Source organism: Crinia signifera, chromosome 8, assembly GCF_055691185.1.
Source record: "Crinia signifera chromosome 8, ASM5569118v1, whole genome shotgun sequence".
Classification (NCBI taxonomy): Eukaryota; Metazoa; Chordata; class Amphibia; order Anura; family Myobatrachidae; genus Crinia; species Crinia signifera.
In genome coordinates this window covers 172,969,418-173,041,506 of record NC_139224.1, presented here as the reverse complement: position 1 = coordinate 173,041,506, position 72,089 = coordinate 172,969,418, and the positions used below count along the sequence as shown (strand labels likewise).

The window sequence follows — 72,089 nt, the reverse complement described above, 5'->3', positions numbered from 1 at the left end:
ATGATACAGGCAGAGAGCGTGTTCCCACTTCTGTACCATGTGTACAATCCGCCGGCTCGCTCAGCGCTGGCACAGTGGCCACTGCTGTAACATTGTGCTGCATGATACAGGCAGAGAGCGTGTTCCCACTTCTGTACAATGTGTACAATCTGCCGGCTCGCTCGCTCAGCGCTGGCACAGTGGCCACTGCTGTAACATTGTGCTGCATGATACAGGCAGAGAGCGTGTTCCCACTTCTGTACAATGTGCACAATCCGCCGGCTCGCTCGCTCAGTGCTGGCACAGTGGCCACTGCTGTAACATTGTGCTGCATGATACAGGCAGAGAGCGTGTTCCCACTTTTGTACCATGTGTACAATCCGCCGGCTCGCTCAGTGCTGGCGCAGTGGCCACTGCTGTAACATTGAGCTGCATGATACAGGCAGAGAACGTGTTCCCACTTCTGTACAATGTGTACAATCCGCCGGCTCGCTCGCTCAGCGCTGGCACAGTGGTCACTGCTGTAACATTGTGCTGCATGATACAGGCAGAGAACGTGTTCCCACTTCTGTACCATGTGTACAATCCTCCGGCTCGCTCAGCGCTGGCACAGTGGCCACTGCTGTAACATTGTGCTGCATGATACAGGCAGAGAACGTGTTCCCACTTCTGTACAATGTGTACAATCCGCCGGCTCCCTCAGCGCTGGCACAGTGGTCACTGCTGTAACATTGTGCTGCATGATACAGGCAGAGAACGTGTTCCCACTTCTGTACAATGTGTACAATCCGCCGGCTCGCTCGCTCAGCGCTGGCACAGTGGCCACTGCTGTAACATTGTGCTGCATGATACAGGCAGAGAGCGTGTTCCCACTTCTGTACAATGTGCACAATCCGCCGGCTCGCTCAGCGCTGGCACAGTGGCCACTGCTGTAACATTGTGCTGCATGATACAGGCAGAGAACGTGTTCCCACTTCTGTACAATCCGCCGGCTCGCTCGCTCAGCGCTGGCACAGTGGCCACTGCTGTAACATTGTGCTGCATGATACAGGCAGAGAGCGTGTTCCCACTTCTGTACAATGTGTACAATCCGCTGGCTCGCTCAGCACTGGCACAGTGGCCACTGCTGTAACATTGTGCTGCATGATACAGGCAGAGAACGTGTTCCCACTTCTGTACAATGTGCACAATCCGCCGGCTCGCTCAGCGCTGGCACAGTGGCCACTGCTGTAACATTGTGCTGCATGATACAGGCAGAGATCGTGTTCCCACTTCTGTACAATGTGTACAATCCGCCGGCTCGCTCGCTCAGTGCTGGCACAGTGGCCACTGCTGTAACATTGTGCTGCATGATACAGGCAGAGATCGTGTTCCCACTTCTGTACAATGTGTATAATCTGCCGGCTCGCTCGCTCAGCGCTGGCACAGTGGCCACTGCTGTAACATTGTGCTGCATGATACAGGCAGAGAACGTGTTCCCACTTCTGTACAATGTGTACAATCCGCCGGCTCGCTCGCTTAGTGCTGGCACAGTGGCCACTGCTGTAACATTGTGCTGCATGATACAGGCAGAGAGCGTGTTCCCACTTCTGTACAATGTGCACAATCCGCCGGCTCGCTCGCTCAGTGCTGGCACAGTGGCCACTGCTGTAACATTGTGCTGCATGATACAGGCAGAGAGCGTGTTCCCACTTCTGTACCATGTGTACAATCCGCCGGCTCGCTCAGCGCTGGCACAGTGGCCACTGCTGTAACATTGTGCTGCATGATACAGGCAGAGAACGTGTTCCCACTTCTGTACAATGTGTACAATCCGCCGGCTCGCTCAGCGCTGGCACAGTGGCGACTGCTGTAACATTGTGCTGCATGATACAGGCAGAGAACGTGTTCCCACTTCTGTACAATGTGTACAATCCGCCGGCTCGCTCAGCGCTGGCACAGTGGCGACTGCTGTAACATTGTGCTGCATGATACAGGCAGAGAACGTGTTCCCACTTCTGTACAATGTGTACAATCCGCCGGCTCGCTCAGCGCTGGCACAGTGGCCACTGCTGTAACATTGTGCTGCATGATACAGGCAGAGAACGTGTTCCCACTTCTGTACAATGTGTACAATCCACCGACTCGCTCGCTCAGTGCTGGCACAGTGGCCACTGCTGTAACATTGTGCTACATGATACAGGCAGAGAACGTGTTCCCACTTCTGTACAATGTGTACAATCCGCCGGCTCGCTCAGTGCTGGCACATTGGCCACTGCTGTAACATTGTGCTGCATTATACAGGCAGAGAACGTGTTCCCACTTCTGTACAATGTGTACAATCCTCCGGCTCGCTCGCTCAGCGCTGGCACAGTGGCCACTGCTGTAACATTGTGCTGCATGATACAGGCAGAGAACGTGTTCCCACTTCTGTACAATGTGTACAATCCGCCGGCTCGCTCAGCGCTGGCACAGTGGCGACTGCTGTAACATTGTGCTGCATGATACAGGCAGAGAACGTGTTCCCACTTCTGTACCATGTGTACAATCCGCCGGCTCGCTCAGCGCTGGCACAGTGGCGACTGCTGTAACATTGTGCTGCATGATACAGGCAGAGAGCGTGTTCCCACTTCTGTACAATGTGTACAATCCGCCGGCTCGCTCGCTCAGCGCTGGCACAGTGGCCACTGCTGTAACATTGTGCTGCATGATACAGGCAGAGAACGTGTTCCCACTTCTGTACAATGTGTACAATCTGCCGGCTCGCTCAGCGCTGGCACAGTGGCGACTGCTGTAACATTGTGCTGCATGATACAGGCAGAGAACGTGTTCCCACTTCTGTACCATGTGTACAATCCGCCGGCTCGCTCAGCGCTGGTACAGTGGCGACTGCTGTAACATTGTGCTGCATGATACAGGCAGAGAACGTGTTCCCACTTCTGTACAATGTGCACAATCCGCCGGCTCGCTCAGCGCTGGCACAGTGGCCACTGCTGTAACATTGTGCTGCATGATACAGGCAGAGAGCGTGTTCCCACTTCTGTACCATGTGTACAATCCGCCGGCTCGCTCAGCGCTGGCACAGTGGCCACTGCTGTAACATTGTGCTGCATGATACAGGCAGAGAACGTGTTCCCACTTCTGTACAATGTGTACAATCCGCTGGCTCGCTCAGCGCTGGCACAGTGGCCACTGCTGTAACATTGTGCTGCATGATACAGGCAGAGAGCGTGTTCCCACTTCTGTACCATGTTTACAATCCGCCGGCTCGCTCAGCGCTGGCACAGTGGTGACTGCTGTAACATTGTGCTGCATGATACAGACAGAGAACGTGTTCCCACTTCTGTACAATGTGTACAATCCGCCGGCTCGCTCAGCGCTGGCACAGTGGTCACTGCTGTAACATTGTGCTGCATGATACAGACAGAGAACGTGTTCCCACTTCTGTACCATGTGTACAATCCGCCGGCTCGCTCAGCGCTGGCACAGTGGTGACTGCTGTAACATTGTGCTGCATGATACAGGCAGAGAGCGTGTTCCCACTTCTGTACAATGTGTACAATCTGCCGGCTCGCTCAGCGCTGGCACAGTGGTCACTGCTGTAAAATTGTGCTGCATGATACAGGCAGAGAGCTTGTTCCCACTTCTGTACAATGTGTACAATCCGCCGGCTCGCTCGCTCAGCGCTGGCACAGTGGCGACTGCTGTAACATTGTGCTGCATGATACAGGCAGAGAGCGTGTTCCCACTTCTGTACCATGTGTACAATCCGCCGGCTCGCTCAGCGCTGGCACAGTGGCCACTGCTGTAACATTGTGCTGCATGATACAGGCAGAGAACGTGTTCCCACTTCTGTACAATGTGTACAATCCGCTGGCTCGCTCAGCGCTGGCACAGTGGCCACTGCTGTAACATTGTGCTGCATGATACAGGCAGAGAGCGTGTTCCCACTTCTGTACCATGTTTACAATCCGCCGGCTCGCTCAGCGCTGGCACAGTGGTGACTGTTGTAACATTGTGCTGCATGATACAGACAGAGAACGTGTTCCCACTTCTGTACAATGTGTACAATCCGCCGGCTCGCTCAGCGATGGCACAGTGGCCACTGCTGTAACATTGTGCTGCATGATACAGACAGAGAACGTGTTCCCACTTCTGTACCATGTGTACAATCCGCCGGCTCGCTCAGCGCTGGCACAGTGGTGACTGCTGTAACATTGTGCTGCATGATACAGGCAGAGAGCGTGTTCCCACTTCTGTACAATGTGTACAATCTGCCGGCTCGCTCAGCGCTGGCACAGTGGTCACTGCTGTAAAATTGTGCTGCATGATACAGGCAGAGAGCTTGTTCCCACTTCTGTACAATGTGTACAATCCGCCGGCTCGCTCGCTCAGCGCTGGCACAGTGGCGACTGCTGTAACATTGTGCTGCATGATACAGGCAGAGAGCGTGTTCCCACTTCTGTACAATGTGTACAATCCGCCGGCTCGCTCGCTCGCTCAGCGCTGGCACAGTGGCCACTGCTGTAACATTGTGCTGCATGATACAGGCAGAGAGCGTGTTCTCACTTCTGTACAATGTGTACAATCCGCCGGCTCGCTCAGCGCTGACACAGTGGCCACTGCTGTAACATTGGGCCTTATTTTGGTTCATTCTTTCTGACAAAATCCTTCTTAGATGGGCAAAACCATGTGCATTGCAGGTGGGGCAGGTGTTACTTGTGCAGAGAGAATTAGATTTGGGTGGGGTTTTACTTCAAAGTGAGATCTATATTGCAGTGTAAAAATAAAGCAGTCAGTATTTTCCCTGCACAGAAACAAAATTACTCACCCAAATCTAATTCTCTCTGCACATGTTACATCTGCCCCCCCTGCAGTGCACATGGTTTTGTCCATCTAAGAAGGATTTTGTCAGAAAGAATGAACCAAAATAAGGCCCATTGTGCTGCATGATACAGGCAGAGAGCGTGTTCCCACTTCTGTACAATGTGTACAATCTGCCGGCTCGTTCGCTCAGCGCTGGCACAGTGGCGACTGCTGTAACATTGTGCTGCATGATACAGGCAGAGAACGTGTTCCCACTTCTGTACCATGTGTACAATCCGCCGGCTCGCTCAGTGCTGGCGCAGTGGCCACTGCTGTAACATTGAGCTGCATGATACAGGCAGAGAACGTGTTCCCACTTCTGTACAATGTGTACAATCCGCCGGCTCGCTCGCTCAGCGCTGGCACAGTGGTCACTGCTGTAACATTGTGCTGCATGATACAGGCAGAGAACGTGTTCCCACTTCTGTACCATGTGTACAATCCTCCGGCTCGCTCAGCGCTGGCACAGTGGCCACTGCTGTAACATTGTGCTGCATGATACAGGCAGAGAACGTGTTCCCACTTCTGTACAATGTGTACAATCCGCCGGCTCGCTCGCTCAGCGCTGGCACAGTGGCCACTGCTGTAACATTGTGCTGCATGATACAGGCAGAGAGCGTGTTCCCACTTCTGTACAATGTGCACAATCCGCCGGCTCGCTCAGCGCTGGCACAGTGGCCACTGCTGTAACATTGTGCTGCATGATACAGGCAGAGAACGTGTTCCCACTTCTGTACAATCCGCCGGCTCGCTCGCTCAGCGCTGGCACAGTGGCCACTGCTGTAACATTGTGCTGCATGATACAGGCAGAGAGCGTGTTCCCACTTCTGTACAATGTGTACAATCCGCCGGCTCGCTCGGTCAGCGCTGGCACAGTGGCCACTGCTGTAACATTGTGCTGCATGATACAGGCAGAGAGCGTGTTCCCACTTTTGTACCATGTGTACAATCCGCCGGCTCGCTCAGTGCTGGAGCAGTGGCCACTGCTGTAACATTGAGCTGCATGATACAGGCAGAGAACGTGTTCCCACTTCTGTACCATGTGTACAATCCTCCGGCTCGCTCAGCGCTGGCACAGTGGCCACTGCTGTAACATTGTGCTGCATGATACAGGCAGAGAACGTGTTCCCACTTCTGTACAATCCGCCGGCTCCCTCAGCGCTGGCACAGTGGTCACTGCTGTAACATTGTGCTCCATGATACAGGCAGAGAACGTGTTCCCACTTCTGTACAATGTGTACAATCCGCCGGCTCGCTCGCTCAGCGCTGGCACAGTGGCCACTGCTGTAACATTGTGCTGCATGATACAGGCAGAGAGCGTGTTCCCACTTCTGTACAATGTGCACAATCCGCCGGCTCGCTCAGCGCTGGCACAGTGGCCACTGCTGTAACATTGTGCTGCATGATACAGGCAGAGAACGTGTTCCCACTTCTGTACAATCCGCCGGCTCGCTCGCTCAGCGCTGGCACAGTGGCCACTGCTGTAACATTGTGCTGCATGATACAGGCAGAGAGCGTGTTCCCACTTCTGTACAATGTGTACAATCCGCCGGCTCGCTCAGCACTGGCACAGTGGCCACTGCTGTAACATTGTGCTGCATGATACAGGCAGAGAACGTGTTCCCACTTCTGTACAATGTGCACAATCCGCCGGCTCGCTCAGCGCTGGCACAGTGGCCACTGCTGTAACATTGTGCTGCATGATACAGGCAGAGATCGTGTTCCCACTTCTGTACAATGTGTACAATCCGCCGGCTCGCTCGCTCAGTGCTGGCACAGTGGCCACTGCTGTAACATTGTGCTGCATGATACAGGCAGAGAACGTGTTCCCACTTCTGTACAATGTGTATAATCTGCCGGCTCGCTCGCTCAGCGCTGGCACAGTGGCTACTGCTGTAACATTGTGCTGCATGATACAGGCAGAGAACGTGTTCCCACTTCTGTACAATGTGTACAATCCGCCGGCTCGCTCGCTTAGTGCTGGCACAGTGGCCACTGCTGTAACATTGTGCTGCATGATACAGGCAGAGAGCGTGTTCCCACTTTTGTACCATGTGTACAATCCGCCGGCTCGCTCAGTGCTGGCGCAGTGGCCACTGCTGTAACATTGAGCTGCATGATACAGGCAGAGAACGTGTTCCCACTTCTGTACAATGTGTACAATCCGCCGGCTCGCTCGCTCAGCGCTGGCACAGTGGTCACTGCTGTAACATTGTGCTGCATGATACAGGCAGAGAACGTGTTCCCACTTCTGTACCATGTGTACAATCCTCCGGCTCGCTCAGCGCTGGCACAGTGGCCACTGCTGTAACATTGTGCTGCATGATACAGGCAGAGAACGTGTTCCCACTTCTGTACAATGTGTACAATCCGCCGGCTCCCTCAGCGCTGGCACAGTGGTCACTGCTGTAACATTGTGCTGCATGATACAGGCAGAGAACGTGTTCCCACTTCTGTACAATGTGTACAATCCGCCGGCTCGCTCGCTCAGCGCTGGCACAGTGGCCACTGCTGTAACATTGTGCTGCGTGATACAGGCAGAGAACGTGTTCCCACTTCTGTACAATCCGCCGGCTCGCTCGCTCAGCGCTGGCACAGTGGCCACTGCTGTAACATTGTGCTGCATGATACAGGCAGAGAGCGTGTTCCCACTTCTGTACAATGTGTACAATCCGCTGGCTCGCTCAGCACTGGCACAGTGGCCACTGCTGTAACATTGTGCTGCATGATACAGGCAGAGAACGTGTTCCCACTTCTGTACAATGTGCACAATCCGCCGGCTCGCTCAGCGCTGGCACAGTGGCCACTGCTGTAACATTGTGCTGCATGATACAGGCAGAGATCGTGTTCCCACTTCTGTACAATGTGTACAATCCGCCGGCTCGCTCGCTCAGTGCTGGCACAGTGGCCACTGCTGTAACATTGTGCTGCATGATACAGGCAGAGAACGTGTTCCCACTTCTGTACAATGTGTATAATCTGCCGGCTCGCTCGCTCAGCGCTGGCACAGTGGCCACTGCTGTAACATTGTGCTGCATGATACAGGCAGAGAACGTGTTCCCACTTCTGTACAATGTGTACAATCCGCCGGCTCGCTCGCTTAGTGCTGGCACAGTGGCCACTGCTGTAACATTGTGCTGCATGATACAGGCAGAGAGCGTGTTCCCACTTCTGTACAATGTGCACAATCCGCCGGCTCGCTCGCTCAGTGCTGGCACAGTGGCCACTGCTGTAACATTGTGCTGCATGATACAGGCAGAGAGCGTGTTCCCACTTCTGTACCATGTGTACAATCCGCCGGCTCGCTCAGCGCTGGCACAGTGGCCACTGCTGTAACATTGTGCTGCATGATACAGGCAGAGAGCGTGTTCCCACTTCTGTACAATGTGTACAATCTGCCGGCTCGCTCGCTCAGTGCTGGCACAGTGGCCACTGCTGTAACATTGTGCTGCATGATACAGGCAGAGAGCGTGTTCCCACTTCTGTACCATGTGTACAATCCGCCGGCTCGCTCAGCGCTGGCACAGTGGCCACTGCTGTAACATTGTGCTGCATGATACAGGCAGAGATCGTGTTCCCACTTCTGTACAATGTGTACAATCCGCCGGCTCGCTCAGCGCTGGCACAGTGGCCACTGCTGTAACATTGTGCTGCATGATACAGGCAGAGATCGTGTTCCCACTTCTGTACAATGTGTACAATCCGCCGGCTCGCTCGCTCAGTGCTGGCACAGTGGCCACTGCTGTAACATTGTGCTGCATGATACAGGCAGAGAACGTGTTCCCACTTCTGTACAATGTGTATAATCTGCCGGCTCGCTCGCTCAGCGCTGGCACAGTGGCCACTGCTGTAACATTGTGCTGCATGATACAGGCAGAGAACGTGTTCCCACTTCTGTACAATGTGTACAATACGCCGGCTCGCTCAGCGCTGGCACAGTGGCCACTGCTGTAACATTGTGCTGCATGATACAGGCAGAGAGCGTGTTCCCACTTCTGTACAATGTGTACAATCTGCCGGCTCGCTCGCTCGCTCGCTCAGCGCTGGCACAGTGGCCACTGCTGTAACATTGTGCTGCATGATACAGGCAGAGAGCGTGTTCCCACTTCTGTACAATGTGTACAATCCGCCGGCTCGCTCAGTGCTGGCACAGTGGCGACTGCTGTAACATTGTGCTGCATGATACAGGCAGAGAGCGTGTTCCCACTTCTGTACAATGTGCACAATCCGCCGGCTCGCTCGCTCAGTGCTGGCACAGTGGCCACTTCTGTAACATTGTGCTGCATGATACAGGCAGAGAGCGTGTTCCCACTTCTGTACCATGTGTACAATCCGCCGGCTCGCTCAGCGCTGGCACAGTGGCCACTGCTGTAACATTGTGCTGCATGATACAGGCAGAGAGCGTGTTCCCACTTCTGTACAATGTGTACAATCTGCCGGCTCGCTCGCTCAGCGCTGGCACAGTGGCCACTGCTGTAACATTGTGCTGCATGATACAGGCAGAGAGCGTGTTCCCACTTCTGTACAGTGTGCACAATCCGCCGGCTCGCTCGCTCAGTGCTGGCACAGTGGCCACTGCTGTAACATTGTGCTGCATGATACAGGCAGAGAGCGTGTTCCCACTTTTGTACCATGTGTACAATCCGCCGGCTCGCTCAGTGCTGGCGCAGTGGCCACTGCTGTAACATTGAGCTCCATGATACAGGCAGAGAACGTGTTCCCACTTCTGTACAATGTGTACAATCCGCCGGCTCGCTCGCTCAGCGCTGGCACAGTGGTCACTGCTGTAACATTGTGCTGCATGATACAGGCAGAGAACGTGTTCCCACTTCTGTACCATGTGTACAATCCTCCGGCTCGCTCAGCGCTGGCACAGTGGCCACTGCTGTAACATTGTGCTGCATGATACAGGCAGAGAACGTGTTCCCACTTCTGTACAATGTGTACAATCCGCCGGCTCCCTCAGCGCTGGCACAGTGGTCACTGCTGTAACATTGTGCTGCATGATACAGGCAGAGAACGTGTTCCCACTTCTGTACAATGTGTACAATCCGCCGGCTCGCTCGCTCAGCGCTGGCACAGTGGCCACTGCTGTAACATTGTGCTGCATGATACAGGCAGAGAGCGTGTTCCCACTTCTGTACAATGTGCACAATCCGCCGGCTCGCTCAGCGCTGGCACAGTGGCCACTGCTGTAACATTATGGTGCATGATACAGGCAGAGAACGTGTTCCCACTTCTGTACAATCCGCCGGCTCGCTCGCTCAGCGCTGGCACAGTGGCCACTGCTGTAACATTGTGCTGCATGATACAGGCAGAGAGCGTGTTCCCACTTCTGTACAATGTGTACAATCCGCTGGCTCGCTCAGCACTGGCACAGTGGCCACTGCTGTAACATTGTGCTGCATGATACAGGCAGAGAACGTGTTCCCACTTCTGTACAATGTGCACAATCCGCCGGCTCGCTCAGCGCTGGCACAGTGGCCACTGCTGTAACATTGTGCTGCATGATACAGGCAGAGATCGTGTTCCCACTTCTGTACAATGTGTACAATCCGCCGGCTCGCTCGCTCAGCGCTGGCACAGTGGCCACTGCTGTAACATTGTGCTGCATGATACAGGCAGAGAACGTGTTCCCACTTCTGTACAATGTGTACAATCCGCCGGCTCGCTCGCTTAGTGCTGGCACAGTGGCCACTGCTGTAACATTGTGCTGCATGATACAGGCAGAGAGCGTGTTCCCACTTCTGTACAATGTGCACAATCCGCCGGCTCGCTCGCTCAGTGCTGGCACAGTGGCCACTGCTGTAACATTGTGCTGCATGATACAGGCAGAGAGCGTGTTCCCACTTCTGTACCATGTGTACAATCCGCCGGCTCGCTCAGCGCTGGCACAGTGGCCACTGCTGTAACATTGTGCTGCATGATACAGGCAGAGAACGTGTTCCCACTTCTGTACAATGTGTACAATCCGCCGGCTCGCTCAGCGCTGGCACAGTGGCGACTGCTGTAACATTGTGCTGCATGATACAGGCAGAGAACGTGTTCCCACTTCTGTACAATGTGTACAATCCGCCGGCTCGCTCAGCGCTGGCACAGTGGCGACTGCTGTAACATTGTGCTGCATGATACAGGCAGAGAACGTGTTCCCACTTCTGTACAATGTGTACAATCCGCCGGCTCGCTCAGCGCTGGCACAGTGGCCACTGCTGTAACATTGTGCTGCATGATACAGGCAGAGAACGTGTTCCCACTTCTGTACAATGTGTACAATCCACCGACTCGCTCGCTCAGTGCTGGCACAGTGGCCACTGCTGTAACATTGTGCTACATGATACAGGCAGAGAACGTGTTCCCACTTCTGTACAATGTGTACAATCCGCCGGCTCGCTCAGTGCTGGCACAGTGGCCACTGCTGTAACATTGTGCTGCATTATACAGGCAGAGAACGTGTTCCCACTTCTGTACAATGTGTACAATCCTCCGGCTCGCTCGCTCAGCGCTGGCACAGTGGCCACTGCTGTAACATTGTGCTGCATGATACAGGCAGAGAACGTGTTCCCACTTCTGTACAATGTGTACAATCCGCCGGCTCGCTCAGCGCTGGCACAGTGGCGACTGCTGTAACATTGTGCTGCATGATACAGGCAGAGAACGTGTTCCCACTTCTGTACCATGTGTACAATCCGCCGGCTCGCTCAGCGCTGGCACAGTGGCGACTGCTGTAACATTGTGCTGCATGATACAGGCAGAGAGCGTGTTCCCACTTCTGTACAATGTGTACAATCCGCCGGCTCGCTCGCTCAGCGCTGGCACAGTGGCCACTGCTGTAACATTGTGCTGCATGATACAGGCAGAGAACGTGTTCCCACTTCTGTACAATGTGTACAATCTGCCGGCTCGCTCAGCGCTGGCACAGTGGCGACTGCTGTAACATTGTGCTGCATGATACAGGCAGAGAACGTGTTCCCACTTCTGTACCATGTGTACAATCCGCCGGATCGCTCAGCGCTGGTACAGTGGCGACTGCTGTAACATTGTGCTGCATGATACAGGCAGAGAGCGTGTTCCCACTTCTGTACAATGTGTACAATCCGCCGGCTCGCTCAGCGCTGGCACAGTGGCGACTGCTGTAACATTGTGCTGCATGATACAGGCAGAGAACGTGTTCCCACTTCTGTACAATGTGTACAATCCGCCGGCTCGCTCAGCGCTGGCACAGTGGCCACTGCTGTAACATTGTGCTGCATGATACAGGCAGAGAACGTGTTCCCACTTCTGTACAATGTGTACAATCCACCGACTCGCTCGCTCAGTGCTGGCACAGTGGCCACTGCTGTAACATTGTGCTACATGATACAGGCAGAGAACGTGTTCCCACTTCTGTACAATGTGTACAATCCGCCGGCTCGCTCAGCGCTGGCACAGTGGCCACTGCTGTAACATTGTGCTGCATGATACAGGCAGAGAACGTGTTCCCACTTCTGTACAATGTGTACAATCCGCCGGCTCGCTCAGCGCTGGCACAGTGGCCACTGCTGTAACATTGTGCTGCATGATACAGGCAGAGAACGTGTTCCCACTTCTGTACCATGTGTACAATCCGCCGGCTCGCTCAGCGCTGGCACAGTGGCGACTGCTGTAACATTGTGCTGCATGATACAGGCAGAAAAGGTGTTCCCACTTCTGTACAATGTGTACAATCCGCCGGCTCGCTCGCTCGCTCAGTGCTGGCACAGTGGCGACTGCTGTAACATTGTGCTGCATGATACAGGCAGAGATCGTGTTCCCACTTCTGTACAATGTGTACAATCCGCCGGCACGCTCAGCACTGGCACAGTGGCCACTGCTGTAACATTGTGCTGCATGATACAGGCAGAGAACGTGTTCCCACTTCTGTACCATGTGTACAATCCGCCGGCTCGCTCAGCGCTGGCACAGTGGCGACTGCTGTAACATTGTGCTGCATGATACAGGCAGAGAACGTGTTCCCACTTCTGTACAATGTGTACAATCCGCCGGCTCGCTCGCTCGCTCAGTGCTGGCACAGTGGCGACTGCTGTAACATTGTGCTGCATGATACAGGCAGAGATCGTGTTCCCACTTCTGTACAATGTGTACAATCCGCCGGCACGCTCAGCACTGGCACAGTGGCCACTGCTGTAACATTGTGCTGCATGATACAGGCAGAGAACGTGTTCCCACTTCTGTACCATGTGTACAATCCGCCGGCTCGCTCAGCGCTGGCACAGTGGCGACTGCTGTAACATTGTGCTGCATGATACAGGCAGAGAACGTGTTCCCACTTCTGTACAATGTGTACAATCCGCCGGCTCGTTCCCTCAGCGCTGGCACAGTGGCCACTGCTGTAACATTGTGCTGCATGATACAGGCAGAGAACGTGTTCCCACTTCTGTACAATGTGTACAATCCGCCGGCACGCTCAGCACTGGCACAGTGGCCACTGCTGTAACATTGTGCTGCATGATACAGGCAGAGAACGTGTTCCCACTTCTGTACCATGTGTACAATCCGCCGGCTCGCTCAGCGCTGGCACAGTGGCGACTGCTGTAACATTGTGCTGCATGATACAGGCAGAGAACGTGTTCCCACTTCTGTACAATGTGTACAATCCGCCGGCTCGCTCGCTCGCTCAGTGCTGGCACAGTGGCGACTGCTGTAACATTGTGCTGCATGATACAGGCAGAGATCGTGTTCCCACTTCTGTACAATGTGTACAATCCGCCGGCACGCTCAGCACTGGCACAGTGGCCACTGCTGTAACATTGTGCTGCATGATACAGGCAGAGAACGTGTTCCCACTTCTGTACCATGTGTACAATCCGCCGGCTCGCTCAGCGCTGGCACAGTGGCGACTGCTGTAACATTGTGCTGCATGATACAGGCAGAGAACGTGTTCCCACTTCTGTACAATGTGTACAATCCGCCGGCTCGTTCCCTCAGCGCTGGCACAGTGGCCACTGCTGTAACATTGTGCTGCATGATACAGGCAGAGAACGTGTTCCCACTTCTGTACAATGTGTACAATCCGCAGGCTCGCTCGCTCGCTCAGCGCTGGCACAGTGGCCACTGCTGTAACATTGTGCTGCATGATACAGGCAGAGATCGTGTTCTCACTTCTGTACAATGTGTACAATCCGCCGGCTCGTTCCCTCAGCGCTGGCACAGTGGCCACTGCTGTAACATTGTGCTGCATGATACAGGCAGAGAACGTGTTCCCACTTCTGTACAATGTGTACAATCCGCCGGCTCGCTCGCTCGCTCAGTGCTGGCACAGTGGCGACTGCTGTAACATTGTGCTGCATGATACAGGCAGAGAGCGTGTTCCCACTTCTGTACAATGTGTACAATCCGCCGGCTCGCTCAGCGCTGGCACAGTGGCGACTGCTCTAACATTGTGCTGCATGATACAGGCAGAGAGCGTGTTCCCACTTCTGTACAATGTGTACAATCCGCCGGCTCGCTCAGCGCTGGCACAGTGGCGACTGCTGTAACATTGTGCTGCATGATACAGGCAGAGATCGTGTTCCCACTTCTGTACAATGTGCACAATCCGCCGGCTCGTTCCCTCAGCGCTGGCACAGTGGCCACTGCTGTAACATTGTGCTGCATGATACAGGCAGAGAACGTGTTCCCACTTCTGTACAATGTGTACAATCCGCCGGCTCGCTCGCTCGCTCAGTGCTGGCACAGTGGCGACTGCTGTAACATTGTGCTGCATGATACAGGCAGAGAGCTTGTCCCCACTTCTGTACAATGTGCACAATCCGCCGGCTCGCTCGCTCAGTGCTGGCACAGTGGCCACTGCTGTAACATTGTGCTGCATGATACAGGCAGAGAACGTGTTCCCACTTCTGTACAATGTGCACAATCCGCCGGCTCGTTCGCTCAGCGCTGGCACAGTGGCCACTGCTGTAACATTGTGCTGCATGATACAGGCAGAGATCGTGTTCCCACTTCTGTACAATGTGTACAATCCGCCGGCTCGTTCCCTCAGCGCTGGCACAGTGGCCACTGCTGTAACATTGTGCTGCATGATACAGGCAGAAAAGGTGTTCCCACTTCTGTACAATGTGTACAATCCGCCGGCTCCCTCAGCGCTGGCACAGTGGCCACTGCTGTAACATTGTGCTGCATGATACAGGCAGAGAGCGTGTTCCCACTTCTGTACAATGTGTACAATCCGCCGGCTCGCTCGCTCAGTGCTGGCACAGTGGCCACTGCTGTAACATTGTGCTGCATGATACAGGCAGAGAGCGTGTTCCCACTTCTGTACAATGTGTACAATCCGCCGGCTCGCTCAGCACTGGCACAGTGGCCACTGCTGTAACATTGTGCTGCATGATACAGGCAGAGAACGTGTTCCCACTTCTGTACAATGTGTACAATCCGCCGGCTCGCTCGCTCGCTCAGTGCTGGCACAGTGGCGACTGCTGTAACATTGTGCTGCATGATACAGGCAGAGAGCTTGTCCCCACTTCTGTACAATGTGTACAATCCGCCGGCTCGCTCGCTCGCTCAGTGCTGGCACAGTGGCGACTGCTGTAACATTGTGCTGCATGATACAGGCAGAGAGCTTGTCCCCACTTCTGTACAATGTGTACAATCCGCCGGCTCGCTCAGCGCTGGCACAGTGGCCACTGCTGTAACATTGTGCTGCATGATACAGGCAGAGAGCGTGTTCCCACTTCTGTACAATGTGTACAATCCGCCGGCTCGCTCTCTCATCGCTGGCACAGTGGCCACTGCTGTAACATTGTGCTGCATGATACAGGCAGAGAACGTGTTCCCACTTCTGTACATTGTGTACAATCCGCCGGCTCGCTCGCTCAGCGCTGGCACAGTGGCCACTGCTGTAACATTGTGCTGCATGATACAGGCAGAGAGCTTGTTCCCACTTCTGTACATTGTGTACAATCCGCCGGCTCGCTCGCTCAGTGCTGGCACAGTGGCGACTGCTGTAACATTGTGCTGCATGATACAGGCAGAGAACGTGTTCCCACTTCTGTACATTGTGTACAATCCGCCGGCTCGCTCGCTCAGCGCTGGCACAGTGGCCACTGCTGTAACATTGTGCTGCATGATACAGGCAGAGAACGTGTTCCCACTTCTGTACAATGTGTACAATCCACCGGCTCGCTCAGCGCTGGCACAGTGGCCACTGCTGTAACATTGTGCTGCATGATACAGGCAGAGAACGTGTTCCCACTTCTGTACATTGTGTACAATCCGCCGGCTCGTTCGCTCAGTGCTGGCACAGTGGTGACTGCTGTCAGGAAGCCAAAATGTTCTGCAGATATTTGTCAGGAAGTTTCTCCATGCCAAAGCCAATTACCAGCTTGCGCCAGCGACTGAGGGTTCCTTTTATGTTGTTTGCTCTCCAGCGAAGCAGATGGCAAGCCTAGGGCAAGCTACGCTAAGATGGGGGTTGTCGCATAAAGACCATTCCACAAACGAAAGGGCCAGTTTCTGCGGTGAGACGCAGCCGCGCTCTGAATGCGAACACGTAGTTCATATAAGCATTGGTATCCGGACAACGGGTAAACAGCCATTAGGTCGACATGCAAGAAGGTCGACATGGGTTTAGGCCGACGTGTCATTAGGTTGACATGGGGAAGGTTGACAGTCAAAATGTCGACATGGGGTTTTTCACTTTTTTGGGAGCCAACATGTGCCGACATGTGGTATTTCATGCCCTACCATCCACTAGGGCGTGGTGGGAGAATGAAATAGAGCGTAGCGAGGCCCCGTGCCCGAAGCATGGCGAGTGGACGCGGTGCTACGTTTTAGTGTCCATGTGGACTCTGTTGACATTTGGAACAAAAAAATGTGAGAAACCCCATGTCGACCTTAACCCTTGTCCACCTTCTTGCATGTCGACCTTTTTGCTGTCCACCTTTTGTCCCACACCTATAAGCATTTTATTCTGTCCACGCTTTGTTTTAGTATTCACATCCAATCCTGCGGCCACCCCTATGTGAGGTGAATATGTCGCCACGTTACTATTATCCGTATCATATACGTCCAAACCACACTCCATTATCAGGCGCTAGATAACTATATTCAATAAATGTACCATTACATTTTCCACTCACATATATATATTAGAAAAAATTCCTTACGCGTTTTACAGTTCAGTTTGTAGAACTCAGAGATGTATATTTTACTTTGCAACAACTGAGTGCAGCGACTGCACCTTCCACCGTCTGGAACCTCTCCGTTCCGAGCGTCACAGGGTACCTGCGTCACCTATCATGTGGTTTGTCTGTTATGTTTTGGGAGATCGGCATATTTGTATATTGTACCAGGAGTCATTGATCTTTGGAAACGTCTTGAATCTTAGTAACATATAGAGCAGACGGTGCAGGCAGACTGTGCCGAGTGTGTCACCTGTGTGGTGTAACAGGCTGTTATGTTCCCAATGCTGTCTGTATGTGCTGATGCAACTCTCCCGGGTATAGGCAGCTCTATAACTGTGTATAATAAGGGAGCGGAACACGTGTCCTTGTCTGACATAAACAAACACATTCATATGTACGCGAAACACTATACATATTATATTGGGGAGCCGTCAGAATGGTATACGGTCGTTGGGTCGATGCACCAAAGGTTGACATGCATTCTCGACCACTGAAGGTCAACATGTCTAAGGTTGACATGGATGGAAGGTAAACACAAGCATTAAGTCGACATGGGTTTTTCACTTTTTTTTTTTTGAGCCGACATGTGCCGACTGGCGTTATTTCACCCCTACCATGCACTGGGGGTGAAGGTAGAATAGTTTAGTGTGCCGAGTGTAGCGAGGTACCATGTCCGAAGCATGGCGAGCGCAGCGGTACACCTATTTTAAAAAAAAAAAGTTGAAAAACCGATGTCGACCTTTTGGCTGTGCGTTGACCTTCCATCCATGTCGACCTAAGGCATGATCTATTTGAGGTGTCGGACTAAGGCATGTCATCCTTCAGTGGTCAACAAATCTTTTGATTGGCCAACCCAAAGACCATTACTCGTCAGCATGTCGACCTTAGGTCAACAAGAACATTATCTGCCTGTTCAGTCGCCACATTTCCCACATCGACCGTACATTTTTGTTTTATTTTGAGGGTTAGGCTGAAATATGCTATATACAGTTGTGCTCATAAGTTTACATACCGTAGCAGCAGAATGTGTGATTTTCTGGCCATTTGTCAGAGAATATGAATGATAACTCACTAATGTTTCTGTCACTCAAGGTCAGTGGTTGGGTGACGCCATTTATTGTCACACAACTGTGTTTATTCTCTTTAAATCATAATGACAACAGAAACTACCGAAATGACCCTGATCATAAGTTTACATACCCCAGTTCTTAATACCGTGTACTGTTCCCTTTAACACCAATGACAGCTTGGAGTCTTTTGTGGTTGTTGTGGATGAGACTCTTTATTTTCTCAGATGGTAAAGCTGCCCATTCGTCTTGGCATTCGTCTTGGGCTGTCCTGCATGAACTGGTTTACCAGAACCACATGAATTTGTGGCAATTTCACCAATTTATGCGGTTTTCGCCTATGCTGGATTTTTCGCTTAGGTGAAAAAATTGGCACAGGGATTCAATAGGGCGAGTCCAAGTTGCCCTAATAACGGTACTTGTGTATTTTGGCGGCGCCCGATTTCAGCATCGTTCGATGAACGCATCGCATGCCATGTACCCGATGGCATGCGATGCGACGCGATTTTGACCCCCTATACGATGAAAAATCGTATAAGCACCCTAAAGGGTGCTTTTGAGCACCCTAATGGGTGCTTACAATGTTAAATGCACCCCCACGCCACCCCCCCACTATAAACGTGAACCCGAAGCGTGGCGAGCGCAGCGAGCCCGCGAGGGGCGGCGGTACGCGTCCTACGACCTTTTCATACCCCCACTATCATCGTCGGCGTGGAGTAGAGAATAGATTAGTGTGGCGAGCGCAGCGAGCCACCGAGCCCAAAGCGTGGCGAGCGGACGCGGATACCTTCACAGGTAAACGCGTCCCTTCGCGGGCTTCACAGGTATCCGCGTCCCCTTGCTGCGCTCGCCACACTAATCTATTCTCAACTCCACGCCAACGTGGATAGTGGGTGTATGAAAAGGTCGTAGGACGCGCCACGTTTATAGTGGGGGGGGTGGCGTGGGGGTGCATTTAACATTGTAAGCACCCATTTGGGTGCTTAACATTGTATAAGCACCCATTAGGGTGCTTATACAATGTTTAATCGCATCGCATCGCATCGTATGGCATTGTATGCCATGTACAATGGCATACAATTTGAAAATTGTATGCCATCGTACACTAACCAACGAAATTGCGTCGCATCGCATACCATCGTATGCGTAATGGTATGCGATGCGATGGGCGCCGCCAAAATACACAAGTACCCTAATAACAGATGAAAAGTGCAGATTTTTTTTACCTGATGAAAAATTTGAACGGGATTGAATACCCCTTCTGCTTCCCAAATGTTACCATGGATACACCCGTCACCAGACATTGCAGTTTACAGAAGGTGTATAGAGAGATAATATACATATTAAGAACTTTAGACCTATTTGTCAATGTTAAAATATTATTTTTTTATACCTTGACCCTAGAATTAAAGTTTGACGCCCATTTGGATGATTTTTTAGCCGGGACTATATACTGTGACTATGTTGCCTGTCATTGAGGACTTGTATAATGTCTCGCCCATCCCCCTGTCTAGGACACCAAGCACTGCCTCACTGTGAACCTCACCACTCTCCGTGTCTGGTGCTACACCTGCAGCAAGGAAGTGTTTCTGGACCGGAAGCTGAGCGCTCCGTCCCCCGGCGGGAAACCTCAGGACAACTCTGCGCAGGTAATACAGCGCTGCACGCACCTGTACCGCGCAGTTACATCAGCAGTATACAGGACAGGGGATACACAATAATGGGATCCAGGGACCGGAAGTTGCTATTTTATAAATAAGTAATGAAGTACGATATGCTAAGCAGTGGCGGTTTGTATTATGTAGAGCAGCGAACAATTAGGAAGCACTTTGCAACTAATTGCAAGATTGTACCATGCATATGGTCAGTGTGGGGCTTCTCTAATGCTGATCCTAGCACCCCCAAATAATTGCACTTAGGGTGGTTATGGCTGACTGCCGTCAATAGTCTTTGGCAAAAGGCAGGATTAAAAATTGCCTTTTACATTTTGGGATGTCACGTTCCCCTTCCTCATTCTTTGTTGGCAATTCAATTGTTTTTGGGCACTTGTAAATAGCAGTTACCCGATGCAGACTAGGGAGAGCTGGTATTACTTATCACACTTGTTGTGCACAAATGGACCTGGTCTAGAACCGTAAACCTGTGCGCACATTTGAATCGTTCCCGTGATTATACATTATATCTGTAATTATTTTATGGGTGGATATTCAATTGTTATATCAATCTCGATCTCCAACCTAAAGTGACGGAAGATCATAGGGCGATATTGGATCTATTTTTTTATGCGCATATCATGTTTATTATGGTCAAGCTGTCGCGCATTTCCCCACCCCCCGCGAATAGCAAGCTGAAATGTTGCTGAAAAAACAATTGAATACCGCCCTATAGTCTGGTGAAGTTCGGATATACTTTTCATCCTCCCGCCGTCCATTGTCATTCTGGTTGCTACCCTTATACCGCTACTTCCTGTTTGTGACGCCAGGATTTATTCCTAATACTGTTAATATTGAGACGCGTAACTTAAAGCTTCTGTATCTCTGTGCGATTGTTTCCAAAGGATTCAAGGATGACCTCAAATCTGACTTTAAAAACTCCGCCAGCCGTAGTATATGAGAACCTGGACATTGAACTGGAAGAGGAGGACGAGCTGAAGACGAGAGGTCAGTTTACAGAGCAGAGAAGGACAGGGGCACAAACCCAATGATACATGTCTGTTTAATATCTACTCGCATGGTAGCTGCAGCAGCTCTCCTTATAGCAGACTCCTCCTGCTGCGTCACTGTATATGTGTGCATCACTGCGGCTTCCAAGTAGCATCGATGCTCACCACATCTGCATCCAGGCCCAGTGTGTCGGTCCCATATTCAAAGGTCACACTGTTCTACAGGGAGGGCTATGAAAAGACAACCTTCAGAAGGCTTTCAGAATGTTGACCGCTTCTGAATGTTGACATATAGGTCAACAACCAATTTATTGTACTTCAAAATGTAACCTCTAACTCTACCACTAACAATAAGCAAAAGAACTGTGTGTCGACATTCTTGTTCCGACATGTTTAATACATAGAGAACAAAGAGTGGTTGTGAATGGTGCCGTATCAGATACGATATCGGTACTAAGTGGAGTGCCTCAGGGTTCGGTTCTAGGACCCATTTTATTTAACATTTTTATTAAATGTAGGATCTAGGAGTCCAAATAGACAACAAACTGGGGTGTAGTGCTCAATGTAATATAGCAACTAAAAAGGCCAACAAAATTCTCGCATGTATTAAAAAGGGGCATGGAAACTAGGGATTCAAAAGTAATTATGCCTCTGTACAAATCATTGGTTAGACCGCACCTCGAATACGCAGTGCAGTTCTGGGCCCCGCACTATAAAAAGGACATCATAGACTTAGAAAAAATCCAAAGAAGAGCAACTAAGCTTATTAGGGGAATGGAGACTTTAGGCTATGAGGAAAGATTAAGCAATTTGGGACTATTTACACTGGAGAAGAGACGTTTAAGGGGGGATATGCTCAATATGTACAAATATATAAGGGGCCAATATAAGGAACTGTCAAACACCATTTTTTCTGCTAGACAGGAATCTAGGATGCGAGGGCACGAGTTTAGATTAGAAGAAAGAAGATTTTGTTCATCTAGAAAAAAAAAATATTTACAGTCAGAACAGTCAAACTTTGGAACTCTCTTCCTGGAGATGTGGTGTCGGCAGACACTAAAAATATACGTTTAAAATAAGGTTGGATAAACATTTATTGGTTAAAAACATCCATGGGTATGAATAAGTAACATAATATGTCTTTAAAATATCAGAACATACTATACAACAAGGGATTAGCTATTATAAACATAGGTTGAACTAGATGGACGCAAGTCTTCATTCAGCCTTATCTACTATGTAACTATGTAACTATGTATACGTTACGACACAAAACTCTGTCCTCAGGACCCCACGCAGTGCATGTTTTCCAGGTCTCCTCACAGAATCAAGTGAAATAATTAGCTTCACCTGTGGATCTTTTAAAATATTTTAGTGAGTAATGAGTGCGCCTGCCGGGTGACCTGGTAACAATGAACTGTGTGGGGTCCTGAGGACCGAGTTTGACGATGACATTTTAACTCTTTTATTTTTTGTGCAGATTTTATGCTTTTTTTTTTTTCCAAATTGAAGACCTTTTGTAGAATGTCTCCTAGTGATGACATCGTATCTCTGTGTCAGGATCAACTTTAAACAAGCTGTGCTGTATAAGACCCTGGGCTTATCGGAGGGGTTCTAGTGCTGCCCTCCCTCCCTAGCGGGTAGTGCCACTGTGAGACTACCGCCATGCAAAGAACGATCAAACTTTCTAAAGAGACAGCCAATTAGATTCTTCAGCGGTTGCATCTCCCCCTATATGTCACAGAGAAACGGGAAAAGCTGGTTTTGTGTTCTGCTGCCCTTTCCACGGCCTCTGTGATTTCCTTGTTTGTGCCAGGCAAACCGATACTATCCCATCTGACAGAGCGGCGGGCACACTTGGCACACAGGTTTGCCTTCCCTGGGTTATATAACTATTCCAGGTGGCATTAGGTAAAACGCTGCGACCGTTGGACTCTCAGCCAGTGAAAGGTGCGGCGTAATTCTTGTTGAAAGCGCAGGAAAATATTTAATCTCCACCAGCTCAGAGTTGGCGCTAACCTAGAATCTTTACGTGAAGTGGACATAGCGCTGCATCTGTCCACCCTGCATAGAGTCGTCCCCCCCCCCAAAAAATGTGCCCTCTCCACTCCTTTATCTTATCTCATACAAAAATAGAATGTAGTCTGTGCCACTCCACACAGCGCACCCGAGCAGCGACACCCTATCTCTGTGCAATTCCTTCTGTTCGTTGGTAGGCAAACGCTGCCACCTAGCACTCCAAACGCATAGATTATTACTAAACTGTGCACTGACAAATAACATGCGTACATTATATACTGTATATATCTGCTCAGTAACCTGCTCTGTAATGCCAGATATAGTCCAGCATAGTATTGAAGTTGTTTATGATCCTTTAACGATGTCAAATGCTGAGTGTAATTGGTGTTTCAGTGTATTAAGGCTATCGATGCTTGGTGCACAGATGACTTAAACTTCTTTCAGATATACTATACGGGATTATAAACCCGGTACAATCCCGGGGCTTTAAAAATCCCAGGTCTATTGCAGGTGCGCAGGACCCGGAATTTTTAGCCGACTATTATCCCAGGTAAGGAGCCCATACACGCTCCGTTCTGCCGCGTCCCTTTTGTACTCTGAGATGCGCGCTCCCGCGCATCTCATCGTACGGTAGAAAAAGTATGTGCTGCACATACTTTTTGTACTAGCTTTACATCGCATCGCATGCATAAGGCATGCGATGTGTACTAATTAACGGACCGTGTATGGGCACCTGTAGAGCCATTCAGACATCCGCTAGTCCTGGGATTATGCGCGTACATGTGAAAAATCCCGGGATTTTTGCGTATGTCTAAAAGGGGTATGTATTGTCTTTTTGATTTGCCCATCTGTGCTCAGCTATGGGTTGTCTTATATCCTGGACTGTTACGTTGCAAGAGGCCCCAGTTTGGGAACCTGCTTTAAGCGATTTAAATGGAAACTACCCAAACTTGGTTTCTGAGGAGATTCTAGGAAGCCGTTAAACTGAACCATGTCTCGTACATCTAGGTTATATTATCCAGATCTGTAGCTTTGCTGTGATTAGTTTGTGCTGATTTTACCTGTATTGATCAGAGCTTTGTGTTATTCACAAACAGGTCTAACTGGGCTTAAAAATATCGGCAATACGTGTTATATGAACGCGGCACTACAAGCGTTATCCAACTGGTAAGCCATATAACCGCAGATCCGGTACCTCTCCCATGTGTCTCCAACATTCACATTTTCCCATCCCCATATAGTTTTTAAAATGCAAAGAGGGATATTTACTTGGGCTCCAAAATGCAGAAATTTCTGGCGTTAAAAGTGACTTTTTGCCGGTACGCGCAATCTTGTTTTTTGACCTATCCAATTGCAAATGTGTGAAAACGAGATAATTCTTGCTGGCGAAGCAGTGGAAAGTGTAGGTGAAAGTTGGGAAATCTGCCTGTACCTTTATAAAGTATAGGATTAAAGTGTGGTCATATTAAAAGTATTTATAATACTTAAACCGGGTCAAAGGACTGTTACGTTTATTTAAAAAGGAAGCGCTTTTACGCAAAATAAGTGCTCAAATTAAATTTGGTGAATGTAAAAATGGGTGTAATTATGTATTCTGCCCTTTTTAAGCCTCTTGTTCCCAAAACAAAACCGATTACTCCTACCTGTAAGCCTAAAAACTCTTGTCCCACTCATAAAGAACCCCATTTTACATGTTCGATACCTTGGGCCCCAATTTCTAGCATGATGCAAAAATGAAGTTTTTACCCAATTAAAAATAATTAAAAACTTCTAGGTGCCTATGTAGTCACCTAGGTGGGTGTCCCAGGGGTTCTGAACCAAATCCCAACCTCCTTTAAACTGGGATTTTCCCCAATTCTTCACCTGCTCACAAGTGGTGAAAAGAAATGTGAAATAAAACTTTTTTGAAAAATTATTGGCGACAAATATTTGAATAAGTCTGTTTTTGAAATTTGCGATAAAAGCCTATTATTCGCACGAAAGTGGGTTCTTGCGGCCAGTTGAATATCCCCCAAAGTGTGGCTGGGCAGGTACCACTAATCATATTGCAGAACACTTGTGTTACAGTGTTGGGATAATTAAGGGAGCGTGATAAAGGCGCAGATGTATTAAATCTGGTGAAGTGATTTGGTGCAGATTTATTAAATCCGGTGAAGTGATAACGTGGAAATGATAATGCAGCAGCCAATCAGCTCCTAATTGTCAAGTTACAGACTGGGTTTGAAAAATGACAGTTGGGGGCTGAACAGCTGCTGCATTATCACTTCCGCGTTATCACTTCACCGGATTTAATAAATCTGCAACAAAGTGTGGAGACATAGAGTACCATCCAATCAGTTCCTAACTGTCATTTTACAGGCTGTGATAGAAAAATGACAGAATCCAATTGGAAGCTATTAGCAACTTCCCCAGTATATCTCTCTCCAAGACCTGATACATCTCCCCCTAATTCTTGTTTCCTGAAAAATAAAACTGAGAAAAGGAGATAAAGTTTGATCAGATTGTGATTGTTGGTCGTTCTCTCCATAGTCCTCCCCTTACACATTTCTTCCTGGACTGCGGCGGTCTGGCGCGTACAGACAAGAAGCCCGCGCTCTGCAAAAGCTACCAGAAGCTGATGACGGAAATCTGGCACAAGACCAGGTATATCACATGTCAGCATACAGACAATAATAATGTGTCAGTGACTAGACACACCCCCCCCCCCCCTGTATTCTCCGCTACGTGGTTCTGTCTGTCTGTGAAATAAGACACAGGTGGATTACTGATGTTACGTTTTTGTTGTAAAATATCTAACTTCAGTCCAGAACCCCCAAATCTCTAATGCAACTAGACAATGAAGTAACCGGACCCGTTCCTGGTCTCTGCTTTTCCCTGTCCTCCTCAGGCCCGGTTCTGTTGTACCTACTAACCTGTTCCAAGGCATAAAGTCAGTAAACCCAACGTTCCGCGGCTATTCCCAACAGGTAAGTCGCTCAGCAAGCAGCAGCTTGTCCGTGGTTGTATCGCATTGCTCTTCCAGAACTGCGCCCAGAGATTTGTTTCAGCGCATCACGTCAATCCTCTTCGTACTTTGTGTATCTTCTATGTTGGGGACAGTATCCTCCTCTCTATACAGATACGGGGTTGGCGGTACACAAGTGCCATTCTAAATACCTGCTAACATTACATGGGCCAGGCATACGCAGTGTAGAGCATTGTTTCTGCAAAATTGGTATTTCCAGACAGTGGCCAATGCGACGACCCTATTTCGTAGGGGTATCACGGGCAATGGGACGCCTGTTTCAGGTGGATCTTTTGCTCTGGGTACTGGTCCATTCATATCGATGATGGCTACACATGTAAAAACAGACTGTGACGTTCCGCATGCAGACGCGCTGGCATTAGGAAGTAGCAGGCCGAGCTGTTATAAAGCAGTGGTTGGGGGAGGGCGTTCTGCGGATTACAGGTGGCATATGCGGGTGGAAGGTGGAAGGCTTCCGTGACCATCTGTAAAGCGGATGCGTCTGACTCCAGCCCACAATTTAAAATAATGGTTCACAAAGTGCGATCATGTCATGAACTACTAGATCATGGTTCGCGCCAGTCAGTTTTAGTCAATACGTCCCAAAAGTAAAGGGATTGTTTGGGAGAAATGTGTGGCAGATGTTTCTGCTGCTTTTGTTTAACCAGTAATCTCTGTCCATTGGCAGAAGGCTGCTGTAGCCCACACCCATTTTTTTGAATCATAGTTGGGTGGTGGTGGTGGTGGGAGTAGCATCTTGTGAAGGGGAACACTAACCACGAATTCCGTTTCTGCCTGACTTACTTTGCAGGACGCTCAGGAATTCCTGCGCTGTTTGATGGACATATTGCACGAAGAGCTTAAGGAGCAAGTTTTTGAGGCAGAAGAGGACCCACAGCCGGGTGCCCTGGAGGAGGTCATGGAGGAGGAGAGGAACGTGTCAGACAGTGACTTCCAGTCCTGCGAGTCGGGGTCCAGCAGTGATCACGCTGAAAGCGAAAGTCGGAAGTTGTCCGAGGAACTCTCAGAATCCACCATGCTGATCCAAGAGGACCAGAAGGCTCAGGAGCCTCAGAAGTCCTGGCAGAAGGAGAAGAAGGTCTCCAGTCACCTAACTCAGAACAACTGCCTGCAGGATCTGGAGAAGAACCTGGAGAGATTGGTGGAGGAAGGAGATTACAGCTCTCAAGGAACGGTGAAGGTTCAGATACAGAGCCGGATGTCCGGTAAGTGCGGTCAGTACATCGGCACGATTTTAGGTACTTGTGTAGTTTCACGGCGCCACCGCGCGCACAGTGAAACTTTGAAACTTGGCAGTCTGCCAGACTCTGTGTTTACTGTGCGCGTGCCGCTCTAGCTGTACTCAGCGCAGCGCGTGGCTGCTTTCCTTATGTAAGCTACGTTATCAGCATAGCGCTGGGCAGCAGCAGCGCACGCTGCCCAGCGCTGACAGGTCACTGTCAATGTTCCCTCTAATTTTACGAAGGCTGTGTGTGGCAAAATATTTTGGCTGTGCAACTTTGGAAGGAAATTAAACATTTTGTGCGTCACTTATATATAACTGGAAAATGACATTCAGCATTTGTGTTAACTTTACTTCAAAATGATATTAAACATTTTAACATTCAAAACACAGTACACAATGTAGTTAATGGGTGAAACACACATTAATTGAGTCCACAACTGCAAAAAGGGACCACTGCTGCTTTGTGCGCTCTGTTGTAATGTCTGTGCGCACGCTCGTCGAGTTGTGTGCGCGCGCACGTGCGCACAGCTTAGAGGGAACACTGGTCACTGTGGTACTTGTAGTTCCACAGTGAAATAGGCAGTCCTGCGCACCGCTGACAACCCGGCAATTTAGACTCCTCCGGCAATTTAGAAGTCTAGATTTAGACGTCTAAATCCAGACTCCCTGCAAACCACTAAGATGGGGGCATCTAAATTTAGTAGGGTCTAGGGGTACACTATTAAACCTGTTCACAATGACACTAGTCGACGTAACAGCTGTCGACCTTGTTAATTCCACTATCCACGCCAACCCGAAGCGTGGCGAGCGCAGCGAGCCCGTGAGGGGCGGCGGTACACGTCCTACGACCTTTTCATATCCCCACTATCCACTTCTGATAACGTAGCTTACATAAGGAAAGCAGCCACGCGCTGCGCTGAGAACAGCTAGAGCGGCACGCGCACAGTAAACACAGAGTCTGGCAGACTGCCAAGTTTCAACGTTTCACTGTGCGCGCGGTGGCGCCGTGAAACTACACAAGTACCCGATTTTATTGTGGATGTGAAGGATTGCCAAGTATTGAGTGTTTTGTGTTGTAGACTATGCCACGGAAGTGAACATGAGTGACCTATCTGCTTCTCAAACACCCTTACTTAGTGATGGCTCTACAGCCCACCTTTCCAGCAGCCCCCCCAAACCTGGAGCTCTTTGGACAAGTCACAAAAAAGGTACCGGGGAATTTCCACTCCCAGCTCACAAATGGCGCTGCGTAATTCTCATACACAACGTAGACGCGGGGTGTAAGTTAGAGGTGGTGGCTCATGATCGCCATGACAACCACTGACAGTTTTCTTCAAACTGTATATAGCTCCGCCCCTTCTCACCTTTTTGGTACCTTTTAATGTTACAGTGACAGAAAGAACCCATCATTAATGAGGAGATCCAGTGCTTGTAGCTCCCATCTAATGTGATAGGGGCTATTCAGTTGTTTGCACTGCCAGTCCCCCACTGGTTGCAACGCTGCATTTTTGCGCCCACAGTGCACAGGATTAGTAGCATAAAGCTACAATTAAGGAGCCTGGCGCTCGCACCCAGTCCTCCGGAGAGAAGTCCAACAGAAGTGCAGCGCATAAACAATTGAATAGCCTCCTTAGTGTTCGTATTGTAGTTATGGATACATATATATGATCCGAACATTTACCTTCTCTGTCTCCTAGTTCCATCCGTATGTCTCCCTAAGAGGAAGCGGCACAAGAAGCATCGCAGTGTCATATCGGACGTGTTTGATGGCACCATTGTAAGCTCCGTGCAGTGTCTGACATGTGACCGAGTAAGTCATTACCCATCACCCTCTGTGCTGTACGCACTCGGGGGAACCTTGCTCCTGCAGTCATACAATCTATGATACATATGACAGTAAGGTTTTTGATGTTAGAAGAAAATAAAAGAAGGTAATTTATAATATACAAACTCATCTCATTTATATTTGTTTGGCTTTATAGTTAAATGTAATATACAATCATATATCTCTGGCTGGAGTATATCTGGCATCCAATGATTATGGCAGCGGTGACCGGCACGGACACATTACAGCGTGTTCGTGTAAAACAATGTTATCTGTATATAAAGAGGACGGGTCTGCTCCATCTGATACCTGGAGCGTAATCGCGGAGAATGATTAATCTCCGGTCTGCAGAGATTTCCCTATTCAGCTGTAATGCTCGCTGTAAGGTGGTGTAGAGATCATCTTGCTGCCATGTACTAAAGTGCACCTGTCACCTATGCTCTGTTACCAGCTGTTATGTGGTTATCCCAATGTCCAAGGGAATGATTGATCTCCCCGAGGCACATTATTAGTGCATTCCCAAGGGGCTGCCTCTACCTTATGCAAGTGACTGCTGGCGCGAGCTCTGATTGGACCAACCTTCATAAATAAACAACACTGAAATTATAGTTCTACAAGATAAAACAACTACTCAGCATGGCGCTCTGTTCTGTCCTTTGGGAAAGGCAGATAAGGGTGGTGCTTCTCTATCACAAATCACTACATGGAAACCAGAATTTAGGTGGCTTTAGCTAGATTACAGTGTAATCCACAGAATCCACTGACAAATGCTAGTATTAAATGTGTTCTGTTATTCCCATTCAGATCTCTGTAACGCTAGAAACCTTCCAAGACCTCTCCTTGCCTATCCCGGGGAAGGAGGACTTGGCTAAGCTGCACTCGTCAAGCCACCAGACCTCCCTGATCAAAGCCGGTTCCTGTGGAGAGGCCTACGCCCCTCAGGGCTGGGTAGCGTTTTTCCTAGAATACTTTAAAAGGTATTTGTGCAGTTGCAGTGGGTTGCGGTTCTGGGGGACTGGGCGTTATATCTAGGCCGAGCCGTCTCATTGCGGTCTGTTTTCCCGTCTCGTCCTTTTAGTTGGTTTTGGGGTCCCACGGTCACGTTGCAGGATTGTCTTGCTGCCTTCTTTGCCAGGGATGAACTCAAAGGTCAGTTACTTGAAAATTATTGTTATATATATATATATATAATTTTTTTTTTTTCTTGAGAAATATGTATTTATTTATTTTTCCCTAATTTTAAGATATTACAAACTTAACAAAATAGTGATTTTAGTAGTGCACGCTCTATGACTTGCCCGCGCTGACTGTCCCGTGTCTGTTTGTGCAGGTGACAACATGTACAGCTGTGAAAAGTGCAAAAAGTAAGTTTTCCAAGTTGTTGCGCTTTAAAAGAAATAAATTAGAACTACTTAGAAATGTCAGCTAAGTAACGCATGTAATTTACAGTGGAAGCATTGTCAGCGTCCTTGTTGACATATATAATTTTTCTAGTGTTAAATCCCTAAATCTAAACCAGTATTGCCGACATTCGCAGTGTTGACATAATGACCTTGCTGATATTCTGGTGTCGATCTTCTGAATGTTGACATAATGGCTACAGACCGCGGTCCGTTTCATGCTGACGGCTCTTTCTGGACATTCATTGAATGTTATTAATGGCAACGTTTGCGAATTTCCCTTTGCTGAAGTAATCATTAGCTGCTGTTTTATTGAATTGGTGATAATATTCTGCTCTGTGACACTACCTTACTCATACAGACGTCCTGGTCATTCTAGCGCAACCTGTGCAGTTCCTCTTCACTGCTATCTGCAGTGGTGCCTCTACCACAAGTCTGGTCTGCATATCAGTGCTAAAATACAGACAACGCTGTGCTAGCGGCACCACAGCAGAGACTGACACCCCAGGAAGGGAAGAGGAACTGCACAGGTCTTGAGAGGTGCAGGGTTCTAGAATGAACACTATCTTATGCGCTAAATGGAGCATTAATTGTCTTTGATTCTTTTCATTCTAATTAGACTTTGCAATTAATTAAGGATTTCATTAAAAAAATATTCTGTGTCTTTTTTGCATTTTTTTTTCTAGGTTAAGAAATGGCGTCAAGTTCTGTAAAGTTCAGAAGTTTCCTGAGGTGCGTTCTTAAGCTGTGTATACACACTTTGATATTTCCCTGTTTTCGATCCGATCTTATAGAAGCAAAATCGAATCCACATTGAATGGTTTTGAGGACACTTTCGATCTGCATTCGATTCGATGCGCGCTCCCATTTTCTTAAAATCGAAAAAGAAAAATCTACTGTGCAGCCAAGGAAATATCGAATTCGATTCAGTAAATCGAATGTGTACAATGTACCATGACTGTAAATCGAATTCGATATCTAATGCAAAAGTACAGATCTAATGCCAAATTGAATGGGAAGATCTAATGCCAGATCTAATAGAAAATCAAATCTAACATCGAATCTAAAGCAAAACGACGTGTGTGTAGAGGGCTATATAATACCTTATACAAAATCTGCATTTATCCCCATGGGACACATGAGGATAGGATCCAATACATATGGGCTGATGCCAAGTTGGCAGCAGAATGGGGTAAATGACAAGGGCCCTTATTCAGATCTGATCGCAGTACAAATTTGTTCTCAAAATAGGCAAAACCATGTGCACTGCAGGTGGGGCAGATGTAACATGTGCAGAGAGAGTTAGATTTGGGTGAGTTATTTTGTTTCTGTGCAGGGTAAATACTGGCTGCATTATTTTTGCACTGCAATTTAGATTTCAGTTTCAGCACACCCCACACAAATGTAACTCTCTCTGCACGTTACATCTGCCCCACCTGCAGTGCACATGGTTTTGCCCATTTTGATAATATATGAATAAGGGCCAAGGTGCGTTCTGTCAGCATCAGTAGTGCGTGTGACATTCTGTGACAAAGAAAGCTTTAGGGAAGCTCTTGCAAACAGCCAATCACAAGCCATTTACTAGCGCTGGTTACTGACATCATCATCCAGTAGCACTTGTATTGATCTCCCATCTATCCCCTCCAGGATCGTCCTGGTAGTGCAACCTGAGTGGAGAGTGTATGTACTGGCTGCTCAGAATAACCTTCTCTCCTGCAGATCCTGAGCATACACCTGAAGCGCTTCAGACATGAGCTGATGTTTTCCACAAAAATCGGGACCCACGTGTCCTTCCCGCTGGAGGGCTTGGACCTGCAGCCATTCCTCGCCAAGGACAGCCCCGGACAGATTGTGACTTATGACCTCCTATCTGTGATCTGTCACCATGGGACAGCCAGCAGTGAGTACAGTACCTCTGCTCCAGCCAGTAATAAATTGGGTGTGTATATGTGTGTATGTATGTATGTATGTGTGTGTGTGTGTGTGTGTGTGTGTGTGTGTGTATGTGTGTATATCTCTTATATATTTAGCCAGATCTGTCACTCAACCCCTGTGGAGAACGTTCCTGTGTAGAACAGTTTCACTTTCATGTGTCTGACGTTCCACACCCTTGACATCACCTCCCCCCGCCCAGCCAGGGCTACAGTACACGCCCACCATCCACCATTACTCCACAGCCACCATTCACCATTACTCCTGCACATCCCTACCCTCTGCCAGGACCCCCGTGACCCCCCTCCCGCGATTCGCGGGACCCCCCGCGACCCGCCCCTCCCGCGATTTGCGGGACCCCCCGCGACCCCCCCTCCCGCGATTCGCGGGACCCCCCGCGATCCCCCTCCCGCGAATCGCGCGACCCCCCCTCCCGCGATTCGCAGGACCCCCGCAACCACCCCGGTATCCGGACTATTGTTAGACAGCACTTACATCGACAGCCATTACATCGACACCATTAGTTCGACAGCTCAATAGGTCGACATACCATTAGGTCGACATGTCATTATGTCGACAGCTCATTAGGTCGACATGTTTTTAGGTTGGCACTGCCATTAGGTCGACAGTGTCTATGTCGACAGTCAAAATGTCGACATGGGTTTTTTCACTGTTTATTGAGCCGACATGTGCCGACAGGCGGTATTTCATGCCCTACTATCCACACTAGGGCGTGGTGGGAGAATAAAATAGTGTGCCGAGCGCAGCGAGGCACCGTGCCCGAAGCATAGCGAGCGGCTGCGGTACACTTCAAACTGTGTCCAAGTCGACTGTGTCGACATTTCGGCCAAAAAACAGTGAAAAAACCCATGTCGACCTTTTGACTGTCGACATAGACTCTGTCGACCTAATGGCAGTGTCGACCTAAAAACATGTCGACCTAATGAGCTGTCGACCTAATAAGCTGTCGACATAATGACATGTCGACCTAATGGTATGTCGACCTAAAACCATGTCGACCTATTGAGCTGTCGAACTAATGGTGTCGATGTAATGGCTGTCGATGTAAGTGCTGTCTAATATCCGTCCCAGACCCGACCACCCCCTCCCGCGATTCGCTGGACCTCCGCGACCACCCCCTACCGCGAAACGCGGGACCCCCGCGACCCTCCCGCAAATCGCGGGACCCCAGCGACCCCTCCCTCCCGCGAGCCCCCTCCCGCGATTCGCAGGACCCCTGCATCCTCCCCTCCCGCGATTCGCGGGACCCCCCCTCCCGGCATTAAAAGGGCCCCCCACGACCCCCCCTCCCGCGATTCACGGCACCCCCCCCCTACTGTGATTTGCGACCCCCCCTCCCGCAACTCGCGCCGCCCCCTCCCGCGATTCACGGAACCCCCGTAGCGCCCCCTCCCGCGATTTGCGGGCCCCCTCGGCACTTCTCGCGATTTGCGACCGCCCCCTAACTCACACATTCGGGGACCCCACCTCCCGCGATTCATGGCCCCCTCACGCAATTCACGGCACCCCCCACACCCCCCTTCCTGCGATTCGCAACCCCCACGACCCCCCCTCCCGCGATTCACGAAACCCCCCGTAGCGCCCCCTCCCGCAATTTGCGGGCCCCCTCGGCACCTCTCGCGATTTGCGACCGCCCCGTAATTCACACATTCGGGGACCCCCCCTCCCGCGATTCATGCCCCCCTCACGCAATTTACGGCACCCCCCATACCCCCCTTCCTGCGATTCGGAACCCCCCACGACCCCCCCTCCCGCGATTCATGCCCCCTCCCGCGATTCACGGACCCCCGCACCACCCCCCTGCGCCCACCCTCCCTTGATTCACGCCCCCCTCATGCAATTCACGGCAACCCCCCACACCCCCCCTCCTGCAATTCGCAGCCCCCCCACGACCCCCGCCTCCTGCGATTCATGACCCCTCCCGTGATTCACGGACTCCCGCACCACCCCCCCTTGACTCACGGCACCCCACGCGCCCCTCCCGCAATTCACGGACCTCCGCAACCCCCCCTCCCGCAATTCACTAACCCCGACAACCCCCCTCCCGCAATTTGCGGACCCCCCTTCCCACGATTCAAGCCCCCCCGCGCCCCCGCCCACGATTTGCGGACCCCCGCCCCCTCCCGCTAACCGCGGATCCCCACACACCACCCCCCCTCCCGCAATTTGCAGACCCCCCAGACCCCCTTCCGGCAATTCCACCCCCCAGCCGACCACCGCGGCCCCCGCTCCCACATTTCACGTACCCCCGTGACAATGGGGGATCCTGTACCACCACAAGCAGGTACCGCCCCTAGGTGGGAAATCCGGCCCTGGCTGCCGCACTGCAGGTTTCCCCACTGCCCTCTGCACCAGCGCCACAACTTTTATCAATGTCTTGCCCACATACCACTATTATACAGCCTCCTGCTCTCATGCACGCTCACTCCCTCCCAGTGGGAGGAGACGCTCACCCACTGCCGGGAGCTGCATACTGTCCCCCACCCTCCTCCAGTTCTAGGGATGCCCATCGACCATCAATGATTTTCAAATAATCGATGGTTTATGGCCGATGTTGAATACTTTTGCCATCAATGTTCTCCTGCCCCGTAACTTCCGCCAGTGGAGACCCGCTCACCCTGTGTTGCCCACATTCCCCTATCATGCTTTACCGCCCAGCCTCCTGCTCTCATGCACCCTAACTCCCACCCAGTCGGAGGAGACACTGACTCCTGTATTTCTGTGCTGCCACGCTGGACCCTCACCCACTGGCAGAAGCTGCACAGTGTCCACCACCCTCTTTAGTCCCCCGTATGCCCACACACCCCTATCACTACCCAGCTTCCTGCTCTCCTGAACCGTAACTTCCACCACTGGGTAATCGCTGACGCTGTGTTGCCCACATACCCCTATCATGCCTCATATCCCAGCCTCCTGCTCTCATGCACCCTAACTCCCACCCAGTAGGAGGAGACACTGACTCAGGGCCACCGTCCGGTACTCCTGTGCTGCCACGCTGGACCCTCACCCACTGCCAGAAGCTGCAATACAGGGCATCTTTCATACAGTTCTAACCATATTTCTCACAATACAAATGTTCACAAATTAAGGGGCGTAGCCCCTTACGCCGGTGTGAAGAGCGCCCGTAGGGCGCGATGAATCACCTAATATATATATATATATATATATATATATATATATATATATATATATATATATATATATATATATATATATATAAAAAGGTAGTGGGTGACAGGGAGAGAGTGCGTGAGACGGTGAGCTGATGGGGAGAGGCAGTCAGTGGGAGAAAAGGCAGAGGTTGAAGGGGGAGGCAGAGGGTGACAGGAGAGTATGATGGTGAGAGGGTGACAGGAGACAGGGAGAGACAGGGAGAATGCAAGGCAGAGGGTCATGTCTGGGAGAGGCAGAGTGTGGCGCCAGGGACGACGACGACATATAGTTAGTGAGAGGGTGATAGGCCGGGACTGACAGAAAGAGAATGAGGCAGTGGATGATAGCAGGGAGAGGCAGTGGGTGACCAGGAGAGGCAGTGAGTGATATCAGGCAGAAGGTGACAGGGAGAGGAAACTTGCGTGCCCTAACCAGGACTTTAGACAGGTTTTGTTGGTGTTTTAAGGTGTGACAACCACAGTAAATTATTTGGCCTGAAAAACATTTAAATTGCTCTGTTCAAAACTCATCAATTAGCCCAATGACAAGGCAATAATACTGGTCAGTAGCTGCAGCACGGTGCTCTTACTCACCAGCCTCTGGTCAATGACAAGGCAATACTACTGGTCAGTAGCTGCAGCACGGTGCTCTTACTAACCAGCCTCTGGTCAATGACAAGGCAATACTATTGGTCAGTAGCTGCAGCACGGTGCTCTTACTCACCAGCCTCTGGTCAATGACAAGGCAATACTACTGGTCAGTAGCTGCAGCACGGTGCTCTTACTCACCAGCCTCTGGTCAATGACAAGGCAATACTACTGGTCAGTAGCTGCAGCACGGTGCTCTTACTCACCAGCCTCTGGTCAATGACAAGGCAATACTACTGGTCAGTAGCTGCAGCACGGTGCTCTTACTCACCAGCCTCTGGTCAATGACAAGGCAATACTACTGGTCAGTAGCTGCAGCACGGTGCTCTTCCTCACCAGCCTCTGGTCAATGACAAGGCAATACTATTGGTCAGTAGCTGCAGCACAGTGCTCTTACTAACCAGCCTCTGAGCAGCCCCTCGGCTACCGCTGCTTCTGGAATCTACCATAATGATGTGTGCACAATGTGGCTGCCCGACAATCACTGCCACTCCCTGGCAGTGCTGCTTGCTTCAGTTGCAGCAGAAGGACCAACCTTGTGCCCAGTCCCAGTAGCAATCTCAGGTAGCCTCCGTTAGTCTGAGCCGTGAGGAGGGGAGACCGGCCTCTCTGCAGCCGCGGCTTCTGACATCAGACAGCTCAGCACTGTAATGCTGTCTGCAACTGCCAGCGGCCGGCCCAAGAAACTGAAAATAGGACTGGCCTGGGGTGCATTTGGCACCCTGCCCCCGGCCCACGATTTGCACCAGATCAAGAGTCTTAATGGAATAAGTTACTAGTAACCTCTCCAAAGCGGATGGTTATATTTGAGGCACGTATGAAAATGCATTGTCACCAGTAACAACCAATCACATGCTTGTTTTCATTGATCATCCTGCACAACAAGCATGGCCACTAGAATCGCATTGGTTGCCATAGGTAATGCCAAAGTTCTTCATAAAAATCCCAACTTGTGCCGTATATGTTGAGTGGAACCCAAATATGGCTAATAAGGAAAATAATTGTTTTTAAAACATGTATATAGTATATGTAGAAAAGCAATAGGGGTTCAGCGACCGATATGCCATACACTTGAATCTGTATTATATTAGAGAACAAAACAAGGGCAGTAAAATACCGGCCAAAAAACAATCGCTGTACTGTACAACACACAGTATAATGCCGAATTATTGCTGTTCCGTTCTAACCGTACCACCTCCTCCCTATACAGGCGGACACTACATCGCCTATTGCCGCAACAACCTAAACAACCTCTGGTATGAATTTGACGACCAAACTGTGACAGAAGTCAGCGAGGTGACCGTGCAGAACGCAGAGGCCTACGTGCTGTTCTACAGGTAACGTCATTTTATTCACTCACAGGATCACATGGGTCCTTCCTGCGCACCAAGCTGGACCTCTCCAGAATGATGGGAAACCAGCACGAAAATGATCCAGATATAACCGCAGCGACTATTGCTGTGGCTCATGTGCGCCAGTAATGCTCTGTGTTAATGCATCACAGTCTGTATTAGTGAGGTGAATGGGAAGGACTGGCAGCCGCCATTGATACTGCTGGCAGTTGGGGACTGTAGACGTCAGTGAGTGACAAGGGCTGGAGGAACGCAGCAAGAAATATCCCGATAATCTGAAAGTTCCATGTTGGACATTAATAGGAGTAGCCGCATTCCTGGCCCCACACATCTGCATTTTGCAGCTAATAAAGTCTTTAACGAGCATATTAATAGTTCAGGAGCTTTAAATCTCCCGACTATATTTGTTTCTACAGGAAGTCCGGCGAAGACGCTCAGAAGGAACGGAGACGGGTGACCAGTCTGCTGAACCTGATGGAGCCCAGTCTCTTGCAGTTCTATATTTCTCGTCAGTGGCTCAACAAGTTCAAGACCTTTGCGGAGCCCGGGCCTATAACCAATAATGATTTTCTGTGTGTGCATGGGGGTAAGTCTCTGGTGGCAGTGTGCAAACTCCTTCTTCCTGCTGCCTCCATTCCCCTCACATCATGTCACTGCCCCTGTCACATGCAGCCCTGTCCTCACTGACACATAACTCATCTCCTGATATACTCTGTGCTGCTGGGGACCCTACTCCTCCCACTATATAACTCCCAGTCTGTGGCTTCCTGCTGCCTCCATTCCCCTCCTCACATCATGTCACTGCCCCTGTCACATGCAGCCCTGTCCTCACTGACACATAACTCATCTCCTGATATACTCTGTGCTGCTGGGGACCCTTCTCCTCCCACTATATAACTCTCAGTCTGTTGCTTCCTGCTAACTCCATGCCTCTCCTCACGTCATGTCACTGCCCCTGTCACATGTACCGCTGTACTCACTGACACATCACTCATCTCCTGATATACTCTGTGCTGCTGGGGACCCTGCTCCTCCCACTATATAACTCTCAGTCTGTGGCTTCCTGCTGCTCCCATTCCCCTCCTTTGCGTGCGGGGTATGAATGAACATGGTGCACTACATGTAATGTGTCTATATCTGCTTGCTATGCGCTCCTCCCCGTAAGGCTGGCCTCATAGAAGATCTGGTGATTGTACATGCGTGTGGGGTATGAATGGACATGGTGCACTACATGTAACATGTGTCTCTATCTGCTTGCTAGTCGTTCTTCCCTGTAAGGCTGGCCTGATAGAACCAAACGTAATGCTAGCGAAGCGCTGGAAATTATTTGTCCCTGCTGCTGTCTAGAGGGGATACTCAACCCCTCTGTAGAAGAAAAAACAATGCATACGAGGTAGACGGCGCGAAGGGACACTATGGATACTTGGTTTAATAAAAATCAATATAATTTTATTTACTGATACAAAGTTTTAAACACTTTTAAAAGTGAGAGCACCGGCCGGTGGGGTTTACATAAAACAAATAAATCACATGAAAAACATTAAAAAAATATATAAAAAAGCATTTATATTCAACACACCATTGGCCTGATAGAAGATCTGGTGATTGTAGATGTGTGTGGGTATGAATGGACATGGTGCACTACATGTAACATGTGTCTATATCTGCTTGCTAGGCGTTCCTCCCCGTAAGGCTGGCCTGATAGAAGATCTGGTGGTTATGCTGCCGCAGAACATCTGGGAATATTTATATAGCAGGTGGGTACCGGACTCAGTCTATTGATGCTATGAATGGGTCCCCCCCAAGTTAGGGGTTTTTCTAGTGTATGGATTATAACGAGGTCTCAGACAGGCAGATCATACAAGAGAAAGTAACACAACTCCATTAGAAGGCACAGAAACATGTTCCATGTATTAGTCTTAAGGTGCCCATACACTTATACGATTTGGGCCCTTTCCACCCAATTCCGGCAGATCGGGCCGATACAATCTGGGACGGTGCAAGGCCCCCCAAACCCCCCCCCCCCCCCCAGGCAAATTTGGACGCAGGCAGTTTTATTGGGCGATACTGGGAGATAACGCGTGGCAATTGCAGTGGCTTGCATCCATGTTCCCGACTGCACCATATCTGCGATCAATCTTGCTACTTTTTAGGCAAAGTGGCGCATTACAGACACTTCTCTGTGCAGATTCCATCGGTTGCAGGATTAGCTGGAATTACCAGTTGCACTGTGTACAAAGACACCTTTGCCACAGGATCTGCATTTACCTCTTATTAGAGCCTTAATCCTAATAATACAAATAAGAGTTTATGCAGATATCATATAATATCTCCACTGCGAGTATTGCTGTCACGTGGTCATTTTATTAATATGTTCCCTGAATCAGATATTATATACTATAAAAGGTTTCTTCTTCTGCAACATTGGTTATAGATTTGGAGGTGGCCCAGCTGTCAATCACCTGTATGTGTGTTACACCTGCCAGACCGAGCTGGACAAGATCGAAAAGAGGCGGAAGATGGAACTGGAGACTTTCATCCGGGTAAATGAGATGTCTGCGCAGGCGTATTCTCCTCAGTGTAGATGCCCCTTCCGCTCTAACATCGCTACCTCCTGACCCCCATAACTGACTCCCGGCAGGTCTGTGCGACGTGGAAACTTCTGTGCCGCATTTGCACCTTTTGCTCTTTTATTAATGATGATAAATGGTCGCATCCTACATTAATGCGTCCGTGGACTTCTGTTACATAATTATGAAGACTCATTCCCTGTTAATTCAGACGTTTCATTAAATTTACCAGGCATTTTTTTATTTTTATACAATTGGATAAGAAACAATCGTACATTAAGGTCACATTTAAATACCTGTGATCAGTTGTAAAGTCAAATTGAAGTTATAAATAAAAAAGGTACTTGTGTACTAGCACAGCGCCCATCGCATCGCAGACCATAAGGCATGCGATGCGATGTTATACAATTTAAAATTGTATACCATCGAATTGTATGGCATTGTATCGCATATACAATGGTATGCGATTTAAAATTGTATAAGCACCCTAATGGGGGCTTACAATGTTAAATGCACCCCCATGCCACCCCCACTATGAACGTTAACCTGAAGCGTGGCGAGCGGCGGCGGTACACATCGTACAACCTTTTCATACCCCCACTATCCACGCCGGCATGGAGTTGATTTTATATTGTGTGGCGAGCCACCAAGCCCGAAGCTTGGCGAGCCCCGCGGAATACATGTAAAGTAATATGCGTCCCCTCACGGGGCTCACTGCGCTCGCCACACTATATAAAATCAACTCCACGCCGACATGGATAGTGGGGGTATGAAAAGGTTGTAGGACGCGTACCGCCGCCCCTCGGGGCTCACTGCGCTCACCACGCTTCGGGTTCACATTCGTAGTGGGGGTGCATTTAACATTGTGATTATATGTTGTGCGACCAAATATCGTGGGCGCTGTGCTAGTACACAAATACCATAAAAAAATATTATGTGGGATATTGTCTAAAACGGTCACAAGCAGAAAGCGGCAATATATGGTCTGTAAATAGTGACCAATATCCTTTATGAACACACTGGTTCTCTTCAGCCCTCTTTGCACGATGTGTAATCCGTACATGGACCAGGCAACTACAACTCCCAGCATAGACTGCACACATGGAGAGTGGTTTATCTTTATCCCCTGTCCGGGCTTTGCTGTAGAACAGGCGCGGTGCAATAGATGCTGTTACTGCAATAACAATCCAGCATCTACGGCCCCTGTGCGTAACAAATACATCTGGCTGCCGGTTTCGGAGCACTGCGGAGCGGTCACGTAGGTTATCAGCCTATGTAACCCGTTAACCCCCTAACGCCTGTGTTTCCCCAGCTAAATAAGGCTTTCCAAGAAGAAGACTCTCTGGCCGTGATTTACTGCATCAGCATGCACTGGTTCCGGGAATGGGAAGGGTTCGTGAAGGGCAAGGACATCGGTAAGTTATCCTAACGCTCCGTCTGCTCAATCACGCTAACCTGACCAGATGCTAAACCTGACCCCACAGGGAGTGTGTAGGGTCCATATTCATTTAATGTAATAAGACCTCTACATAGGTGTTGTAGAAGGACAATTCCATATTACTCTGTACAGATGGATGTTTATTATGTAGAACGGTCTCGCTTTCTGTTTAGACCCGACCATGGCGGCCTGCTTTGTGTTTGCCCACAGGTCCACATAAACCGTTTGGCATCAGGTTAGCTAGCTTATACCCCTTTTACACCAAAATCCCTGGTCGGACCCTGGTCTTTGGACACGGGAGTTTCCAGGGTTGGACCCAGCTTCATACCCCATTTACACAGCACTGTGACTTAGGTCGGACCCAGATCTGCGCCGTTTACACTGAAACTGGGTCAGCCCTGCTTTTCCCTATGGATGACATTAAAAATGTCCATTTTAGGACTGATAAACTGCCATCCAACCTTCCTTCAATGATTTAAAATTAAAAGACCTGACAAGTTAGCATTGAAAAATGTTGGTTTGTTTATTTTGTAAATATTTTTCAAAAAGTTTTATTCAGTGCTCAAGCGCACATAGCGGTATAAAAGTGCAGCATCTCCCATGTGCTCTCTCCCCAGCCCCCTCCCCTGCAGCAGCAGACCGAATCTCCCATGTGCTCCCTCCAGCCCCCCCCCCCCCCCCCCCAAAAAAAAAATAATATAAATGATACTGCATCCAATTATGATTTCTGTGTGCACTGCCCGTATCCTTCCTGGCTGCTGTCTTTTGCCACTGCAGCGCACTGTGGTAAGGCGTCCAGCACTTCTGGTATCCTTTCAGCACTACCCGGATGTCCCAACCTGGGTTTGGACCATTTACACCGCCCACGACCCAGGTCCAACCAGTGTTTTCAACCCTGGTCAGGACCTGGGTAGGAGACCAGTGTTACTGGACCTGGTTTGACCCTTTCTACACCAACGCTGACCTGGGTCCAACCTGGGTTATGCCTTGGTGTAAAAGGGGTATTAGTGGCAATCTGATCTGTTGTTGTCCCTCAGATGCAATCTTTACACAAGTGGGTTTTCAGATCGTGTTTCATTGTGTTTTGTGCAGATCCTCCAGGACCGATTGATAACACAAAAATGGCCGTCACCAAGAGCGGGCATGTGACCCTGAGACAAGGTGAGTGACGCTGATTACCTAGCTATGCGCTGGCACCGAATGAGCCCCAATAATCTGAGCAGCTATGTATTATGTCAGCATAAGAGCTATAATGGGGGATTATGTAAATCATATATATGCTGACACAATGTTTGGTGCTGCACATTACGGACTCTCTTATACCTTAGTACTAAAGCTGGGCACACATTATATGATACAACGTGCAATACTGGTACTTTCGGACAATCTCCAGGAACGTGTAGTGTATATGGCCCAATCCATAGTTCCTGGCCATCCTCCATTACATCGTCCCATCGGATGTGCTGCACATCCAATGGGACAGTCCCACGGCCAGCACGGTGCAGCTAGTAATGAAACATTCCACCATCGTACGGCGATTGTGCATTATTTATGGTGGTACGGTGTCTCATTGCACAGCACGGTCGTCATTCCAGTGTGTCCTCCGCCTTTAGGCAGCTGCACGGAACATAATGGTGTAATTGTGATTGGCTAATTTGGAAATCTGAATACCCCATTGATCGTTTTGCTTCCTTTCATTTTTTGATACCCCATTTGTTACTACCTTTATCCTCTAAATGGAAGTGGGCAGTCTCCTTGTAGTTCCACAACATCCGGGGATCTTGTCCCAACAAGCCTTGCCAGGCAATAGCCGGGACTTGTCGTCTCACAGAAGTTTACTCAATACCAAAGACTTCATATTGTAGGTTCTAAGTAAGTATGATGTTGTGGTTTCTAATCTATAGGCGCAGATTCCGGGCAGATATCCGAAGACACGTGGCATTTTCTACAGTCCATCTACGGCGGCGGCCCCGAGATCACACTGCGGCAAAGCGTCGCAATCGCCGAATCGGAAGCCGGCTCATCCGAAGAGAAGATTGACGTGGAGACGCGGAATGTTTAATTATTTGCTTTGTCTGCCCTAGCGTAACAGCGAAGTCAGTCATTTATGTTTTTGTTTTTTTAGTTTCTTTTTTTATTTCCCCAAACAAATCTTTCTGTTCTAGAATTAGACGGCATTTTCCACTGCGATCTGAAGTGTCCTATTTATGTTTTCTAAGAGAGCAGGCGATAAACTGAGAGTTTTATTTCAGGTGACCTATGTAAATGTTTTAAGTTTTCTTTTAGTCCTGCCATTGTACATAACACATTCCATGTATGGCTCTACGTAGAACCAGTTCCGCCATGCCCGGGGTGACTGAATTGGGTTATACGTGCGTTCCCCATGCTCTTCATGCAGAATCGAGCCCTCCTAACCTGCCGAGTCAGGACCTCGCCTGTGTGTGCGTATCGAAGGGCAACTGGGAACTTTTTTGGATTGCTGCACATTTTGTGAAAATGTGCCGTGTAACCGGGAAGGCACTTTTAAATGTAGTGTATTTATCCAGTGCTCCTACGGTGCCCTCTAAATTGTATTTTTATATATAATCAGAAATCAGACCAGGATTTGGTGGCCAATGAAAAAGTAACACGGGTTACTTATGCAGTTTTGGGTTTTTGTCCTGCATTGCTTCGGGGGAAGATATGACCAATATGGGCGGCTTTTTATTTTGTAGTAATCTAACCACTATTAATGGTATGACACTTTAGCCTACTGGCTGCTTTATGCACGGCATGCCCTGACATTGAAGATTGAAGAAATACTTTTATTTTAATAAGAAAGGTAGTAGATGCTTTGGCGAATCCAATCACCCTTTTCTTAAATGTGAAGACTTCTTAGTATATTTATATAATTGGATTTTATTTTTACTGTTAAGTGCTTATGTATAAAGTGTAGGCGCGGCAGGGTAATTGCGTAGAGCACAGGTGTGGGTACAGGGCAGCCACCGCACTGATCATTTGATACCAAGGACCCGCGTAGTATAAGACAGCACAGCCGTATCCGTCTGACATGTACCTTGTAAGCACAATGGGCCGTTCTCTGTAACGGAACACAAAGGGTGAGAGAATGTAATTGTTGGAGAGTAGTTTGTACTTGTCTGTTCTCTAAATATTAATTTGCAAATACCTCTTTCTTAGTATATAAGCTGTAGCATTAACACCCCCTCTCATAGCAGATTGCATTTAATGCTCCTTGTTGGGCGCTCTGCATTGGATAGAAAAGTCCTGTCTGTAGGGTTCTGTGCCCGTTACCGGAATATGATCCGGTGTAGTACAATGGTGTGCCACAGCCTTGCTCTAAATCCTGTAACCAATTCCGTCCAAGGTTTCAATAGTCATGTTCCAAACCACCAAGGTCCCCTTCATTGCCCCACAGAAGAAATAAGCGCGTAACGTGTAACCCTCATAATGATATCCTAAAAATCTATTTCTATAGATGAGATATGCACCCACAATACACAATCACATGGGAAAACTGATCAATGCAACGGCGCAGAGGAGCATCCGACTGAATATACTCTGTACAGCGCTACTTCAAATGATGGCAACATCAAAACCAACAGCACTGAGTATGAGTAAGGACTGATGCAATATCACATTCTGCAGGTGTATACAGTGCATAGAGGATATATTCATATCTCATAGAGGTGCAGGGGAAATCTAGCTGTACAAATGTGTCTGCGTTGCGATACACATAACACAATGGGGGGATTGAAACAATACTAAGCAGGATCAGTATGACTAATGCAGTACCCACTCACCACCCAAGGCTAGATGGCCCTAGGTCAGGATATTTGTGTATGGTTTTGACACATGGATGGGGTTGAGGGGTCCAAACTGGGATCTTGACCCCCGTTGGGGGTCTGATTATTAGAATAAAAAGTTAGTGCAGCTAATGATCCTGGCAGAGCCAACACAACAGTGGGTGGAGTTTGGGCTGATATAGCCACACCCCTCCATGCTGTCACACCCTGGCTTGGCTAACACAACAGTGGGAGGAGTTTGTGCTGATATAGCCACACCCCTCCCTGCTGTCCACATCCTGGCTTGGCTAACACAGCAGTGGGAGGATATTGTGCTTGTATAGCCACACCCTTCCCTGCTGTCCACATTCTGGCTTGGCTAACACAACAGTGGGAGGAGTTTGTGCTGATATAGCCGTACCCCTCCCGGCTTGGGTAACAGTGGGAGGAGTTTTGCACAAAAGAGGGCGTGTCTGGATACAATATTATTACTATTTGTTTTGATTTCACATGTTTAAATTTTGGGATATATGATCTAGCATGACACGGTTGTGCAACAGTAATCCTGGTGTACAGATAATGACCGCTGTGGGTATTGTTTGTTTCCTTACTGACATATATAATCTTTTTCCACCACCTACTGCAGTAATCTCTCAGTCCTTTACTGAAAACACCCATATTTATAATCTATTAAATGCAGTTTTATAATCGGTATTTGGAGATGACGGGGAGGGCGTACTAAATATATAAATGACCACTACTGTAACTGAAGATTCTCAAGGTGACTGATTTTCTATTATTGCACCTCCGCTACAATCCTCATGTGATCCCAACAGGTCATGTTTTCAGGATTTCTGTCTGTGGACCAACCCAGCCAAGTAGATTGTCACCTGGAAGGAAATCCTGAAAACATGAGAATCATATTGGAGAAGCTTCCTGCTCAAAACCCTGGGTAATAACAAATTGTACTTTCTGTATCTAATCCTTTCTTTTCTTCTGCGCAAATGCAAGTCCGTGAATGGCTAGACGGATCGTCAGCATGTCGTGAATGTTTGTTTTTAATGATTTAATTGCTGATTGTAAATCGTCAATAAAAGAAGACAAGTTTAGTTGGTTGTACGTGTGATCTAAATTAAATGAAGGTTTAGCACATAACGAATTGCGGCAATTAATTGTGAAAGACATTACCATAATGGGGGAGAGGGTTCTGAGGGACAAACCTATGATATAAGTAAGCAAGTAAAGACCATTTGCCGTTCGTAATACAAGCATATACCAGACCAAAAACAGTATCATAAAATACACACGATACTGTTTACAATGTGCGCAAACTTGCAAAGCAATGAACAACTAAATCAAGAAACCTGTATACGAATGTGGTTTTTGTAAGATTGTTTTTACATAAACACAACTAATTCTACCAACTTAGACAACAATTGTCTAAATTTTACTAAACAAGATAAAAAGCAATAAAACCAAATTAAAAGAAAAAACAATCGTTAATCCTGGTGTCTTCAAATACCAAGCAGTACCCGAATTGCGCAGCTGTGGTGGTACAAAAGTATCGTCATAGTGCGGAGTATGGAGGTAAAAACAATGGCGATTAAATGAAAGGGTCAGGGGAGGAATGTACTGAGTTTAGCCACGGAGTCCATATCTTTCCAAGTGTAGAGCTGGCGTTATTTTGCTTATATACAAAGCGCTCCTTAGGAACAATCATTTTCTAGTGCCTTAAAGGAGGAGAATGTGGAGCAAACATTTACAATAGGTAATGGTCTGCAGAGGCATAGGCTGGTACCAGAAAGGGTGGTCATTGAGTAAAGCCGGTAAATAAGCCTTCGGAGGAACACACACCAGCAATCAGCAACATGTAATGCGTAACGTGGTGGAGTTTCTCGCCACCCTGCCCCAGGCATGAAGAGCAGAGATGCAGCCACCCACAGCCAGGCAGGGGATAGGATATGGAGAAGTACAGTAGATAACGTGACATCTTCTAACAACTGGAATCCATATAAGAGAAATGACCAATCGACCGGGTTTGTTATTTCTTCAAACACCATCTCTAACATGGCAGTTAGGAGCTGATGGCCTGCTACTTTATCTCTCTGAGGCTATACCGCTTGGACCCAAACTTTGAAGCTTCAGGAGCAATGGTGGAATGGGTTGGGATCATTTGGTCTACAGCATGATGGTTGACATGGGTCTAGGTCGAAAGGTCATTAGTTCGACATCATTAGCTTGACAGGTCATTAGTTCGACAATGTCTAGGTCGACATGGGGTTTTTCACTTGAATGTCAACACAGTCGACATGGACACAGTTTAAAGTGCACCGCATCCCCTCGCTGAGCTCGCAATGCGTCGGGAACTATTTTATTTTCCCATCACGCCCTAGTGGATGGTATGCCATGAAATACTGCCAGTCGTTTTAAAAAACAGTGAAAAAACCCATGTCGATCTAGACACTGTCAAACTAATGAGCTTTCGACCTAGACCCATGTCGACCTAATGACTGTCGACCATCCCAGTGGAACGTGGCAGAGATTTCTGCAACAATGTAGCTTGAAGAGTATTTTAAATTGAAAGGTAAAGGGACCAGGCGGCCAATGGGATCCAGGGGCACTGGGGACATTTCTAGTAGTGGCCTCATGTGGGTGGCACCAAATAAACGTGATTAATACGTGACTGCACCTGTGTGGAAGCCGTTGGTCTCAGTATGTTTTGCAGTCTGTCACATAGTAACCAGAAAGAGCAAAGTGGATCACCACCAGGTGATAAAGGCGCTGGGCGGGTGGGTTGTTCTGTGGGCTGCTCACACAGAGGGGAGGTTCAATCCCCTAATGTGGTGGATACAAAGAAAAAAAGGTGGAGGGATGTGTGGAGCGCTAAAAAATGTAAATATTATAGAAATCAATTGTGTTTACAATTGATAATAAATAAATTTGATCAATTAGGTATCACAAAGTATAAATTCATTTAATTATCACATCAAATATTAATAATAAAAAAGACAGTTAATATGAATACACATAAAATTATACATAAAACATGAATATATTGCACTTAAGAGAGATCTTATAGGGCATAGAGTAAACCAATTGTTTATAATAATAACTTAATAAGGGCAATGGATACTTAAGTGAGTCCCGCTTGTTCCAAGATGTTGCTCTGCTCTTGTTAGGGGTTGTAGTCCCCACGTAAGATGGTGGAGGGGGAGGGGGGGGAGGCAGGGGGGCTGAGAGCGGGTGAAGGGGTCTGGATTCAGCTGGTACTTGTGGGTGTCCAAAAGCAGGAACAAATTGGACACCCACAAGTACCAGCTGAATCCGGACCCCTTCACCCACCCTGAGCCCCCCTGCCTCCCCCCTCCACCATCTTACGTGGGGACTACAAACCCTAGTTATTTATTTATTTACAGTTTCTTATATAGCGCAGCAGATTCCGTTACAGCGTCTTATATAGCGCAGCAGATTCCGTTACAGTGTCTTATATAGCGCAGCAGATTCCGTTACAGTCTTATATAGCGCAGCAGATTCCGTTACAGTTTCTTATATAGCGCAGCAGATTCTGTTACAGTGTCTTATATAGTGCCGCAGATTCCGTTACAGTGTCTTATATAGCGCAGCAGATTCCGTTAGTGTCTTATATAGCGCAGCAGATTCTGTTACAGTTTCTTATATAGCGCAGCAGATTCCGTTACAGTGTCTTATATAGCGCAGCAGATTCCGTTACAGTGTCTTATATAGCGCAGCAGATTCCGTTACAGTGTCTGATATAGCGCAGCAGATTCCGTTACAGTGTCTTATATAGCACAGCAGATTCCGTTACAGCGTCTTATATAGCGCAGCAGATTCCGTTACAGCGTCTTATATAGCACAGCAGATTCCGTTGCGCTTTACAATAGTAGACAGTGATAAAACAAACTGGGTAACAACAGACAGATTTGGAGGAAGGAGGGCCCTGCTGCAAGCTTACACTCTATAGGGATATAGGGGGGAAACATAAGGACAGGCACCAGTAATAGCATAGCAGTCCCACCAAGTTACAAGTCCAGAAGGGAAGCTATATAATACATAAGTGCCTCAGAGGGTTATGTGTGCGGTATATTAATATGATAGGTTTGCCTGAAGAGGTGAGTTTTCAGGGAACGCTTGAAAGTTTGGAGACTTGTGGAGAGTCTTAATGTGCGTGGAAGGGCATTCCATAGGGTGGGAGCAGCCCAATGAAAGTCCTGTAATAGTGAATGGGAGCTAGTGATCCGTGCAGAAGAGAGACGCAGATCTTGTGCAGAGCGGAGTGGTCGGGATGGGAGATATTTTGTGATAAGTGCAGAGATATATGCTGGTGCAGTATGGTTAATAGCTTTATATGCGAGTAGAAGTGTTTTATATTGAATACGGTAATATACAGGCAACCAATGGAGGGACTGGCAGAGCGGATCAGCAGACGATGAGCGTCTTGCAAGGAAGATCAGCCTCGCAGCAGCATTTAAAATTGATTGCAGTGGTGAGAGTCTGTTCTTGGGAAGACCAGTTAGGAGACTATTGCAATAATCAATGCGGGATATAATGAGTGCATGAATAAGAGATTTAGTCTTGTGTGAGATAGGGTCGTATTTTGGATATGTTTTTTAGATGCATGTAACATGATTTGGAGACAGATTGAATGTGGGGAAGAAAGGACAGTTCAGAGTCGAGGATGACCCCTAAGCAACGAGCTTGTGGGGTAGGGTAGATTATCGAGTTGTCAACAGCGATGGAGATGTCAGGATGGTAACTGTTCTTAGTTGGCGGGAATATAAGTAATTCCGTTTTGGAAATATTGAGTTTGAGTTGGCGACAAGACATCCAAGATGAAATGGCAGAGAGACAATCAGAAACTCGACCCAAAACCACTGGTGACAACTCTGGGGTTGATAGATAGATTTGAGTATCATCAGCATACAAGTGATACTGAAATCCGAAAGAGCTGATTAGTTTGCCAAGAGAGGAGGTATAGATTGAGAAGAGCAGAGGACCTAAGACTGAACCTTGCGGAACTCCGACTGACAGAGGTAATGAAGAGGAAGTAGAGTTAGAGAAGCGAACACTGAAAGAGCGATCAGATAGGTAAGATGTGAACCAGGAAAGGGCTGTATCATTAAGACCTAGGGAGTGTAGTGTTTGTAAGAGAAGAGAGTGATCGACGGTGTCGAATGCAGCAGAAAGATCAAGAAGAATAAGTAGTGAGTAATGGCCTTTAGACTTAGCCGTTACCAGATCATTCACCACTTTAGTCAGTGCTGTCTCAGTGGAGTGTTGAGAGCGAAAACCTGACTGAAGTGGGTCTAATAGGGTGTTAGAGTTAAGAAAGTTTGTGAGGTGAGAGTAGACAAGTCTCTCCAGTAGCTTGGAGACGCATGGGAGCTGAGATATAGGACGATAGTTAGAGAGAGAGTTAGGGTCAGAATTCTGTTTTTTTAGAATAGGAGTTATCACTGCATGTTTGAGCAGAGAAGGAAAAGTACCAGTAGTAACAGAGAGATTGCAGATTTTAGTTAAGGTTGGAATAATCACAGGAGATAGATTTTTAATGACTTGCGCAGGTATAGGATCGAGAGGAGAGGTAGTAGAGTAAGAGGATAAGAAGAGTGCGGATACTTCCTTTTCATTTGTGGGCTCAAATGAAAAGAAAGTGCCAGAGGGTTCAGGTGGGAAAGAAAGAGGGTTAGAGGTTGTGGAAGAGCATACCCAATTGATCAAAATTGATACCCTAGTTATACCCAATTGATCATATTTATTTATTATCAATTGTAAACACAATTGATTTTTATAATATTTACATTTCTGAGTGCTCCACACATCCCTCCACCTTTTTTTCTTTGTCACATAGTAACCCCCCCCCCAAACTGAACACAGACCCCAAAACCTATCAAGTTAACACCTCATTACCATAAGCCCCCAATATCACAACTCTCCCCACCCTTCCCCCAGTGGCACCCAGAAATTGTTACACCCCCAGATCGCACCCACTCCTGTCCCTGCAACAGATGTCACAATGGATATAGATGGGCCGCCCACCGTAGATGGGTATTTGCAGCATTGGGTAGTGTGCTCTGTGGGAGACAGGAGGGGATGGGGCCAGTACTCCGGGCAGGACCGCCTCTTAAAAAGTCACTGTCTGATAGGCGGGCTCGCAGGTGCATTGCCTACCTGGAATCTTCCCAACAAGGTCTATGGCCGAGCCACCCCTGGCGAGGGGTAGCGCCATTTATTCAACAGTTGCAAAAGTCTGAAAACTTTAAAAATCTGAAAAAAAAAGTCATGTTGGCCAGTGTTGTCTTGTTCTTGCTCATCTATGTATTGTTAAGCGCTGCAGAACCCCTGTGGCACCAGATAAATTAACGATAATAATAATTGCATCTAAGATTGGCTCCTAACACTAGATTGCGGCCAATATGTGTGAGACTGGATATTTTCAGACCTTCATAGTTTACTCAGTTATAGCCAGCATGGGTTCGTGAAAAATTGTTCATGCCAAACTAATCTACCATATATACTCGAGTATAAGCCTACTTTTTCAGAACATTTTTTATGCTGAACAATCCCCCCTCGGCTTATACTCGAGTGAGGGTCCCACTTGAGTCAATAAGTTTTCCCAGATTTTTTGGTGTGAAATCAGGTGCCTCGGCTTATATTCGGGTCGACTTATACTCGAGTATATACGGTACTTGGTTTCTATGAAGAGGTTAGCAAAAACCTTGATAATGGAAATGCTGTAGATGTGATTTTCCTAGATTTTGCTAAAGCCTTCGACACCGTACCACACAAGAGGTTGATAAATAAAATGGAGGACCTGGGATTAGGGGCAAATATCTGTAGATGGGTAGGGAACTGGCTGTGTAATAGAGAACAAAGAGTGGTTGTGAACAGTGCCGTATCTAATATATACCAGTACTAAGTGGAGTGCCACAGGGTTCGGTTCTAGGGCCCATTTTGTTTAACATTTTTATTAACGATATTGGGAGAGGGTTACTCAGCAATGTATCCATCTTTGCGGACGATACAAAACTGAGCAGAGTTATTAAATCATCAGAAGATGTCACCAAGCTTCAAAATGATCTTGACAATCTAGACGAGTGGGCAAAAAAGTGGAAAATGAGGTTCAATGTGGACAAATGCAAGGTCATGCACCTTGGGAGACATAACCAGTGTGCTAGTTATAACCTAAGCGGGGATGAATTGGGTAAATCAGTACTCGAAAAGGATCTAGGAGTCCAAATAGACAACAAACTGGGGTGTAGTGCTCAATGTAATATAGCAACTAAAAAGGCCAATAAAACTCTAGCATGTATTAAAAGGGGCATGGAAACTAGGGATTCAAAAGTAACTATGCCTCTGTACAAATCATTGGTTAGACCTCACCTCGAATACGCAGTGCAGTTCTGGGCCCCACACTATAAAAAGGACATCATAGACTTATGCTGGGTACACACCAAAACGATTTTGGCGCAATCCCATCAATCTGGATCCAATTCAGACTGATTGGATGCAGATTGGATGCAGATTTGGTCAAAATCGTTTGGTTGGATCTGAATTGGATCCTAATCCGATCCTACCTGCTGCAGGTAGGATCTGTAAAAGATCCATTCATCTGAATACAGAGGGGATCGGATCGTATGCAAATCGTATGCACATTGTATGTAAATCATATGCAAATCGTATGCAAATCGTACAATCCGATTTGCATACGATTTGCATCCAATCCAAATCGTTTTGGTGTGTACCCAGCATTAGAAAAAATCCAAAGAAGAGCAACTAAGCTTATTAGGGGAAATGGAGAATTTAAGCTACGAGGAGAGATTAAGCAAGCTGGGACTATTTACACTAGAGAAAAGACGTTTGAGGGGGGACATGCTCAACATGTACAAATATATCAGGGGCCAATATAAGGAACTGTCAAACACCCTTTTTTCTGCTAGAAAGGAATCTAGGACGCGTGAGCACGAGTTTAGATTAGAAGAAAATTTTGTTCATCTAGAAGAAAAAATTGGTACTTGTGAGTTATCCGGGCTCCCGATTTTTTGATTGTATGCCTTAAGTTAAGGCATACAATCAGATGCGATGCGATATCGCATCGCATCGCATCCGACCATCGGATGCGATGACCCGATTTTTCCATAGGAATCAATGTTAAAATGGACTGAGTCCATTTTAACATGGAATTCAATGGGAAAAAGGGGTCCTTTTCATACCCCTACTATCCAAGTGGGCATGGAGTTGGATATAAATCTGTGGCGAGCGTAGCGAGCCACCGAGCCCGAAGCGTGGCGAGCGAAGCGAGCCCCGCGAGGGGCCGGTATTCCGTGTCCCCTCGCGGGGCTCGCTACGCTCGCCACGCTTCGGGCTCGGTGGCTCGCCACAGGTTTATATCCAACTCCATGCCCACTTGGATAGTAGGGGTATGAAAAGGACCCGATTTTCCCATTGAATTCCATGTTAAAATGGACTCAGTCCATTTTAACATTGATTCCTATGGAAAAATCGGGTCATCGCATCGCATCCGATGGTCGCATGCGATGCGATGCGATGTCCCGATCCGACCCGATTTAAAAATCGGACGCCCGGATAACTCATAAGTACCAAAAAATTTCTTGACAGTCAGAACAGTCAAACTATGGAACTCTCTTCCTGAAGAAGTGGTGTCGGCAGACACTATAAATATGTTCAAAATAAGGTTGGATAAACATTTATTGGTTAAAAACATCCACCGGTATGAATAAGTAACAATCTGTCTTTAAAATATCAGAACATACTATACAACAAGGGATAAGCTACTATAAACATAGGTTGAACTAGATGGACGCAAGTCTTTATTCAGCCTCACCTACTATGTAACTATATATATATATATATACGCGTGTATCACAAGCCAAGCTACACTACAGCATAGAACATTGAGGCCACCTGCGTACATGGTTCTACCCTTCCCTTGCATGCCGGGTTGGCCACATGGCTACGAATGGATGTTTTCCCAGCCTATGGGGCGACACCCTCATTATTTGATGGTCGACGATCATCGAATGATGTGGGAGGTGCACGCATATCTAAGTGACTCTCAGGTCACTTAGATTTGCGTGCACACTCGATAGGAACTGGGTGGGCAGCTGATATCGGGTGATGTCAGCTGCCCGCCCCCGCGTCACATGGTGATTTCCATGGGAACGTCCATGAAATGCTGGGCGTAACCATGGGGAAATCCGCTGCCCCACACCCGTCGAACACTCTGTTCGCCGTGACTGCACGCACCCACAGAAGTGGGTTCCAATTAACCTACCAGTATATTTTTGGATTGTGGTAGGAAACTGGAGTACCTGGAGTAAACCCATGCAAGCACCCCATCTATATGACTGACTATCCCTCACATAGCACACTGAGTCCATCTATATGACTGATTAACCCTCACATAACACACTGAGACCATCTATATGACTGACTAACCCTCACATAACACACTGAGACCATCTATATGACTGACTAACCCTCACATAGCACGCTGACACCATCTATATGACAAACTAGCCCTCACATAGCACACTGAGGCCATCTATATGACTGACTAACCCTCACATAACATGCTGACACCATCTATATGACTAACTAGCCCTCACATAGCACACTGAGGCCATCTATACGACTGACTAACCCTCACATAGCATACTGACACCATCTATATGACTAACTAGCCCTCACATAGCACACTGAGGCCATCTATACGACTGACTAACCCTCACATAGCACACTGAGGCCATCCATGACTGACTAACCCTCACATAGCACACTGAGGCCATGTATATGACTAACTAGCCCTCACATAGCACACTGAGGCCATCTATATGACTGACTAACCCTCACATAACATGCTGAGGCCATATATATGGCTGACTAACCCTCGTATAACACACAGACCATCTATATGGCTGACTAATCCTCACATAACACACTGAAACCATCTATACAGTATGACTAGCTAACCCTCACATAGCACACTGAAACCATCTATATGACTGACTAACCCTCACATAGCACACTGAGACCATCTAAACAGTATGAATGACTAACCCTCACATAGCACGCTGAGGCCATCTATATGACTGACTAACCCTCACATAACATGCTGAGCCCATCTATATGACTGATTAACCATCACATAACACACTGAGACCATCTATATGACTGACTAACCCTCACATAGCACACTGAGACCATCTATACAGTATGACTGACTAACCCTCACATAGCACACTGAGGCCATCTATATGACTGACTAACCCTCACATAGCACACTGAGGCCATCCATATGACTGACTAACCCTCACATAGCACACTGACGCCATCTATATGACTGACCAACCCTCACATAGCACACTGACGCCATCTATATGACTGACTAACCCTCACATAGCATGCTGAGGCCATTGATATGACTGACTAACCCTCACATAGCACATGGAGGCCATCTATATGACTGACTAACCCTCACATAGCATACTGACACCATCTATATTACTGAGTAAAACTCACATAATACGCTGACACCATCTATATGACTGACTAACCCTCACATGGCACACTGAGGCCATCTATATGACTGACTAACCCTCACATAGCACATGGAGGCCATCTATATGACTGACTAACCCTCACATAGCATACTGACACCATCTATATGACTGACTAACCCTCACATACTAGCATACTGACACCATCTATATGACTGACTAACCCTCACATAGCACATGGAGGCCATCTATATGACTGACTAACCCTCACATAGCATACTGACACCATCTATATGACTGACTAACCCTCACATACTAGCATACTGACACCATCTATATGACTGACTAACCCTCACATAGCACACGGAGGCCATCTATATGACTGACTAACCCTCACATAGCACACGGAGGCCATCTATATGACTGACTAACCCTCACATAGCACATGGAGGCCATCTATATGACTGACTAACCCTCACATAGCACATGGAGGCCATCTATATGACTGACTAACCCTCACATAGCATACTGACACCATCTATATTACTGAGTAAAACTCACATAATACGCTGACACCATCTATATGACTGACTAACCCTCACATAGCACACTGAGGCCATCTATATGACTGACTAACCCTCACATAGCACATGGAGGCCATCTATATGACTGACTAACCCTCACATAGCATACTGACACCATCTATATGACTGACTAACCCTCACATACTAGCATACTGACACCATCTATATGACTGACTAACCCTCACATAGCACATGGAGGCCATCTATATGACTGACTAACCCTCACATAGCATACTGACACCATCTATATGACTGACTAACCCTCACATAGCACACGGAGGCCATCTATATGACTGACTAACCCTCACATAGCACACGGAGGCCATCTATATGACTGACTAACCCTCACATAGCACATGGAGGCCATCTATATGACTGACTAACCCTCACATAGCACATGGAGGCCATCTATATGACTGACTAACCCTCACATAGCACATGGAGGCCATCTATATGACTGACTAACCCTCACACATACCTCCCAACATGACCCTCTCCAGGAGGGACAGAATGCTCTGTTTCTGGACTTTCCTCTTATTTTATGGATTACCATCACCTGTGCTGAAGCACCTTTCTTATCAATTACCCAGTTTAAAACATGTGATGACGATCATAAATTAAGATGGAAGTCCAGAAACAGAGCATTCTGTCCCTCCTGGAGAGGGTCATGTTGGGAGGTATGCTCACATAGCACACTGACACCATCTATATGACTGACTAACCCTCACATAACATGCTGAGGCCATCTATATGACTGACTAACCCTCACATAATACGCTGAGGCCATCCATGACTGACTAACCCTCACATAGCACACTGACACCATCTTTATGACTGACTAACCCTCACATAGCACACTGAGGCCATCTATATGACTGACTAACCCTCACATAGCACACTGAGGCCATCTATATGACTGACTAACCCTCACATAGCACACTGAGGCTATCTATATGACTGACTAACCCTCACATAGCACACTGAGGCCATCTATATGACTGACTAACCCTCACATAGCACATGGAGGCCATCTATATGACTGACTAACCCTCACATAACACAATCACAGTCGGAGACCAGTGTGTGAGATGACAGAACACGGAAGCGTCACACAACGTGTGACACTGAGAGACCCCGTCGCCATGGTGACAGAATCTCATCCACTCCCTCGGCAGAGGGGCCGCAGTCACGTGACTGGCGCACGCTGCACGATGACCCCGCGGCCGCTACATTTCTCCCCGGACCCGGCAGGTGTCGCTGCGGCGTGAGCGGAAGTGGTGTCGGCGTGGAGGGGGCTTCCGGTGGGTGTGCAACGGCCTGAATCCCTGATGAGGATCCGGTGGACCGCGGGTGCTAAAGAGGTGAGAGGTCCCGGCACACGGGCACTTCCTGTGCTACATAGCAACAGCCTGGCCACTCCCCCTTATCACCTGAGTGTGTGTGCTGGCTGCACAGCAATGTGGTGGGTGCATTCCCCCAGTGTGAGTGCTGCACAGCAATGTGTGTGGTGGTTGCACAGCAGTGTGTGTGGTGGCTGCATTCCCCCAGTGTGAGTGCTGCACAGCAGTGTGTGGTGGCTGCACAGCAATGTGGTGGCTGCATTCCCCCAGTGTGAGTGCTGCACAGCAGTGTGTGGTGGCTGAATTTCTCCAGTGTGAGTGCTGCACAGCAGTGTGTGGTGGCTGCATTACCCCAGTGTGAGTGCTGCACAGCAATGTGTGTGGTGGCTGCATTACCCCAGTGTGAGTGCTGCACAGCAATGTGTGTGGTGGCTGCATTCCCCCAGTGTGAGTGCTGCACAGCAGTGTGTGTGGTGGCTGCATTCCCCCAGTGTGAGTGTTGCACAGCAGTGTGTGTGGGGGGGCTGCATTCCCCCAGTGTGAGTGCTGCACAGCAGTGTGTGTGGGGGGGCTGCATTCCCCCAGTGTGAGTGCTGCACAGCAGTGTTTGTCGGGGGGCTGCATTCCCCCAGTGTGAGTGCTGCACAGCAGTGTGTGTGGGGGGCTGCATTCCCCCAGTGTGAGTGCTGCACAGCAGTGTGTGTGTGGGGGGCTGCATTCCCCCAGTGTGAGTGCTGCACAGCAGTGTGTGTGTGGGGGGCTGCATTCCCCCAGTGTGAGTGCTGCACAGCAGTGTGTGTGTGTGTGTGTGGGGGGGGGCTGCATTCCCCCAGTGTAAGTGCTACACAGCAATGTGTGTGGTGGCTGCATTCCCCCAGTGTGAGTGCTGCACAGCAATGTGTGTGGTGGCTGCGTTCCCCCAGTGTGAGTGCTGCACAGCAGTGTGTGTGGCTGCATTCCCCCAGTGTGAGTGCTGCACAGCAGTGTGTGTGGTGGCTGCATTCCCCCAGTGTGAGTGCTGCACCGCAATGTGAGGTGGCTGCATTCCCCCAGTGTGAGTGCTGCACAGCAGTGTGTGGTTGCTGCGTTCCCCCAGTGTGGTGGCTGCATTCCCCCAGTGTGAGTGCTGCACAGCAGTGTGTGGTGGCTGCGTTCCCGCCGTGTGAGTGCTGCACAGCAGTGTGTGTGGTGGCTGCATTCCCCAGTGTGAGTGCTGCACAGCAGTGTGTGTGGTGGCTGCATTCCCCAGTGTGAGTGCTGCTCAGTAGTGTGTGGTGGCTGCATTCTCCCAGTGTGAGTGTTAGTGATGTGATGATGGATGACACCATGCTTAGCCTTGCTATAGTGTGAATTGCACTGTACATTAGCATATGGGAACGCCCAGCGTTTCATGGGCTCTCCCGCGAGAACGCTGAGCGTACTGGTGCTAATGAGGCGGTGCAGGGGGACGGGCAGCTGACATCACCGGATATCAGCTGCCCGCCCATTTCCTTCCCAGCGTGCATGCATATGTGCTGCACAGTAATGTGCTGCACAGCAGTGTGTGGTGGCTGCATTCCCCCAGTGTGAGTGCTGCACAGCAATGTGTGTGGTGGCTGCATTCCCCCAGTGTGAGTGCTGCACAGCAATGTGTGTGGTGGCTGCATTACCCCAGTGTGAGTGCTGCACAGCAGTGTGTGGTGGCTGCATTCCCCCAGTGTGAGTGCTGCACAGCAATGTGTGTGGTGGCTGCATTACCCCAGTGTGAGTGCTGCACAGCAGTGTGTGGTGGCTGCATTACCCCAGTGTGAGTGCTGCACAGCAGTGTGTGTGGTGGCTGCATTCCCCCAGTGTGAGTGTTGCACAGCAGTGTGTGTGGGGGGGCTGCATTCCCCCAGTGTGAGTGCTGCACAGCAGTGTGTGTGGTGGCTGCATTCCCCCAGTGTGAGTGTTGCACAGCAGTGTGTGTGGGGGGGCTGCATTCCCCCAGTGTGAGTGCTGCACAGCAGTGTTTGTCGGGGGGCTGCATTCCCCCAGTGTGAGTGCTGCACAGCAGTGTGTGTGGTGGCTGCATTACCCCAGTGTGAGTGCTGCACAGCAGTGTGTGTGGTGGCTGCATTCCCCCAGTGTGAGTGTTGCACAGCAGTGTGTGTGGGGGGGCTGCATTCCCCCAGTGTGAGTGCTGCACAGCAGTGTGTGTGGGGGGGCTGCATTCCCCCAGTGTGAGTGCTGCACAGCAGTGTTTGTCGGGGGGCTGCATTCCCCCAGTGTGAGTGCTGCACAGCAGTGTGTGTGGGGGGGCTGCATTCCCCCAGTGTGAGTGCTGCACAGCAGTGTTTGTCGGGGGGCTGCATTCCCCCAGTGTGAGTGCTGCACAGCAGTGTGTGTGGGGGGCTGCATTCCCCCAGTGTGAGTGCTGCACAGCAGTGTGTGTGTGGGGGCTGCATTCCCCCAGTGTGAGTGCTGCACAGCAGTGTGTGTGTGGGGGGGCTGCATTCCCCCAGTGTGAGTGCTGCACAGCAGTGTGTGTGTGGGGGGGCTGCATTCCCCCAGTGTAAGTGCTACACAGCAATGTGTGTGGTGGCTGCATTCCCCCAGTGTGAGTGCTGCACAGCAATGTGTGTGGTGGCTGTGTTCCCCCAGTGTGAGTGCTGCACAGCAGTGTGTGTGGCTGCATTCCCCCAGTGTGAGTGCTGCACAGCAGTGTGTGTGGTGGCTGCATTCCCCCAGTGTGAGTGCTGCACCGCAATGTGAGGTGGCTGCATTCCCCCAGTGTGAGTGCTGCACAGCAGTGTGTGGTGGCTGCGTTCCCGCCGTGTGAGTGCTGCACAGCAATGTGAGGTGGCTGCATTCCCCCAGTGTGGTGGCTGCGTTCCCGCCATGTGAGTGCTGCACAGCAGTGTGTGTGGTGGCTGCATTCCCCAGTGTGAGTGCTGCACAGCAGTGTGTGTGTGGTGGCTGCAAATTCGCAGCATTGCAAATGAACCAAAATAACCCCATAATGTGAACTACCTTCGTGTGCACACCTAGGGTGCGCATACACAGGCTATAATCGCTGGTAATATGGTCGCTGAGTGACCATATTGCCAGCCATTGGAGTGTGCACCGGCGATAAATCGCCGGATGTGCGCTCCCGTTTTTAGCCCCCTTATGATCACAAGCTCCTGCGACCAGCTGATTCCCTCTGCGGCTCCCCCAGCAGAGGTTCCCTTTCATCAGCGACCATCTCTGGTCGCTGATGAAGAGGAGACACTGAGCAATATATCTCCCCTGTGTGTACACAGCATAAGGCACCCCCTGTCACCACCCCAGAGTGCACCCTAAATTTTCACTACACTCAAATATAATCGCAGTAGCAGATGACGTCACGCCGCTATGTGCGAGTATATTGCTATATAATCTATGGAGAGAAGATTGGGCATCCTTCATGTCCCTGGAGAGGGCTATGAGATGATTGGTTCTTGTTACAATATTCCTTGGTTTGTTTCTTCAGGCTGCTGGCATTGGTTTAGACTTGTGGGCCTGATTCATGATTGTAAGGAATGACCTTGCGGCTGGTCTATTCTGTGGCATTAAGGAACAAAGGCAGAAGGCATCTTCTCTCCAGTGTCCTTTAGCAGAGATCTGAGAGCTTCGTCTGAGGAGGTGACCTCGGACCACGTTGTAATGAGCTCATGCACTGGGCGACCTGTGCCAGTGTAACGCCACGTTACATTCTATAGATATTACAGACTGGGGGGTAATGCAGACCTGCTCGCTAGGCTGTGTATATTCACCGATCGCATGCCAACCCCACCACCAGAATCCCTGTGCTTCAGTGTGAGCAGATGTGTACGCTTACACATCCGCTTGCATTCGGCCACACAGACGAAAAATTATTTAATGGTGTGTAACTCGCCATCAAATTATTTTTTGTCTGTTTGCACATAAAATGTAAGCCTGGACTTTATGGGCGGGCACTGATGTCACATATACAGCCCTCAGTCACATCACTGCCCTCTCCTCTCACCCACTGACCCCACCTCACATCACATATACAGCCCTCAGTCACATCACTGCCCCCTACACCTCCAGCCTCATCTCTGCTCACACTCCCTCCTGCCCTCTCCTCTCACCCACTGACCACCGCCTCACATATACAGCCCTCAGTCACATCACTGCCCTCTCCTCTCACCCACTGACATCACATATACAACCCTCAGTCACATCACTGCCCTCTCCTCTCACCCACTGACATCACATATATAGCCCTCAGTCAAATCACTGCCCTCTCCTCTCACCCACTGACCCCACCTCACATATACAGCCCTCAGTCACATCACTGCCCCCTACACCTCCAGCCTCATCTCTGCTCACACTCCCTCCTGCCCTCTCCTCTCACCCATTGACCACCGCCTCAAATATACAGCCCTCAGTCACATCACTGCCCTCTCCTCTCACCCACTGACATCACATATACAGCCCTCAGTCACATCACTGCCCTCTCCTCTCACCCACTGACATCACATATACAGCCCTCAGTCACATCACTGCCCCCTACACCTCCAGCCTCATCTCTGCTCACACTCCCTCCTGCCCTCTCCTCTCAAACACTGACCACCGCCTCACATATACAGCCCTCAGTCACATCACTGCCCTCTCCTCTCACCCACTGACCCCACCTCACATCACATATACAGCCCTCAGTCACATCACTGCCCCCTACACCTCCAGCCTCATCTCTGCTCACACTCCCTCCTGCCCTCTCCTCTCACCCATTGACCACCGCCTCACATATACAGCCCTCAGTCACATCACTGCCCTCTCCTCTCACCCACTGACATCACATATACAGCCCTCAGTCACATCACTGCCCTCTCCTCTCACCCACTGACATCACATATACAGCCCTCAGTCACATCACTGCCCCCTACACCTCCAGCCTCATCTCTGCCCAAACTCCCTCCTGCCCTCCTCTCACCCACTGACATCACATATACAGCCCTCAGTCACATCACTGCCCCCTATCACTACGTCGCAAGTCCTTTTATACAAGCTTATGTCTAATTGTTTTTTTATTGTCCTTATCTGGCACAGTATTATAGGCAGTCTATATACTGTTAGTAATATAGATGTTCTATCCAACAGAATGTGGTTTAATATGTAGCGTATGGGTACTGTTATTGGTGTGCTCTGAATGGGTACATAGGGTAATGGGTTCTGTTACTGGTACACTGAGTATGGTTACTGGGTATCACTGTGTGGGCACATGGGGTATGGATGCTCTAGGAGTACACTGGGTACTGTGGGGTAGATGTATTAAGCCGTGTGGAGAGCTAAAGTAGAAGGTGATAACGCACCAGCCAATCAGCTATGTTTGAAAAATGACATTTGGGAGTTGATTTGCTGGTGCATTCTCGCCTTCTACTTTATCTGCACTTCATCTCTTCACCAGGCGTAATACATAATCTAAATTTTGAAACAGAAAAAATACAAATTTGGCCTCTTAGTCTCCCTCTTAGACGTGTCACGGGATAACGTGTGATATATATTTAGACACTGGGCCTTATTTTAGTTCACTCTTTCTGAGAAAATCCTTCTTAGATGGACAAAACCATATGCACTGCAGGTGGGGCAGATGTTACTTGAGCAGAGATAATTAGATTTGGGTGGGGTTTTACTTCAGTGAGATCTATATTGCAGTGTAATAATAAAGCAGTCAGTATTTACCCTGCACAGAAACAAAATAACTCGCCCAAATCTAATTTTCTGCACATTTTACATCTGCCCCCCTGCAGTGCACATGGTTTTGTCCATCTAAGAAGGATTTTGTCAGAAAGAGTGAACTAGAATAAGGCCCACAGCCCCAGGGCACACAAGAAGGGGGAAAAAAATCGGGCGCACAGTACCTATAAATTAATTATTAGCTCTTAACAAAGTGTCACTTGCTGCTCTCAATTGAGGACCTCTGTGCTCCCCAGTACCCAGCGCTGCGGACACTTTGTGGCGCCTTATAAATAAACGTACTACTACTACTCTAGTGCATGTAAAATATATACAATATTTAGAGAGCGCACGTGACACTAAATCTTTACTAATTTGAAAAATGTATTAATACAATTCACAAAATAACAATAACTAAATATATGCATATATCAGATAATACTAATAATAAAAACCATGAACAGTTATCAGCAACCTTCATTGATGAATGTAGCTCATTAGCGCAATTAACCTTTAACTTCAGGTGTAGAAGGTTTGGGCAAACATACAAACTCCAACTCTCAGCTGGTCTTTAACTGCGGTCAGCTTCTTTGAACAGAAACCGCTATATATAAATACACTTATACCCCTTTTACACAGACGAAAAATCTGGGTCAGCGGTGGGTCAGAGCCGGATCTTCGGAGGTGTAACTGGGGTCAAGCCGTGTCTATTTACACGGGTCCTCTAACCGGGTCCTGACCTGGGTAGAACACGGTCAGGACCTGTGAAGAGGCCGCTGTAAATGGTCCCACTGCGGGTCCGTGCACGGCGTGGGTGTCTGCGGCTGCTGGGGGGGGGGGGGGGGGGGGGGGCGAGCTGTCAGGCTGCTGAGGGGGGAGACGGAGGGGATTCTAGCTGTGGCTGCTGCTGCTGCAAATCTTAAATATATATATATATAGCGAGAGGTAGAGGTGTAGGCCTGGCACTCCTCCAGCAGTACAGGTAACCCAGGTGCCTTCAGGAACAAAAGTACAGGATAGTGAAGAGACAACAGCGGCACTCTGGGTTTCGGGGTATGTGACACCCCTTTGCCAAGGTTATACGCACGTATAACCTTGACAAAGGGGTGTCACATACCCCGAAACGTTGGAAGCTTTTTTTGCTGAAAATATATTTTTTCAAAAAATCCCCAGAGTGCCGCTGTTGTCTCTTCACTATCATATATATATATATATATATATATATATATATATATATATATATATATATATATATATATATATATATATACAGTCGGGCAAAAAAGTATTTAGTCAGCCACCAATTGTGCAAGTTCTCCCACTTAAAAAGATGAGAGAGGCCTGTAATTTTCATCATAGGTATACCTCAACTATGAGAGACAAAATGAGGAAAAAAAATCCAGAAAATGACATTGTCTGATTTTTAAAGAATTTATTTGCAAATTATGGTGGAAAATAAGTATTTGGTCAATAACAAAAGTTCATCTCAGTACTTTGTTATATACCCTTTGTTGGCAATGACAGAGGTCAAACGTTTTCTGTAAGTCTTCACAAGGTTTTCACAAACTGTTGCTGGTATTTTGGCCCATTCCTCCATGCAGATCTCCTCTAGAGCAGTGATGTTTTGGGGCTGTCGCTGGGCAACACGGACTTTCAACTCCCTCCAAAGATTTTCTATGGGGTTGAGATCTGGAGACTGGCTCGGCCACTCCAGGACCTTGAAATGCTTCTTACGAAGCCACTCCTTTGTTACCCGGGCAGTGTGTTTGGGATCGTTGTCATGCTGAAAGACCCAGCCACGTTTCATCTTCAATGCCCTTGCTGATGGAAGGAGGTTTTCACTCAAAATCTGACGATACATGGCCCCATTCATTCTTTCCTTTACACGGAGCAGTCGTCCTGTTCCCTTTGCAGAAAAACAGCCCCAAAGCATGATGTTTCCACCCCCATGCTTTACAGTAGGTATGGTGTTCTTTGGATGCAACTCAGCATTCTTTCTCCTCCAAACACGACGAGTAGAGTTGTTACCAAAAAGTTCTATTTTGGTTTCATCTGACCATATGACATTCTCCCAATCCTCTTCTGGATCATCCAAATGCTCTCTAGCAAACTTCAGACGGGCCTGCACATGTACTGCCTTTAGCAGGGGGACACGTCTGGCACTGCAGGATTTGAGTCCCTGGCGGCGTAGTGTGTTACTGATGGTAGCCTTTGTTACTTTGGTCCCAGCTCTCAGCAGGTCATTCACTAGGTCCCCCCGTGTGGTTCTGGGATTTTTGATCACCGTTCTTGTGATCATTTTGACCCCACGGGGTGAGATCTTGCGGGGAGCCCCAGATCGAGGGAGACTATCAGTGGTCTTGTATGCCTTCCATTTCCTAATAATTGCTCCCACAGTTGATTTCTTCACACCAAGCTGCTTACCTATTGCAGATTCATTCTTCCCAGCCTGGTGCAGGTCTACAATTTTGTTTCTGGTGTCCTTTGACAGCTCTTTGCTCTTGGCCATAGTGGAGTTTGGAGTGTGACTGTTTGAAGTGTTGGACAGGTGTCTTTTATATAGATAAAGAGTTCAAACAGGTGTCATTAATACAGGTAACGAGTGGAGGACAGAGGAGCCTCTTACAGAAGAAGTTACAGGTCTGTGAGAGCAAGAAATCTTGCTTGTTTGTTTTTGACCAAATACTTATTTTCCACCATAATTTGCAAATAAATTCTTTAAAAATCAGACAATGTCATTTTCTGGATTTTTTTTTCCTCATTTTGTCTCTCATAGTTGAGGTATACCTATGATGAAAATTACAGGCCTCTCTCATCTTTTTAAGTGGGAGAACTTGCACAATTGGTGGCTGACTAAATACTTTTTTGCCCGACTGTATATATATATATATATATATCAGTGACGTGCGGTGAGGTTCATGGTTGGTGAGGCAAACACTGTGTTAATTTAAAAACACACTTATTTTACACAAGCACACAGTACACACCTCTCTGTCACTTTACAAAAATATACAGTTATACACTTCTGTCCCTTGACACAAATACACACAAGTCTGTCCCTTAACACAAACACACACAAACACCTGTGCCACTTAAAAAAACACAGCCCCCACCCTCCACAAGTGCTAAACACACATTACGTTAGAAAAAGGCACTGCTTACCCGAGAAGAACGACAGGCAGCAGTGACAGGAGCGTTCCTGGGACAGGCACCCTGAGACAGAGTGCCGGCGGGAGGCGGAAGAGGGACCCCGGACACTAAAGGGGAGCAGATAGCAGCGGGAGCTGGCAGCCCAGCCCGGCACCGCCGCTCCCCTCCCCGCCCGCAGTACAAGTCAGAGAAATACAGAGGAGCCCGGCAGCCCAGCATGGCACCGCCGCTCCCCCCCCCCCCCCCCCCCCCGCCCGCATTACAAGTCAGCGGAGGAGGAATGCACAGGAGCCCGGCAAGCCAGCCCGGCACCACCGGTTCCACCTGCAGAGGAGCCCGGCAAGCCAGCCCGGCACCACCGGTTCCCCCCCCACACACACACACTCCCCGCCCGCATTACAAGTCAGCGGATGAGCCAGGGCTCCGCTGTATAGCAGTGTATAGGCGGCACCTATAGAAGTTCCTTGGTAGCAGTCAGGAACGTGTTTTCTGCCTATATGAAAGCACACCCCTGTCACTGAGACAGCGCCACTGTGCCCAATCACATCTGTCTCAGTGACAGGGCAGAATGCACGTCCCTGTCACCGAGGCACCGCTATTGGTGCCGCCTATACACCTTTTTTAAATGAGCTTTTACAGCCCTGTTCTAAGCCCTGCCCACTGCCCACCCCTGACAGTCTAACTGACAGTCCATAACTGTAATATGGACAGCGGGAGGCACCGCTCTTGGTACCTCCTAAACTAATTAATAAAAAAAAAATAGAGTAAAAATTATTATAATAATACAAAGCATATACTTATGACACATAATACAGGTTGAGTATCCCCTATCCGAAATGCTCGGGACCGCGAGCATTTCGGATAGGGGAATTTTCCGGTTTTTAGAATATTTTTTTTTAAGCCATACTTACCTGTCCCCTGATGGTCCCCGGGCGTCCCTCGGCGTCCGCGCAGTCCCCGGGCGTCCACAGCAGGCCTCCGGCATCTTCTCCTGGTCTCCAGCGGTCCCAGGAATGCATTGACGTCACCGGCGCGTGCGCACACTCGCGCAATGCATTCCTGGGACCGCTGGAGACCCTGGAGAAGATGCCGGAGGCCTGCTGTGGACGCCCGGGGACTTGGTAAGTATGAAAAGAGGGTTAGGGGTTAAAAAAAAAAAAAAAAATTCGAATGATTCCAAAAACCACGGTTTTTGGAATAATTCGGATAAGGGATGCACGGATAGGGGATACTCAACCTGTATGTGTCATAAGTATTTTCTTTGTATTTTATTATTATTTTAATCATTAATGACAGGGGAGGCACTGCCTCCCCTGACTGCACGTCCCTGATATATATATATATATATATATATATATATATATATATATATATATATATATATATATATATATATATATATATATATATATATATATATATATATATATACATACATACATACATATATATATAATGGCCCTGCCCCTTGGTAACAAGCACTTTCACCCCCCTTGGCAAGGAGCAAGCCTTTTTAATGGCATCCACAAGAAAAAGCAGGGCTGACCCAGGTTCAGTGTAAATGCAGACCCAGGTTCAGTGTAAATGCAGACCCAGGTCCGACCCAGGTTGAAGTGCTGTGTAAATGGGGTATAAAGCAGGGTCAGATCCTGGAAATTCCAGCATTCAAAGACCAGGGTCCGACCAGGGTTTTTGGTGTAAAAGGGGTACTACTCTGCTAATATTGTTGCTCCAGACTGGTCCTTTGCATAAATACCAATTGGAGCGGATTATAACTATAAATATAATATAGAGGCTATTGAAAGTGGCAAATTCACAATGGTAACTTGTCTATACAGCACCATTGAGCCGGCAAAAATACAAAATGAACTCTTCATTACACAGTTTAAAACGTTCTTCTGGCTGCTAATTACGCATATAACAAAGTTATTTGTATACAAATTGGACTTTATAATCTTACCATCGAAACAAACAGAGTAAAACAGTCTGAATGTTCCTTAAATGTCATCATCAGCAGAACTCATAAGTTGGAGAGTTTGTATGTTTGCCCAAACCTTCTACACATGAAGTTAAAGGTTAATTGGGCTAATGAGCTACATTAATCAATGAAGGTTGCTGATAACTGTTCATGGGTTTTATGCCTTTTATTATTAGTATTATCTAGTTTTGTTATTTTTGTGTGTGGATTGTAAAGATTTAGTGTCAAGTGCGCTCTCTAAATATTGTATTTAATACATAATCCCCAGTTTTACTGGGTGATGCTGTGTGGGTATCGGTACTGTTACTGAGCACACTGTTCGGGTACAGGGAGTATGGGTACTGTTACTGGGGCTTTCTGTATGGGTACAGGGGGTATAGGTACTGGTGCACGCTGTGTGGGTACACTGGTTAGCGCTGTGTTGGTACAGTCGGTATAGGTACTGTTACTGGGGCTCTATGTTTGGGAACTGTTACTGTGTAGCGCTGTGTGGGTACACTGGGCACTGTTACAGGGGCTTGTTGTGCGGGTACACTGGGCACTGTTACAGGGGCTCGTTGTGCGGGTACACTGGGCACTGTTACAGGGGCTCGTTGTGCGGGTACACTGGGCACTGTTGCAGGGTAGCGCTGTGCGGGGGCACTGGGCACTGTTGCAGGGTAGCGCTGTGCGGGTGCACTGGGCACTGTTGCAGGGTAGCGCTGTGCGGGTGCACTGGGCACTGTTGCAGGGTAGCGCTGTGTGGGGGCACTGTTACTGGGTAGCGCTGTGTGGGGGCACTGTTACTGGGTAGCGCTGTGTGGGTGCACTGTTACTGGGTAGCGCTGTGTGGGTGCACTGTTACTGGGTAGCGCTGTGCGGATGCACTGGGCACTGTTACTGGGGCTCGCTGTGCGGTGCACTGGGCACTGTTACTGGGGCTCGCTGTGCGGGTGCACTGTTACTGGGGCTCGCTGTGCGGGTGCACTGGGCACTGTTACTGGGTAGCGCTGTGCGGGTGCACTGGGCACTGTTACTGGATAGCGCTGTGTGGGTGCACTGGGCACTGTTACTGGGGCTCGCTGTGCGGGTGCACTGGGCACTGTTACTGGGTAGCGCTGTGCGGGTGCACTGTTACTGGGCAGCGCTGTGCGGATGCATTGGGCACTGTTACTGGGCAGCGCTGTGCGGGTGCACGGGGCACTGTTACTGGGCAGCGCTGTGCGGGTGCTCTGTTACTGGGCAGCGCTGTGCGGGTGCACTGGGCACTGTTACTGGGCAGCGCTGTGCGGGTGCACTGTTACTGGGCAGCGCTGTGCGGGTGCTCTGTTACTGGGCAGCGCTGTGCGGGTGCACTGGGCACTGTTACTGGATAGCGCTGTGCGGGTGCACTGGGCACTGTTACTGGGTAGCGCTGTGCGGGTGCACTGGGCACTGTTACTGGGTAGCGCTGTGCGGGTGCACTGGGTACTGTTACTGGGCGGCGCTGTGCGGGTGCTCTGTTACTGGGTAGCGCTGTGCGGGTGCACTGTTACTGGGTAGCGCTGTGCGGGTGCACTGGGCACTGTTACTGGGGCTCGCTGTGCGGGTGCACTGTTACTGGGCAGCGCTGTGCGGGTACACTGGGCACTGTTACTGAGCAGCGCTGTGCGGGTGCACTGAGCACTGTTACTGGGTAGCACTGTGCAGGTGCACTGGGCACTGTAAATGGGCAGCGCTGTGCGGGTGCACTGGGCACTGTTACTGGGCAGCGCTGTGCGGGTGCTCTGTTACTGGGCAGCGCTGTGCGGGTGCACTGGGCACTGTTACTGGATAGCGCTGTGTGGGTGCACTGGGCACTGTTACTGGGTAGCGCTGTGCGGGTGCACTGGGTACTGTTACTGGGCAGCGCTGTGCGGGTGCTCTGTTACTGGGTAGCGCTGTGCGGGTGCACTGTTACTGGGTAGCGCTGTGCGGGTGCACTGGGCACTGTTACTGGTGCTCGCTGTGCGGGTGCACTGTTACTGGGCAGCGCTGTGCGGGTACACTGGGCACTGTTACTGGGCAGTGCTGTGCGGGTGCACTGAGCACTGTTACTGGGCAGCACTGTGCGGGTGCACTGGGCACTGTTACTGGGCAGCGCTGTGCGGGTGCACTGGGCACTGTTACTGGGCAGCGCTGTGCGGGTGCACTGTTACTGGGTAGCGCTGTGCGGGTGCACTGGGTACTGTTACTGGGCAGCGCTGTGCGGGTGCACTGGGCACTGTTACTGGGGCTCGCTGTGCGGGTGCACTGTTACTGGGCAGCGTTGTGCGGGTACACTGGGCACTGTTACTGGGCAGCGCTGTGCGGGTGCACTGGGCACTGTTACTGGGCAGCGCTGTGCGGGTACACTGGGCACTGTTACTGGGCAGCGCTGTGCGGGGGCACTGTTACTGGGCAGCGCTGGGCTGGTGCACTGTGTAACCGGGAAGCGCTGTGTGGGTACATCGGGACTGGCACAGTGGCTGCCGCGCCGCCGTTCGGAGTCGGACTGGTCGTTGCTATGTGACTGCCTGGCGTTATTACTGCCCCGCCCACTTCTGCGGACACGTGTTGTGCATAGAGCAAGTGAAAGCGACCAATCCCCGCCTGGTAATGGGAGGAGCTTAGGGTTCCCGCCTAGGTGGCGGGCGTGGGGGGGGAGAGGGATCAGTGGACACACCCCCTAGTCTCTCACGCTGTTGCTATGCGCGCGCGCCGCTGCCGCCAGCTCTCGCGAGACCCTCGCCGCTGCAGCATCATCATCATCTCGCGGGACTGTGCTGGGAGACATGTCCGGGGAGTGAGGTGAGAGCGGGACCGGAGATAGGGAGGAGGAGCGACGGCACGAGTGTCATGTCTGTGGGCGGAGGCAGAAACGCGTTCTAGGTGAGCTCAGAACGTGCCGGCTGTGGGAAATCAGTGCGGAGGGGCGTGGTCTCCGAGTGCCGTGGGCGGGGCTCTGCTGGCCATGGGGCGCCTGGGAAAGTTGGGGTTCATGCCGCCAGTGGTATGTCATGTATGTGTGTATTGCTGCATAGCTCCTGGTCTGGGCGAATTGCATACACGAAGAGGGAAGGGGGGGTCTGGGTGATGAGGGTTGCATACCCCAAAGGCAGGGGAGGGGGGATCTTGGTGGAACTGGGGTTTCTGTTTGTGATCGGGGTTGCATACCCCAGAGGGGCGGGAGGGTGGTCTTGGTGTGGTGGGGGTTGAATACTCCAAGAGGGGAGGGGGGGGTCTGAGTGCAATGGGGTTGCATACCCCAAGGGAAGGGGGGGGGGGGGGGTCTGGATGTCATGGGGGTTGTGTATCCGAGGGGGGGTCTGAATGTGATGGAAGTTGAGTACCCCCAAAGGGGATGGGGGTTGCATACTCAAAGGGGGGGGGGGCGTTCTGGGTGTGATGGTTGCAGACCCCAAGGGGGGAGGGAGTGGGGTCTGGTTGTGATGGAGGTTGCATACCACAAGGGGGGCCTTGGTGTGATAGGGGTTGCGTACCCCAAGGGGGAGGTGGTGTAATGGAGGTTGCATACACCCAAAGGGGGGTGGGAGGTCTGGGAGTGATGGGTGTTCTAAACCCCAAGGGGAAGGTGTTCTGGATTTGATCGAGTTGCATACCCCCAAGGGGGAGGGGGGGGGGGGGTCTGGGGGTGATGATGGTTGGATACACTGAGATTAGGCTCTCAGGGAGATGGAGGGTGTCAGTGTGATGCAATTGGATAAAGGGGGGGGG

The 72,089-nt window shown here is 49.2% G+C and overlaps 2 protein-coding genes across 7 annotated transcripts in view; both read left to right on the top strand.

The window, feature by feature from the left end:
- The first annotated feature begins 19,564 nt into the window (after window positions 1-19,564).
- USP33 (ubiquitin specific peptidase 33) lies at window positions 19,565-46,212 on the top strand. Of its 3 annotated transcripts, none has more exons than XM_083157795.1 (20): window positions 19,565-19,701; window positions 20,610-20,712; window positions 23,831-23,900; window positions 25,263-25,376; window positions 25,621-25,699; window positions 26,549-26,963; window positions 28,063-28,191; window positions 28,681-28,793; window positions 29,613-29,785; window positions 29,887-29,957; window positions 30,139-30,172; window positions 30,895-30,940; window positions 31,928-32,108; window positions 37,172-37,298; window positions 37,730-37,899; window positions 38,989-39,070; window positions 39,748-39,856; window positions 41,196-41,298; window positions 42,414-42,482; window positions 43,226-46,212. In XM_083157795.1, the coding sequence occupies exons 2-20, from the start codon at window positions 20,619-20,621 to the stop codon at window positions 43,381-43,383; spliced, it is 2,337 nt and encodes a 778-aa protein (XP_083013921.1). In that variant the 5' UTR covers window positions 19,565-19,701; window positions 20,610-20,618; the 3' UTR covers window positions 43,384-46,212. The 3 variants fall into 3 exon arrangements, with proteins under 3 accessions (XP_083013921.1, XP_083013920.1, XP_083013922.1); XM_083157794.1 differs by having other exon boundaries at window positions 26,549-26,972; XM_083157796.1 differs by lacking the exon at window positions 28,063-28,191.
- Window positions 46,213-57,433: 11,221 nt separating this feature from the next.
- ZZZ3 (zinc finger ZZ-type containing 3) overlaps window positions 57,434-72,089 on the top strand; it is a 56,489-nt gene continuing 41,833 nt past the window's right edge. The window contains exon 1 of one of the 4 annotated variants that reach the window (XM_083157789.1): window positions 57,434-57,586. The gene's annotated coding sequence lies outside the window, so the exon portion shown is untranslated. The other 3 variants (XM_083157791.1, XM_083157790.1, XM_083157792.1) reach the window with 3 other exon arrangements.

Excerpts from the sequence above, each read along its gene's own strand:
- USP33 (XM_083157794.1), top strand. The coding sequence starts at position 20,619 with ATGACCTCAAATCTGACTTTAAAAACTCCGCCAGCCGTAGTATATGAG. Across the intron at positions 23,901-25,262 it reads CTACAAGCGTTATCCAACTG|TCCTCCCCTTACACATTTCT; the intron begins GTAAGCCATATA and ends TTCTCTCCATAG. Across the intron at positions 39,071-39,747 it reads TGGGAATATTTATATAGCAG|ATTTGGAGGTGGCCCAGCTG; the intron begins GTGGGTACCGGA and ends CATTGGTTATAG.